The sequence below is a fragment of the Raphanus sativus genome, chromosome 3 (genome assembly GCF_000801105.2).
Source record: "Raphanus sativus cultivar WK10039 chromosome 3, ASM80110v3, whole genome shotgun sequence".
NCBI lineage: Eukaryota > Viridiplantae > Streptophyta > Magnoliopsida > Brassicales > Brassicaceae > Raphanus > Raphanus sativus.
In genome coordinates this window covers 23,332,959-23,399,295 of record NC_079513.1, presented here as the reverse complement: position 1 = coordinate 23,399,295, position 66,337 = coordinate 23,332,959, and the positions used below count along the sequence as shown (strand labels likewise).

The 66,337-nt window shown below is 35.1% G+C and overlaps 13 protein-coding genes, 4 long non-coding RNA genes, 1 other non-coding gene and 2 pseudogenes across 25 annotated transcripts in view; 4 read left to right on the top strand and 16 right to left on the bottom strand.

Annotated features, from left to right (window-relative positions):
* Positions 1–607: 607 nt before the first annotated feature.
* On the bottom strand, positions 608–1,475 carry LOC130510116 (uncharacterized; annotated as a pseudogene).
* Positions 1,476–1,727: 252 nt separating this feature from the next.
* On the top strand, positions 1,728–5,390 carry LOC108845539 (uncharacterized). The gene is made up of 3 exons (XM_057006460.1): positions 1,728–1,806; positions 1,868–1,947; positions 4,076–5,390. Exons 1-3 carry the CDS (start codon positions 1,728–1,730, stop codon positions 5,291–5,293), a joined length of 1,377 nt encoding a protein of 458 aa, XP_056862440.1. The 3' UTR covers positions 5,294–5,390.
* A 9,365-nt stretch (positions 5,391–14,755) lies between these two features.
* LOC108844196 (uncharacterized protein C24B11.05) lies at positions 14,756–16,896 on the top strand. The gene is made up of 9 exons (XM_018617417.2): positions 14,756–14,894; positions 15,205–15,290; positions 15,421–15,486; positions 15,581–15,678; positions 15,748–15,785; positions 15,877–15,964; positions 16,043–16,324; positions 16,408–16,473; positions 16,549–16,896. The coding sequence occupies exons 2-9, from the start codon at positions 15,230–15,232 to the stop codon at positions 16,699–16,701; spliced, it is 852 nt and encodes a 283-aa protein (XP_018472919.2). The 5' UTR covers positions 14,756–14,894; positions 15,205–15,229; the 3' UTR covers positions 16,702–16,896.
* A 66-nt stretch (positions 16,897–16,962) lies between these two features.
* LOC130510114 (mannose-P-dolichol utilization defect 1 protein homolog 1-like) lies at positions 16,963–17,713 on the bottom strand (annotated as a pseudogene).
* Positions 17,667–19,147, top strand: LOC130509311 (uncharacterized). Its single transcript, XM_057005134.1, has 5 exons — positions 17,667–17,817; positions 18,027–18,121; positions 18,303–18,384; positions 18,481–18,569; positions 18,732–19,147. Exons 1-5 carry the CDS (start codon positions 17,776–17,778, stop codon positions 18,949–18,951), a joined length of 528 nt encoding a protein of 175 aa, XP_056861114.1. The 5' UTR covers positions 17,667–17,775; the 3' UTR covers positions 18,952–19,147.
* Positions 19,148–19,468: 321 nt separating this feature from the next.
* On the bottom strand, positions 19,469–23,037 carry LOC108848066 (probable LRR receptor-like serine/threonine-protein kinase At3g47570). Of its 3 annotated transcripts, none has more exons than XM_057005131.1 (3): positions 22,664–23,036; positions 20,261–22,336; positions 19,469–20,047 (listed from the first exon to the last, which is right to left on the bottom strand). In XM_057005131.1, exons 1-3 carry the CDS (start codon positions 22,920–22,922, stop codon positions 19,686–19,688), a joined length of 2,697 nt encoding a protein of 898 aa, XP_056861111.1. In that variant the 5' UTR covers positions 22,923–23,036; the 3' UTR covers positions 19,469–19,685. The 3 variants fall into 3 exon arrangements, with proteins under 3 accessions (XP_056861111.1, XP_056861112.1, XP_056861110.1); XM_057005132.1 differs by having other exon boundaries at positions 20,261–20,833; positions 22,664–23,027; XM_057005130.1 differs by having other exon boundaries at positions 20,261–23,037.
* A 413-nt stretch (positions 23,038–23,450) lies between these two features.
* On the bottom strand, positions 23,451–24,207 carry LOC130509312 (uncharacterized). Its single transcript, XR_008943406.1, has 3 exons — positions 23,954–24,207; positions 23,770–23,845; positions 23,451–23,652 (listed from the first exon to the last, which is right to left on the bottom strand). It is a non-coding gene; the product is annotated as an uncharacterized LOC130509312 (long non-coding RNA).
* Positions 24,208–24,602: 395 nt separating this feature from the next.
* On the bottom strand, positions 24,603–28,302 carry LOC130494712 (probable LRR receptor-like serine/threonine-protein kinase At3g47570). The gene is made up of 2 exons (XM_057005133.1): positions 25,650–28,302; positions 24,603–25,096 (listed from the first exon to the last, which is right to left on the bottom strand). Exons 1-2 carry the CDS (start codon positions 28,300–28,302, stop codon positions 24,735–24,737), a joined length of 3,015 nt encoding a protein of 1,004 aa, XP_056861113.1. The 3' UTR covers positions 24,603–24,734.
* Positions 28,303–34,007: 5,705 nt separating this feature from the next.
* Positions 34,008–37,373, bottom strand: LOC108848065 (probable LRR receptor-like serine/threonine-protein kinase At3g47570). Its single transcript, XM_018621473.2, has 2 exons — positions 34,628–37,373; positions 34,008–34,550 (listed from the first exon to the last, which is right to left on the bottom strand). Exons 1-2 carry the CDS (start codon positions 37,278–37,280, stop codon positions 34,189–34,191), a joined length of 3,015 nt encoding a protein of 1,004 aa, XP_018476975.2. The 5' UTR covers positions 37,281–37,373; the 3' UTR covers positions 34,008–34,188.
* A 267-nt stretch (positions 37,374–37,640) lies between these two features.
* LOC130509310 (uncharacterized) lies at positions 37,641–38,926 on the bottom strand. Its single transcript, XR_008943405.1, has 3 exons — positions 38,675–38,926; positions 38,530–38,567; positions 37,641–38,450 (listed from the first exon to the last, which is right to left on the bottom strand). It is a non-coding gene; the product is annotated as an uncharacterized LOC130509310 (long non-coding RNA).
* A 94-nt stretch (positions 38,927–39,020) lies between these two features.
* TRNAG-UCC (transfer RNA glycine (anticodon UCC)) lies at positions 39,021–39,092 on the bottom strand. The gene has a single exon. It is a non-coding gene; the product is annotated as a tRNA-Gly (tRNA).
* A 141-nt stretch (positions 39,093–39,233) lies between these two features.
* On the bottom strand, positions 39,234–40,325 carry LOC108848068 (methyl-CpG-binding domain-containing protein 6-like). Its single transcript, XM_018621476.2, has 3 exons — positions 40,086–40,325; positions 39,742–39,858; positions 39,234–39,643 (listed from the first exon to the last, which is right to left on the bottom strand). Exons 1-3 carry the CDS (start codon positions 40,233–40,235, stop codon positions 39,389–39,391), a joined length of 522 nt encoding a protein of 173 aa, XP_018476978.1. The 5' UTR covers positions 40,236–40,325; the 3' UTR covers positions 39,234–39,388.
* A 776-nt stretch (positions 40,326–41,101) lies between these two features.
* Positions 41,102–42,547, bottom strand: LOC130509309 (uncharacterized). The gene is made up of 4 exons (XR_008943404.1): positions 42,368–42,547; positions 42,171–42,231; positions 41,782–41,854; positions 41,102–41,511 (listed from the first exon to the last, which is right to left on the bottom strand). It is a non-coding gene; the product is annotated as an uncharacterized LOC130509309 (long non-coding RNA).
* Positions 42,548–43,286: 739 nt separating this feature from the next.
* On the bottom strand, positions 43,287–45,263 carry LOC108844759 (actin-12). Its single transcript, XM_057005129.1, has 4 exons — positions 45,117–45,263; positions 44,646–45,039; positions 43,632–44,245; positions 43,287–43,538 (listed from the first exon to the last, which is right to left on the bottom strand). Exons 1-4 carry the CDS (start codon positions 45,174–45,176, stop codon positions 43,473–43,475), a joined length of 1,134 nt encoding a protein of 377 aa, XP_056861109.1. The 5' UTR covers positions 45,177–45,263; the 3' UTR covers positions 43,287–43,472.
* Positions 45,264–46,143: 880 nt separating this feature from the next.
* LOC130510113 (uncharacterized) lies at positions 46,144–47,331 on the bottom strand. The gene has a single exon (XM_057006459.1). It carries the CDS (start codon positions 47,329–47,331, stop codon positions 46,144–46,146), a length of 1,188 nt encoding a protein of 395 aa, XP_056862439.1.
* Positions 47,332–49,614: 2,283 nt separating this feature from the next.
* Positions 49,615–50,895, bottom strand: LOC108844718 (uncharacterized). The gene has a single exon (XM_057005128.1). The coding sequence runs from the start codon at positions 50,605–50,607 to the stop codon at positions 49,774–49,776; it is 834 nt and encodes a 277-aa protein (XP_056861108.1). The 5' UTR covers positions 50,608–50,895; the 3' UTR covers positions 49,615–49,773.
* A 3,089-nt stretch (positions 50,896–53,984) lies between these two features.
* Positions 53,985–54,721, bottom strand: LOC108845975 (non-specific lipid-transfer protein 3). The gene is made up of 2 exons (XM_018619179.2): positions 54,300–54,721; positions 53,985–54,192 (listed from the first exon to the last, which is right to left on the bottom strand). The coding sequence occupies exons 1-2, from the start codon at positions 54,635–54,637 to the stop codon at positions 54,183–54,185; spliced, it is 348 nt and encodes a 115-aa protein (XP_018474681.1). The 5' UTR covers positions 54,638–54,721; the 3' UTR covers positions 53,985–54,182.
* A 1,028-nt stretch (positions 54,722–55,749) lies between these two features.
* On the bottom strand, positions 55,750–57,691 carry LOC108845988 (uncharacterized). 3 transcript variants are annotated; one of them, XR_001948585.2, is made up of 3 exons: positions 57,127–57,691; positions 56,291–56,648; positions 55,750–56,164 (listed from the first exon to the last, which is right to left on the bottom strand). XR_001948585.2 is itself a non-coding variant. In XM_057004632.1 (3 exons), exons 1-3 carry the CDS (start codon positions 57,199–57,201, stop codon positions 56,090–56,092), a joined length of 378 nt encoding a protein of 125 aa, XP_056860612.1. In that variant the 5' UTR covers positions 57,202–57,691; the 3' UTR covers positions 55,750–56,089. The 3 variants fall into 3 exon arrangements, 2 of the variants coding, with proteins under 2 accessions (XP_056860612.1, XP_018474694.1); XM_057004632.1 differs by having other exon boundaries at positions 56,421–56,648; XM_018619192.1 differs by having other exon boundaries at positions 56,421–56,648; positions 57,495–57,691.
* Positions 57,692–62,847: 5,156 nt separating this feature from the next.
* Positions 62,848–66,337, top strand: part of LOC108838025 (non-specific lipid-transfer protein 3) — a 3,957-nt gene continuing 467 nt past the window's right edge. Inside the window, exons 1-2 of one of the 2 annotated variants that reach the window (XM_057005126.1) lie at positions 62,848–63,293; positions 64,510–65,226. In XM_057005126.1, coding sequence (XP_056861106.1) covers positions 62,956–63,293; positions 64,510–64,597 — 426 coding nt within the window. In that variant the 5' untranslated portion in view covers positions 62,848–62,955 and the 3' untranslated portion in view covers positions 64,598–65,226. Of the gene's footprint in view, positions 63,294–64,509; positions 65,227–66,337 lie in introns of those variants that run through there. The other variant, XM_057005127.1, reaches the window with a different exon arrangement.
* LOC130509308 (uncharacterized) overlaps positions 64,531–66,337 on the bottom strand; it is a 1,823-nt gene continuing 16 nt past the window's right edge. Inside the window, exons 1-7 of one of the 3 annotated variants that reach the window (XR_008943403.1) lie at positions 66,240–66,337; positions 65,940–66,055; positions 65,519–65,640; positions 65,269–65,408; positions 64,995–65,063; positions 64,778–64,901; positions 64,531–64,689 (exon numbers count right to left, since the gene is read on the bottom strand). The exon at positions 66,240–66,337 is cut by the window's right edge and continues 16 nt beyond it. This is a non-coding gene — a long non-coding RNA (uncharacterized LOC130509308). Of the gene's footprint in view, positions 64,690–64,777; positions 64,902–64,994; positions 65,064–65,268; positions 65,409–65,518; positions 65,641–65,939; positions 66,056–66,176 lie in introns of all 3 variants that reach the window. The other 2 variants (XR_008943401.1, XR_008943402.1) reach the window with 2 other exon arrangements.

Below are 66,337 nucleotides of genomic sequence, written 5' to 3'. Positions count from 1 at the left end.
GTTGGTCAATGTAAAATCACTTGGAAAGGGACATAACTAGCCAGCAGGAGAAAACCTAGGAGATAATTGACTTTTGAACGGAGAGAGAGAGATCACGTCAATACAACATAAGCCCACTTCAGTGCACAAGTGTCAGCCTGTCAGGAATAGAGGCCAAAGCTAAAGAGTTTTTTCATGTGAAAATATCTGAAGAACTCGAGTGTTTTTTATACACAAACCTCAAAAACTTTTTTCTATAAAGTACTATGAATAAGTCATTAAAGAAACATTTCCAGGTGGATGGAGATGGTTAATGGGTTGCAAATGAAAAAGGGCCACTAATCAAAGTTTTATCAGGATGGAATAACTTTATTAAGCTAATAATCATGATTAATTGGTATGGAACAAGTGGGATTAGGAATATAATTAGATTTAACAATAGTCACTTTATCATACTAATCATGATTAAGAATGTTCCTTACGTGTAAAGGCGAAAACACTGAGAAAGCAAACAGCTTTAGGTTTTAACTGGATGTCTTGATATACTTTAAGCCATGGAATCAGTTAACTTCAGGAGATTTAGAAAAATTTAAGGGAGACACTAATAGCATAACCGCATATCCTTCTTCACAAGCCTAACATTTCCAATAAAAATGGAACAATACAACTCATCTTCATTCATACATCTTTGACTGATAATTAGACACAGCAACACATGTTCCTCGAAAGCACTAGTAAACAAAAGGAATGAACTTGTGCCTAACTTTATCAACATAATCCGTATAGCTTTGCCCGAAACTATCCACCGACAACTCTTCCTTCAGCTTTGTTTATTGTCTTCATAAACCAAACAAAAATTACAAGAAACAACAAGACTCAAAGGCGCACGCAGCGCGGTGCAGCATGTGGCGAAAAAGAAGCATCGTAGAAGCATATATCGGGATGCCTGATCCATCTATAAGGGACCAGACTGCACAACAGCCGTTGGAACAACCACCTTCTCAGAATATCTAGCAAGATACAGCGTGTGAAATCGCAATGCATAAACATTGTAACCACAATCAAACCGCCATTATCCCTCCTACACTAACCCAACCGCCTGGTAAACGGTGAAGCTCAGGCCTTTGGAAAGCCGCAAGCCAATGTCCACCAAACAACAACTTAGACTATAAAGAAGTGCTCACATCCCACAATTGGGATCATGCGTGCGAGTGTCAAAATCGATTGCAAAAGAGTAAAATTCACAGCAAGCAATCCAAGGGCTTAACTTTCAGCTGACCAAGTTTATCAACCAACCAAATTCTGTCTGAGAACGGAGCATATCTCAAGCTTGAAGGACCCCTGATAGCTTTAAGAGTAATGTAGTGTTTCTGGAATCGGTAGGAAGCGAATTGCACTTAAAGGTGTTCGTTCAAATGCCTGAACGAAAACTTTCGGTTCAATTTGAACGGAGTCGCCCGAGGAACAACCTTGGAGCATAAAAGCACAGCTTCCATGGTAAATACAATAAAAAAAACACCGATATGAAGACAAGATTCAGAAAACGACTTCCAGCTTCATATTTGCAAGTCGAAAGCGGGAAAAGCAGATAAACATCGTACAGACAGAAGTGAGTTTCTTTCTACGTCTGTGCTCGGTAATTAAGAATGGGCCTACGGAATTTGAGAACATAGTCTATTGGGCTACTATGTTATATAGTCTAAAGCCTTTTAAGAAAATAATAATAATGGGCTCCGACAAGTCATGTGATGTGTGGGCAACATTTTGAGGAAGGCTCTATTGTTGACTTAACGCCGGCTGGGTCTGTGCCGTGGAAATCGCCGATGTGTAGTTACTGACGCGTAGACTTTATGAGATGCCTATTATTCACTTTGTCTTAATGAATTAGTTTTGAATCGCGCATCAACGGGAATCACTATAACACCTTTTACAGTCATAACAATTGCTACTAGAGCTGGACACAAGCCGGTACTTACTATTATATATGCATTTGATACTTGATTTGTGGCATTCTGATATGTCTTCACTTATACGAATAATCTATACTAAGTTAAGAGTAAGTGACATCAAGAAAAAAGTTAAAAGTAAGTCATTGAAAAGTGTTCATACAGGATATAAAACTACCACTTATATTATAAAAATCAGCATTTTAATTTATTAATTTTAAAATGTCAGTATTTTCAAAAAATTGTTCACTTAAAAAAAATAGGAATAGATGTCATATAATATTTATAACAATTTTAGAAATTTAACATAAAATAATTAACAAAAATAATAATTAATTCTAAAAATGCAAGACTTTATAACAATATAAATTTAACACATGATTTTTTCAAAATTTAAGCTATATGTTATTGAAAATATTCATAAATAACATAAACAGATATATTATATAGGCTGATCATTTATACTCTCTCCGTTTCATTTTATTTGTCGTTCTAGAGTTATGCACATAGATTAAGAAAACATATGATTTTATATATTTCCAAGATAAAAATACAATTACCTATAAATCTAACCATATTTCGACCAATAGAAAAATAAAATGGAGAATCTTTTTAATAAATTTTGCATTGAAATTCTAAAACGACACTTATTTTGAAACGAAATTTTTTCTCTACAACAACAATTAAATCGAAACATAGGGAGTACTATATAAAAGTTAAAGGTACAACCATTGAAAATGTCCACATAAAATTTAAAGCCATTAATCATATTATGAAAATTATAATTATAATTTTACTGTTTATTAAAATGTCAATAGTTCCAAAAATCGTTTCATCTCAGATAAAATAAAAATAAATATCAAATAACTTGAACAAATATTTTTTTTTAAAGAAAATTATAAACAACTAGTCAATTGGTCGGTTGTTGTGTTCTCTACCCTAGAAACATATGAAAACTTGAAAGCATTTTCTTAATCTTTTTGATTTTTTTAGCTTCATTGAAAATTGTGTTAGAGTAAAGGTTAGCCTACCATTGTGATCATTTATTGATTATCCATTTTATATTCATATATTATTAAATGCTAAAACATTTATGACATTTTTATAATAAGTATTTTAAATTCTTAAAAAATAAATATCTAATATTATTTTTATATTTAATATAAATACAAAATAATATAATTATTTTATTTTTAAAATATACTAATATAAAATGTTAAAATATTTGAAACGCAGATCAGAACTTAATATTTTATTATAATCAATGTGGTGCCCCTCTGTCATTACCTACAAAGTTTAACAAATTTGAAAATACGAAACAATTTTTACGTCGTGTCCATGAGATCACACTAGGAACCATTTTATAATTGTGATAAGCTTTGTGTTAATTAATTATGTACTGCAGAGACAAAAATAACAAATCAATAAACAAAGGCTAGCAGATCAAACATTTAACGACTATTATGTAACAAATAATATAGATTTACTAAGAACATCAACAATGCGGAACCCGACTTGGGGTTTCTTATTTTTTATTTTTTTTGTTCGATTTAAAAAAAAATTAAAAACAAATTAATTACGGACCATTGGAACCCGCGAACAGATCAAAAATATTCTTCTATTTGGAGACTTATTTCCTTGGTTCTAGTGAAATTGTGGTATCCCCTCTAACCAATCCTTAACAAAAACTACATTTTGTTATGTGGTTAAATATTTTAAAAATATATTTATTGTACTTAGATAGAAAACTAACTTATCTTACTTACAACATTTGAATAATTTTTTTTCTTAATGAATAGTTATTTTATATAAAATAATTTTGAAATTAAAGTTTATTTTGGTAATATCAGATTTTATTTCAAAATCATATTTATAAATTTATATCTATAATTATTTTAAATATATCATATATTTGTAAGCGTTTATTTTAAAATATTTCATAAGATGTAAATATCAAATGAAATATTTTAATTAGTTCTCTTAGTATATCCTTTAATTTTTTGGCCAAAAAAAATTGAACTCAGGAAGGTATTCATTGCTGTGAGCCATATATTAGGCCAAGACCACTCAGTTGATTTATATATATATATAATACTTCCTTTCCCTCTCTTTCTCTCCAACTTTATTCAAGATTTCCTAGTATCCACCAGGATTGCTTCTTTTGTGAAACCCAAATACATAGTGAAAGGGCTTACTTTTGTCCTACCTATATAGTACATATTCATGTGGTTTGTGCGTTGAAACCAATACCCATTATTATAGACCACTTTAAAAGGCATTCCCACCCACTCACCTTTTTCCCCAAACAAGCTTCTTTAGCCTGCAATATTTGTGGTGTGATAAAAAAAAGTATTCCCACTTATATCATCGCTCGATGTGTTTTCGTTGTCCATCAAGACTGTATTTATTTTCCCTATGTCATAAGAATATGTCGTCACCACCACCGTATCTCTTTCACCTATTCTCCTCTTCCATCCAGAAACTTATCTTGCGGAGTCTGTCGTCATAAGGTTGACAACTGTTGTGGTGCCTGTTCCTGCAACAAGTGTGATGAAGGTTATTTTGTTCATTCAAGATGCGCTTTGCGGAAAGATCTGTGGGATGGGGAAGAACTCGAAGGAAAACCCGAAGAAATTGAGATAGTTCATGATCCATTCGAGACGATAGCCGACGGAATAATACTTCACTTTTCTCATAGACATCACCTAAAACTCGAGATAAGCAGAGTTTATGATGAAGACAAGTATTGTCAAGGGTGCGTTCTTCCTATTTTCGAAGGTAATTACTATTCATGTGTGGATGATCACTGTGACTTTATCCTACATGAAAGATGTGTCAATGCACCCCGCAAGATACGTCATCCTTTGCATGCTCGCCCACTTACGCTTAAGGTTGTCACTAATGAATTTTATGACAACCGAGGTTTCTTCTATTGTAGTGCTTGTCAACGTGTTAGTAATGGATTCATATACGAGGACTCCAGTGAAGAAAAATTTTTCTGGCTAGACTTACAGTGTGCCTTGATTTCTGAACCGTTTGAATATGAAGGCCATGATCATCCTTTATTCCTAGCTCTAACCCCAGACGAAGAAAGGGGGGCAACACGTCAAATCTGCCATGATTACAGTTGTGGAAAAAGTCGAAAGCTAAACTGCATCGAATGTGATTTTATTATATGCTTTGAGTGTGCTACTTTACCCTACAAGGCAAAGTATAAGCATGACAACCATTCCCATCAGCCAGATTGGTGTGAAGCTTGCGAAAAAAAAATAGTACATCCAAAAGAAGGTGGGTTATATGCATGCGATGAATACTGCTGCACTACTCCGGTGCCGGTCCATATTTGTTTGTCGCCTAAAGCGCACTAATAATGTTCTTAGTTACAATTTTTTTTTTTGTATTTTGATGATTATGTAAATAAAACAATGTGATATATTTGTTTTAATAAAAAAAAAAATTTCTTTACTGATAAACTTCCAATAACCAAAATTTTCAAGCTAGTTCAGTTCAAATAGCATTGATGGTCCATTTTGTTGATTACTAATCTTATATTTTTGGTGGCATTTTCTATTAATAAAAATAAATGTATGATATGGAAATACATGTGATAAAACTATGTTAAGATTTCAACAGAAACAAATATTTTAACATCAACATCAAGTTCTCTTTGTGAAATGTTCACAACTTAATTTATGATAATTTGTTTGTTCATATTTCATAAATTTTTAAAAGTAAAAAAATAATTTACAGAAGAAAATTGAATAAAAAGGAAAAAAGAAAACATGAGATACTAAGAGTCACATTAATTTAGGTGAAGACTGAATAAAAATGAAATGTAGAATATGAGCAATAGATAATTTAAGTCCATTGTTGTGGTATCTTTTGTTTACACATATATTTAATAAATAAATTGAAAACAGAAAAAAATGACAAGAAGAACGTACCTAATGTTTTGCTTAATTAAAAAGTTTATTTTGCATATTATTTAGTATAACATTTATGATAAAAAGACCAAATCGGTTAGAAAATGTATGTAACTCGTTTAAATTTTTAAATGAAGGAAAACTTTAAATTGCTATTTTATCTACAATAAAAAAACAAAAAGAAAAAGAAACGAGGAAGAAACAAACTCCTAAACGTTAAATTAAAGGACAAATATATAAAACACTGAGCTAAAGTTAATTATATAGTCTTTGTTTGGCGTCTCAAAATTATATTTCAATTCTAACGCCTAAAACCTTTGCTTTACGGGCTTTAGCCCAGAGCCGGAACTGACTACTCTCATCTTGATTGTTTGCTTAGAAAAGACCCGTATATGAAACATGGTCAAATCATATCATGTGATTCTCCAGTTCATAATCGTCACAACATCCTAGCACGTGTGAGTAAGTGTCATATTCTTCGCAACAATACCATGACTGGCCATTTTGCTATAACCATGTTACCGCTGTCGTTTTATTTTTGAAAACAACCGTTACCGCTGTCAAGAACGATGCCGACACAAAGTATATTTCCAACTAGAAGACTTGACATTTTGTTCTTACCAGTGTTTTAATCCGTCAGACGGCTAATAGCTTTGCCATCTTGGTTCGTCACCACCTTTGTTTCAACATGTGTGTTTGGTTGTCTACGTTTTTGTAATGTTTTTTTTTTCTTTAAATTTTTTGTTTGAAAACGCATTGTAATTTCATGTAGTACTTTTTGTTTCTTATCTTCTTCAAGATCTGTATAATATATTTGTTCCATTATTTTAAGACCAAAGAAAGGTCCTATATGTATATGTAATTACAACTCATTCTACATCTTTCCACGATCAAAAGCTATGATATCAGTCCGAAACGAAGATGTGCTAGCTTGATCCTTCTAGCTGATGGTACTGCGCCTATGGAAGCTTTGGGCGAGCTTCTGGCGACAGCAACTGGGGGGTAATGGTTCAATCCAAAGAAGCTCTGGGGGTGGGGTGGGGGGGACGGGCTTTTGGGATCGGGTCTATGGACGTCATCACCTTCAGTGGTGGCAAAGATCACGTTCAGGTGGTCGTCGACGTGATGAATGAAGCTATAGCTTCTGGACTAGGTGAAACTGCAGCACCGTTGGCTTGAATTCTCTGGCTCTGGCAGAGATAGGTCATCGCTGGTTCTACTTTTACACTTAATAACATATCTTGCTTCTGTGTGTGTTACTTTAATGAATCAAAAGCAGCTTTAGTTGCGTCTGCGTCGTTGAATTTCGTAATAATCCTTTAGTTTTATAATGTTATGGAAAAGTTGGTCCAAAAAAGTTGGTCTTTACCTAAATGAATGATGTTGTGCCAATCTCCGTATATCTAAAACGAATAAGGTAAAGCGAGGTGATGATCTGAACATAACGTATGAACTATCCAGAATATGAATATTACAAGCCATTTCTGCTTTAATTATTTGTATGATGAGTTTTCAGTGTTTCTTGTAGAAGTTAGAAACTATGTAACTTTTCGGTTTGCTTGAACCAATTTTATTTTATTTTATTTTTTTAAATTGCAGGGGGTTGAGATTAAAATCAAGCAACAAACATTAAAAAAGAAGGGAGCAAAACACCATGCACCTAGTTGAATCTATTTTCCTATATCGTATGCGGGTTGTGTCTTGCTTGGAGGATCCATGAGGATGAGCTAAATGTAAGAACCTTATTTCACTACAATAGGGACAACTGATATTTATAAAAATAATAAGAACAAAAATCAAAAATACAATACCGAAACAAACGAATGAAGAAAACATTGCAGAGTCGAGATGGTTAATCTCTTTCCTTAAATCTTTAAACGCCCCGTAGTGTGACGGTTGCATAGCGCTCAGATTCCCAGGATACAACTGCAGCATTGTTTCTGTTTACCATCACCGAAAAACAGAATCTATCGACCCTAGTTTTGTGTTGCACTCTCAGACTCAAGAAATAAAAATACTAACATGACTATTCAATATAGGAGAATGTGGTTTTTCTTTTGGTGTTGGATATCTCTTTTTCTACATTGCCATGAGGCTTTATATAGAAAACAATGAGAAGCACAAGTTTCATTTTTTAACATAAAATGAAACCTCCCATGGTGCACTAATGGAGTCTTTATTTCTTGTCATTATTATGTGAATTCATTTCACATTTTGACCAAGAAATTAAAGAGTATAATTATTACTATTTGACTCATTCAAACAAAATAATATACTTTAAATGAATTTCTTTTTTATATTTTATCAATATAAAAGATCACATATATTTGGTTTATAAGATTAAGTTAATGAACATGAAGTCCAACTAACAAATCAAAACCCCAATCCAAATATCTAATGTGTATATTTGTAACTTTATACAAGTTTCTCAAATCACACACATTAGACCTCCATTTCTCATTCACACTAACTCTATTTTTAGCATATGAATACATTGCTAAAAAAATAGTTCCAACAATCCCCCACATGAATAGAAATGCTTCTAGACACTAGATGACTCGACAGACTTGACTTCCTAGACAAGACTCGACAAGACTCACCTAAAGACTTTTGAGAGTACAAGCGAGAAATTCACTGCATGATGAGTTGGTAGCAATTTTTCAGCCTTGAACCAGTCATTGTTAATAGCTATCGGATTTACTCGGCCAGGAGGTGGCCATGATGTCTTGAACCTCCCGGGCTTTGGTGTAAACCTAGACAATAGCCAAAACACAGCTTCATTCTCTCACAGAACTAGGTTCTCTATTGTGTTCATTGTGGCCGTGAACAGTCCTGGTTATCATGAGTGAACTTGGAGAATATAGCCTTTTTATTCTCCTAGAAACGGCCCCATTTCACACTCACAAGGTGATTTGCCATTAGTTTTGTTTAGAGGAATATCATGTACTACTCCATTCATATCTCAAAACAATTGGCACAAATCATTAAAAGCAAATGCTTATCCTTTATTCCTTACATGTAGCACTGTTTAATCATCCTAGGAACTGGGTATAGACCGAAGTCTTACAGTGCTTTGGGCAGATTTAGTTTGACTTAGTTGTCTCCTTGAACCTATTTCTTGGGATCTCCAATCTGATAAGTAGAGTTACCGCCAAACTTCATCTTAGTTCATAGGCTAAACCCATTCCTCTTGATGATATTACAATTTGATCTCATGACACACCTTTAATAACAGGATCCTAGGTTGTCATCACATTGAACATAATCAATTGAGATTAGTCGAGATCAATTGTCTAATGATTTTTGTCATCTTTTTTTTTCCTCAAGATACAATTAACCATTATACACAAAACTCAGTGTATGACACTAGTTTTTTTTTTTTAAACCATAGTTTGATAACTATCACTAAGTTCATTTGGCCTCTTGCCAATGACTTTATTTGGTAAGCAAAGCTTCCCCCACATTTCTTGAGATAGCTCAAAAAATGCATATTTACATTTAACATCTCTTAAGAGTTTAGAAATTTAATCTACTACTCCTTTAGATTTAAATGAATAATAAAAACAATTTCGAAAATTATTACAATTTTCTTTAAAATGTATTTCATTCTCAGGAGATCACATTTTAGATAAAACTATTTTCATAGTTCTCTCAAGTTGATTTATAAATCTAACTTGTATATATTTTGAATTAATTTTCCAAAACATATTTTTGCTTTTAGCAATTATACATATCATTATATGATATTGTTTGTACCATCAAAACCACCATTTTTTATGGTTATTCTCAAACATATTGTCTTTAGAAACTACAATACACATGTAAGTTTCAGTCATATTGGTCTAAAAATTCTCACTGGTTTTGTATGGTCAACCTTTTTAAGAGGTGCATTTAAGCATTGACGAAATACAAATGTTTTGATTAATATCAACAAACATTTTATTTCTTATGGCAAATGATTTATATGTGGCAGACCTCTCCCAAATTTAATTTGGGGCGTCGACTCACAAAATTCATTTCCATCCATACAACTAGATCTCAAAAGATCAAAAATGTTGTTTATAAATATGTTTTCATCATATTTTTTAAACTCAGACTCCTTTTTGTTTTCTCATGGTCATCCATTCATGTGCTTAATAATTAAATTAAGTTGTTCCAGAAAAAAAAATCTGAAACTAGAAAACAAAACGTTAGACATTCTCCTTCAAATAAATTGTCTTTAACCAAATCAAATCAGTAACACACTTTGAACAAAATAAATTATTTGATCATCTTAACGCATGTGTTTGACCACACTTAAGAAATGCTTTCATGACCAAAATCAATGCCAAAAAATAGTTTCACTTTACACAAAAGTGAGACTCAAACCGGTAAACAAGGTCAAAGCCTTAGAGACTAATAACAAATTCTTTTGATATTTACCTTTATGAGATAGTAAATAATCAAAAAACCAATCGTTAGAAGCCTAATAAATAAAGTTCAGAGATGAAACCAATAAAATATTCAGAACTAACTTCCCTTTTCCGGTTCAAGTAGAGATTATAACAAATGTTGATTGTTAAAACTCACGATCAGCACATAATCATTCAACCATCGCCATGAGTTCTTTGTTTCCTGTGCTCACAACAAAACACTTTAAAAAAAAATCAGTTTTTGTTAGTAAAATAATACAAACTTTACACAATAGCAGAATTGGTTGGAGAAAGCACAGCTCCAGATTTTGTTTCGAGACTGTTGATTAGCCTGTTCTTAAAAACCAGAACTTTTAACAAATATCAGTATTGTTAGTGCAAAGCATAAACAATATTTAAAGATTTAAGAGTGTAAGAACCTTATTTCACTACGATAGGGACAACTGATATTTATAAAAATAATAAGAACAAAAATCAAAAATACAATACCGAAACAAACGAATGAAGAAAACATTGCAGAGTCGAGATGGTTAATCTCTTTCCTTAAATCTTTAAACGCCCCGTAGTGTGACGGTTGCATAGCGCTCAGATTCCCAGGATACAACTGCAGCATTGTTTCTGTTTACCATCACCGAAAAACAGAATCTATCGACCCTAGTTTTGTGTTGCACTCTCAGACTCAAGAAATAAAAATACTAACATGACTATTCAATATAGGAGAATGTGGTTTTTCTTTTGGTGTTGGATATCTCTTTTTCTACATTGCCATGAGGCTTTATATAGAAAACAATGAGAAGCACAAGTTTCATTTTTTAACATAAAATGAAACCTCCCATGGTGCACTAATGGAGTCTTTATTTCTTGTCATTATTATGTGAATTCATTTCACATTTTGACCAAGAAATTAAAGAGTATAATTATTACTATTTGACTCATTCAAACAAAATAATATACTTTAAATGAATTTCTTTTTTATATTTTATCAATATAAAAGATCACATATATTTGGTTTATAAGATTAAGTTAATGAACATGAAGTCCAACTAACAAATCAAAACCCCAATCCAAATATCTAATGTGTATATTTGTAACTTTATACAAGTTTCTCAAATCACACACATTAGACCTCCATTTCTCATTCACACTAACTCTATTTTTAGCATATGAATACATTGCTAAAAAAATAGTTCCAACACTAAACTGGGTACGTAGCTGCACGAACTTCCGGCTGTGTCTGCATAAACTCTTTGGAACTCCTTGTCCCTGACTCTGTAAATGCTAACAGATCTAGGACCCTCGCCAAACACAGATATGACGAGTGTCTCGTCGTTTCTATCGACAAAATAACTTATAGAAAAGCGACTACGATACAACCAGGCACGTGTCTTTACTAGTGGAGGAGGAGGTTGATGTAACATAGGAAAATGTGGTATAGTCACGACCATTAGTATGGTCCAAGGTGTTATCAAATGTCTCACCCATATGGATATCTTCCTTGTTAGATGGCATTGCTCTAACAGAGAAAGCTTGTTTCCCCGAAAGGTCTCCAGTGCTATAGGATTATGCTCATTATACCCAAAAGGAAGCTGTTGATCCAAGGGTTGAAATCTTTCGTTGGAGAAATCGAAGCTTTGTATGAAAGCTTCATCTTGTCGAAGACCAATCCAGTATGGATTTCCCCCTAGAGACACATTCGACAATGGTAGTTTAAGATGTCAATCAAAAGTAATATCATCAACTATAACCTTCCAACTATTAGAACTGAATTCGTAGACTTCAACCCTTGGAGGTCGATCTCTATCGTTACGAGCACATCGAAACCTAACGATTTTGTAGCTGCGATGGGTTGGTGGTGATTGGCGGATGAATCCAAGACCGTAGGCATCATCAAAACAATGGAAGTCACTGCCGCATTTGACCCATCATGTCTCTTTCAACATCGGGTTCCATACCAAAAGCTGGTTGTCCATGACACACAATAATAGACCGGTGCAGTGAACAATCTTGTACACTTTGATCCTCTTGCGCATCTCGTGAGTATATTTTCTGTTTATGAGGCTTATGTCGTTAATGATTGCTGAAGACGGATCAACCATGCCCAAGGAAGATAACCTACTACGAGCATTGTTTATTATAATCCGATGTTGATCACCATTATCATCATAGTTGTAGTCCATACGAGACGAGTGCTGCTCGAGGAAGGTCTCGTCTACAAGCTGCGTGTTCCACTGCTTGCATACAGATCTGAATCTTGCAAGTGATTTTTTTCTGGAACTCTTGAGAGGATTTCATCTTCCAATTCGCGTGGAATATCAACCCCCATCGTGTGATCTGATTGTCAACAAAAAAAATGATCGTGGTTATTCATAATTGAATATTTTTGTAAGGAATTGCGACTGTATTCAAAATACATACGTAAACGCATAATAAGCAGCTAACACGTAAACAAACCAGTTACAAATCGTTAAAATTTCAAAAACCAACCTTCTCGAAATCAGATCATCAGATGGGGAAATCGTCTCCTTACTATCGAGTTTTAGTTTAGTTTTCCAGAAATTGGCTCCTTAGAGATTCATTAAAATAATAAATGTTGGGATATCTTCATTGGAGAGGTTCAGATTTGGTATCTTAACAAAAATCTAAATACAAAATATTAGTTTGATATTACTATATATCTCAAAACATAATTTGATTTAGATTCTTTTATGTGCTGAGACATCGAACAATATTTGTTAAGAATATATACGGTAACATTTCAATGTTCGTTATATATTACTAGTATAGGGAGGAAATATTAACAGAATTAATTTAGCTATGTATGTCAGTGCATTTATATATTTTTTTTGTCACATATCAAGAAAAAACTCTAAAACTAAATTTGAACGAAACAGAAACTTAAGATCCCCTATCCCCTATATATTAATCCTGGAACATTACAACATGTTTTGTAGCCACGTGTCATCACTAGGATGATTCTCAGAAATCCTTAGAAAAATATGTTGGTCCATATAAATATATATTATACTTTTTATTAAACTAATTATCATATTAATCAATAGTCTTAAATTCTTTCCTTAAATAAAAACTACGTAAGTTTATTTCCTTAAATAAAAACTACGAAATTACCTAATACGATTAACGTATATATGATAATTAATGATTACAAATCAAAAATATTTGATAAAAAAATTTGTATCCTCTACATTTTATTTTAATTAATATTATAAAAAAAAATCACTTAAACATATCTTAAAAAATAGTTTTTTTCATATATGTTATATTTTGAATTTCTTAAAACGTCTATAAATTACCAAAAATTTTAAGATGTTATTAAGATAATACTTTTTAGAACAGAACATGATCCGAAATGAAATATTTCAGATATCGAATATATCGAAACCAGATTTATATACTTAAATATATTAATTTTTTTAGAATTTAATATCTAAAAGAATATTAAAAATATATAAAATGTTAAGTTGTCCAAAATACTTGAAAATATTTACAAATAGTTAAAAAATACATGATTAAAATAGTTAAATGATATTCAAAATACCAATACTTCAAATATCTATTGATTTCTTATCCGAATATTGAAGCTAACCAAATTTTATGTTAAGTTTAAGTATTTTACCTTGCATTATACACATTTATATATTATAAATAATTTTTTTATTTTTATATTTTGAGAAATTTAAAGTATATACGAATTTTTTTTTTTTTTTAAATAAAATGAGTTATCTGAGTCCAAATCTAAACCGAACCCGCAGATCTGAACCGGATCGAACTCACAAAAAATCGAAATATAACTGAACCGAACCAAACTAAACTGAACCAAATGGTATCAATGTCCACCCCAAATCAAATGTAAAAAAATTCTCGATAACAAGATGCATTCTAATTGTAATATTTCAATACAACATATTTTAAAAACTCACTCCGCGCATGGCGCGGGTTATCATCTAGTAAGATATTAAAAGGTAACTTTTTTTTTTTTTGGTAAAATGAAGGTAACTTTTGTTAGCATGCAGATGAAACAACCAGGGATAATTCTGAAGTTAATATTTTCGAGTTTTCATAAATTGAATGCAAGCAACATCGACAAATCAAGAGAAGTCCGTCTACGAACCAAGAGAGCGGGCATAAAGAGTCATGGGCAATGGCAGTCAGAGCAAGCATTTGCTCATGTTTGGCGAGTGCTGATAATAGTATCCGGTCCATATAGACCGGAATGGTACATCAATGTAAACCGGAACCGAGTTTTAAGGAGGGATCAAATTAAGGCGCACGTCATACTTTGAAAAAGCGTTGGAGGTCGGCTCTTAAAAGTTAAAACCTACGCGTGCCGTCCAATTACTCGCTCGATAAGGAAACGAAAATAAAAAGGCGAAATAACACGTGGAGAAATCTGGGATGTGGACGTGAGTGAAAGAAAAAGCTTTGGTCTCTCCCAGATTGAACGACGACCAATGGATGTGTAATGAGAACCCCACACACCCATCGAAACGCTTGGCTCTCAAAACATTTCGACTTCTATTTATTATTTAAAGATATTTCTTCCCTTCATTGCTTCTCCATCTTTTTTCTTTCTTCTCTCTCGAAGTTTCTTTGGATCAGAAAAAAAAAAAAGAAAGGTAAAGAAAAAACCACTTCTTCATTGGTTAGGTTTCAGTTTCCTTTCCAATATCTTTTCTGTTTCAATTTGGATGGTTACATTGTTAGCATTTTCAGCTTTTTTTTTCTCCCTTAATGATTTCTATTTATCGATTCGTTAAGTGTTTTTTTTTTTAAATTGTTATTTCGAGTTATGGTTTGGAGTTTATCTATAGAGATGTGTATGTTGTCGATGAAAGACTTATAATGGTAGTAAAACTAGAAGTGTTTTGTTTGGATCTCTTGTCATTGGAGGGATTGAGATTAAGTTTGTTAATTTATTTGATTCAGGTGTCTATCAACTTGGTAATTAAAAATGGCGTACGAGGAGAACTTTCAGAAAACTTCCGGACCCAAGTATGATTGTCTTTTATTCGGTAAGAAGATAAAAATATGATTACTTTTATTTTCAATGTTAAAACATTTGATTTGTTATTGAGAAACTATGGTTTTAAAGTTTCAACCTTTTTAACTGATTATAATATTTGTATGACTTTGATGAAACAGATATAGATGATACTCTTTACCCTTTCAGTTCTGGTCTCGCTACGCTTGTTAAAAACAACATTCAAGGTTAACTCATTTCTTTCTTCTTCTTCTTATCTTGAAAATTGGTTTGTTCATGTTATAGCTGAACATGTGTTTGTTCTTGTTGCTGCCATGGTAGAGTATATGACTCAGAAACTTGGTATTGAAGAAGATAAAGTCCAAGAACTCTGCCTTTCTCTTTACAAAATCTATGGAACTACTATGGCCGGTCTCAAGGTATCTTCCTGTTACAATAACCTACTACTTGTGTATCTACCAATCAGTTCTGATGTTGATTCTTTTCAGGCTGTGGGTTATGACTTTGACTATGACGATTTCCATCGGTACTCAACTTTACCTCCCCATTTTTTATATTTGCTTATCATTCTTTTAGAGGTGTTTTGGTACTTAAAGACTCCTTCTTTTGTTACACAGTTTTGTTCATGGGAGATTGCCATACGCAACACTCAAGCCTGACCCTGTTCTGAGGAATATCATTCTCAGCTTGCCTATTCGCAAAGTTGTATGTATTTTTCTTTTACTAACCTCTTACGTTTTGCTTCCATTTACCTATATATTCTCTCATCTCTTCTGCCTACAGGTTTTCACGAACGCAGACAAGGCTCATGCAGCCAAGATCATTGCTAGGCTAGGCCTAGAGGACTGCTTTGAAAGAATCATATCTTTCGAGACTCTCAACCCCATCACCAAAACCGAATCTCCTGTTGCTGCTACTGAAGCCAGAGAGATCTTCGACATAAGCAGTTACATCGCAAATCCTGACCCAAGCGTTGAACTCCCAAAGACTCCGGTTATTTGCAAACCATCTGAAGGAGCATTCGAACAGGTTTTCAAGATGACCAACATCAATCCTCACAAGACAGTAAGAACACAATCAAAATCTCTACCTCTCTTTCGTTTTTATATTATCACTAAACCTCAAAAACTACTTGGTGGTTTTTGCAGTTGTTCTTTGATGACAGCATCCGTAACATTCAAACCGGGAAACGTGTGGGTCTCCACACTGTATGGGTAAGTAAAAGAAGCAGAGACTTGTAACAGAACTTATCAATCTCAACGCTGACTTCTTGTTACTGTATTATTTAGGTTGGGACCTCACACAAAGCGGAAGGGGTAGATATTGCACTGGAGCATATTCACAACATACGTGAAGCTTTTCCTGAACTGTGGGATGCTGCTGACGACAAAGCCGAGGAGATTAGAGCCAGGCAGAAGGTTGCCATTGAAACCATAGCTTAAAACAAACATTTCATCTCAGCTGCTGATAGTTACACATTTCTTATCATCACTATACTCACTCTTTGAGGAGAAAAAAAATAATAAGTGTAATCTAAAGCAAGCCTTTTATTGAGAGAAACATGGAATGTAATGAAACAAGTTGAGTTTTATTTTAATTTGATAATATAAAAAAAATGAATGCAAACATCTTTTTAATCTCCTTTACAATGGATAAGTGCAATGATTCTAATGACATCTTTTTTTTTTTTAATCATTCACTTGCTTTTATTCTTCCTCTCCTTTTGACATATACAAAAGAATCTGAATCATGATGATTCCATGCAAGGAGACAGACACCATACTAAACGGAGCATTCTCCTGAACGCTGGTGAAAACTCTCGCCATGGCTCCACCCAAGTTAATCAAACAAGTCAAGAAACTAAGCTGTGCCCAGTGCTCTTGTTTCTGAAATTCTTCCAAATCTGAGCAACTTTCGAAGACAGCAGTATCAAATACTTCGAACCATAACCAAAAGGATCAATCCGACAAGTGAACAGAGTTGGTGCTAAAGCAAAGAACAGAACTGCTCTGACCCAAGTTGAAACAGAGAGAGGTGGTCGAGTGAAATAGTAACCACAAGCCACACCAAGATCAAAGCTTGGATCAAAAGAAACACAAGTTCACCAAAAGCTGAGAAGGAAGCTTCTTGTCAAGACAATACACGCGAGTGAGATTGTGTAACCAACCAATTCTAGCTCAAATGCAGCAACACTCAAGGCCTCTCACACTCTTTGGACCGAAAGGACTTGTTTTCGCAGATTAGAATCCGGTTCAGTTTCAAATACCCAAAAACTAAACCAATTCAATTTCGGTTTGGTATTTAATTTTAAATTTTCAAATTGGTACGGTTTGAATCGGTTAGCTTTTACCAGTTAATTTAAACCTAAACTGTAGCCAATTGTTGGACAGAGCTTCTTCTTGTCGGAAACTGAACCTAATATAATAACGATAACACTCGATTCGATTTGTTCATCCTCTCCTCTCCGGAACCGGAAATCTCGTGTTGGTATCTGTATCGGAGAAGAAGCTACTACAATGGCGAAGAGGGAGATTAGTAGTACTTTGAGGAATCTAAAGGTTTGTGTTTTATCTTTACATGTAGCTTTATCCATCGATATGCACACATGCTTATCACAAGTTATAGAGTTGATTTGGTACCAAAGTTGCAAACTTTCAGTAACGAAACTGCGTTATCAGTCGTGTAGCTTTTACAGTTTGTGAGTCTAGTATGAGAATCAAGTTGGTTTGATGAACTTTATATACTGGTTGGTGCTGTTTGTTTCTAGTTTATGCAAAGATCTGCTGCGAAAGAGGAGAAGAAGATTGATAAAGAGCCAAATGGGAGTTTTTCTTCTCTCGGAAGTGTCGTTGCAAAGAAGTGGTTTGTTTTTTTGTTTTTGTTAATGTTTTGTTTGCTGTAGTTGTGTGTGTATGTGTTGTTTTACCCTTTGTTCATGAATCATGACATTAACTTTTATTGTTCGTTTTTTTTGTTGTCAGTATCAGATATCATGTGTTTGGTTTTATTTTGTAACACGTGATTTGATGATTGATTGATGCAGTGTGGTTATAACAGACTGGGATCCTCAGCCTGGAGCCTTGTTAGGACGCATGTCGTTTCAGTCTTTCAACCCCTCCATCGAGGTTTGTTTCTGTGGACGCTAAGGCCTGAGATAGTTTACGCTTGATGTTCTTCTCCTTTTGAGCTCTCTGTAAAAATTAGACTCTTTCTTTCTTTAGAAACTGAATGAAGAAGCCACAAGCGGTCCAGAAACAGATGCTTCTGTTCCCACAAGCTCTAGCAGTAATGGAGGAAGAATGTCTTTTAGGTCTGTACCACCCTTCGATTTTATATTCCGTTTGCTTCTCAACAAATGAAGTCATTATTGATAGCAGTGCATTCTGTCACCTATTATCTGTTTCGTTTCTGTTTTTCTTTTTTTACTGTCTCTCTATAACTTGTAAAAAACTCAAAATGCATACTCTTTCAGTGAACCGAAGGTTGAGCCAAGCCGGGAAATAAACGGTGACTTGAAAAGGAAACAGTCTGAGGAACAAAACCATCCTAGCAAGTCCCCTAAGAGCAGTGACAAACCATCACCGAGCAACAAGAAAGGCGGCGATGGTTTCAAGAAACCCAAGGGCAGGAACGCAGCCTGGAACGTTTTGAAGCAACTAAAACAACCTCAAACCAAAAAGGGTTTAAATTAGCTGCCTGCAGCAACCTATTTGCAGTTAGTAGTTCACATCGATTCATATGTGGTTGTAGATTACTCCTTCCGCTTTCTGTTAGCTCCAGCCATATATACGAAGGAAACAACTTTGTCTTTCCATCAAGGTTTTGAATCCATGATTACTATATGTACTTGCAGGAGAGAATAAGATTCATTCAATTCTTGCGATCAAACAGTTTTGACAATACCATTGGCAAACAAAAATAATGAAGCAATAGAGAAGTAGTAACAATTTGCAAATGATTATATAATTGTCTGTTAACTATTCTGAAGTTTTCCAGCAAGAGAAAATATAGACGGCTGTCTTTTCATCCCTGAAATATCCAGAGGTTATAGCTACCGCTCAAAACGTCTTTATGGTAACGTTTCCTCACGATGTCATTAGCACTCCATCATACATTTGCTATATACATCGTTATATTTTTTTTTTCGTGAATCAATGTTGGGACATGCATCTAACTGCGACTTGTTAGAGATAAGCGGATGCTAGAAACTAGTAAACATATATTACATATCAAACTGCAAAAACAATACTGTTTTCCGATAAAAATTCCAAATTACAAATACCAAATTGCTTACACAACATTCATCTTTTGTCTGCTAGTAACATAGCATTATGTTTCACAACATTCAAAGCATATTATTATGAAGAAATATGATACATCAACAAGTCTTTCAAGTTTGTAGAGGAGCAAGCATACAAGACACACTTTAACTTCTAGCTCCTCTTCTGGTTTTGAAGAACCTCTCCTTGATTGAGATTAATTCTTTTACAACCTCACTCATTCCCAAGCGGTTTGCTGGAGACTCTTCAGAACACCCAAGTCCCACTTCTAAAACCTTTGTCAAGCACTCAGCAGCAGGGAAGCCAATTCTAAGGCCGTTGTGAAGAACCAATTCGTCTGCCACATCCAAAACTTGATCTGGTATTGCAGACCTGATGCAGCTACGGAGCGTTAAGTCTCCTCCGAACATCTCATCGGTTGGTCGTTTTCCACTGAACATTTCGAAAATGAGAATCCCAAAGCTATACGCATCACCATGCACTGATATTTCTCCTCCCATTGCATATTCTGCACCATAAGTGAATAAACAAAAGATTGTAGCAGGAAATATACTCTCTCCCTTCCCAAAAAAAAAAGATATCTAGAGTATTTATGCATATTAAGAATATAAATAATATTTATAATCAAAATTTCTATTTACTTTTACTATACACTTTACTTTTGGGAACAAAGAGAATATTAATTTTCTTCGTTCAGACATTATATGTGTGATAGGTTTACCTGGTGCTGCATAGCCGATGCTTCCTCTGATTCCAGCCGAGCTAAGTTGGTTAATGAAGGTTTCCTGGTCAAATTTGAGGAGGATCCGAGCAAGACCAAAGTCGCTAACATGGGCGGTTAGATCATCGTCTAGAAGAACGTTGCTTGGTTTAAGATCGCAATGAGAAATCGCTTCGTGGCAATTAAGATGAAGATACTCCAGAACAGAAGCCACATCTATCACTATGTTAAGCCTCTCCAAAAGTGTCAACGTTCTTGAGGGTCTAGAAATATCTTCTATTTCCTTTGGGTGCAGCCACATATCCAAGCTTCCATTTGGCATGTACTCATAGATTAAAGCTCTGAAATCATTTCCTTGGAAATCAATGCTCGAACAAGCTGTCACCAGCTTTACAAGATTACGATGTCTAATGTCTTTCAGAGATTCACATTCTGCCATAAAGCTCCTCATTGCTCCACGTCTCTGCATGTTTAAAACTTTCACTGCAACAACCTTATTCTCAGCAGGGAGAAAAGCTTTAAACACGGTACCAAAGCTGCCTGACCCGATCAGATTACTCGAAGAGAAGCCATCTGTCACATTTCGAAGATCTACATAACTTATCATTTCATGAAAAACCCTCAAGGTGGAAGGAGCTGCTTCATTAGTATTTTTCTTCGTTCTGCTTTTTAACCAACAAAGAGAAACTGAAGCTATGAACAAAAGCAAAAGCAAAAGCAAAGATATGCCTATGCTTATCCGAATCACAAGTTTCTTTTTTGAATTTCTAGGTGGTTGCGTAAAACATGGTTTTAGTCGCAGTTCCAATACGCCTCCACATAGATTTTTGTTTCCAGATACTGAAACAATATTGACATTTTTGAACTTTCCTTCTTTTGGCACATTTCCCTCGAAGTTGTTAAAAGATAGATTGAGATATTCCAACAACCTAAAGTTTGCAAGATATTCAGGGATTCTTCCGGAGAGATTGTTGCTGGAGAAATCAGCCTCTTTAATATCCACTAACCCACTTATTTCTGGAATGATTCCATCAAAAGAATTTCCTTGCAGATCAAGTTGTTCCAGTGAGAGACACTTTCCCAGAGTCGCTGGGAGTTTCCCTGATAGCTTATTATGAGCAACAAATAAATTAACAAGTTTTCCAAGTCGTCCAATATCTTCTGGAAGAGAGCCCGTCAATAAATTATTTGACAAACTTAGAGAAACAAGGGTTGAAATTTGTATAATCTCATGAGGTATAATACCATTCAACTTATTATTATGGAAATGTAAATGTAGCAAATAGCTACACTTACCAAGACTTGGAGGAATGATTCCTTCAAAACTATTGTTGGACAAATAAAGTTTTTCTAACCGAGTGATGTTGCCTAAAGAATATGGTATCTCTCCTGACATTCTATTTGCATGGACACTTAATCCCATCATTCCTGAAAGTTTCCCAAAAGAGACTGGGATTGGTCCTTCTAATAGATTTCCGGACAACACTAATGCTTGTAGGCCTATGAGATTCCCAATGTCATGAGGAATGCTTCCAGATATGAAATTATTTTGAAGAAGTAACTGATTGAGGTTCATTGACAGATTGGCAATGGAGGCAGGCAAGTCACCCCCAAGCCTATTGGATGCCACATGTAAGGATTGCAATGTTGTACAGTTAGTCAAAGCAACGAGAAATTCAAGATCTCCAGCTGAAAAACTTCCCAGAGAATTGTCACTAAGGGATAGTGTTTGAAAATATCGTAGTTTTCCAAAGTTCAGAGGAATACTTCCTGTCAGACTGTTATACTCCATGGCCAAAAAGCGAAGAGCTGAAATATTTGCAAGTGTTGATGGAATGGCTCCTGTGAGAGAATTATTTCCCATAAACAATTTTTGGAGGTTTGGTAGCAAATTACCAAAATCAGGCCTCAGGTTTCCAGAGAAACCATTACCATACATGCTTAAATGCTTAAGTGAGGACAAATTGTAAATTGCAGAAGGAAAAACGCCAGAGAAATTGTTCATGTGTAACGCAAATTCCACCATTTGAGTCAATCTAGCTATAGCATCTGGAATTTCTCCTTCTAGATTGTTTACTGCAAAGGAAAGGTGTCTGAGGGATGTTAGGTTTCCTAGAGATAGAGGGAGTTTTCCTTTCAAATTGGTTTTACCAAGATCTAAAATAACAAGCTTATTCAATGATCCTAGTTCTGAAGGAAGAAGACCTTGTCCAAGATTATTTGAATATAAATCAAAGACCAATAATCTAGAACAGTTGAACAGACTGGCTGGAATCCCTCCATTGAGGAAATTAAATGCCATAAACAAATGTTGAAGTCGAAATAAGTTTCCCAGCTCTTGAGGGATGGTTCCACCAAAAGAATTTTCAGTGAGATTAAGTGATATGAGAAACGAAAGATTACCAATAAATGGCGATATCACTCCACCCAGTTGGAATCCTCCGAGGTCCAAACGAGTAACTCTCTTGTGTTTTCGGCCACATGTAACCCCATTCCATCTGCAGAGAGGGGATGAGTTGTTCCATGAAGACAGCAAAACCTTTTTCTCCTCAGAAACTTGAGACTTGAACTTGAGTAATGCTTGCTTATCAGTTTCATGGGTATTCCCGAATGCTTCAAGTGACATGAGAGCACTGAAAGAAAGGAAAAGAAAGAGTTTCATGCTTCTTCTTTATAACCGTACAAACTGATGAGCAAAATGTATGATGGATATCTTCCAATTGTTTATTGAGTTATTTCACTCTCGCTTTAAAGCTGCTCATGTTACTCTGTCTCCTCTTTTAATTTCACATTGACCCGTTCAAATGCAGAAGACTTTTCCAAATCAGATAAGGTCAAGACTAAAGAGACAAGTGGTGAGCACCGAAAGAAAGGAAAAGAAAGAGTTTCATGTTTCTTGTTTTTTTGCAGTAAATGAGTAGAAAGAGATAAGAGATATCTTCCAAAACGTTTAATCGGGCTATAATTAACCTTTCACTCTCGCGTTTAAAGCTGCTCATGAAATATCTTCCAAAACGTTTAATCGGGCTATAGTTAACCTTACATTTGTCTCCCCTCTTAAATTTCACACTGGTCCATTCAAATACAAAAGACTTTTCAAGAATCTAGTAAGGTCAAGACTAAATTGACAAGCGACTCTGAAAAGTCTTTTTGGATTAATACCCAAGAAATGTAGTGAGTAGTCGTTAGAGGAAAAGTCTCTTTGAATTTATTTCGCTTGATTTTGGTAATCACGGTTTGCAAAAAAACATATAATGAAAAAAATTTAAATTTATAAATAGAAGTCCATGTTGATGAAGACTGATGGAGGCCGTAATTGTAAATGAGTTTTGTCAACTCTTGTAGGCTCCTACCCACCTTCCTAATCTCTATGACTGATTCTCAAAGATAATCTGGTTTTTGTCCAATAATTACAATGAAGAGGATTCAACTCAATATCAACCCTTGACAAAGCAGTGATCATCATAATACTATTCTAGGACAAAATTAAAAACATGACCAAAGAGTACCTCTGCATCAGCATAAGTTGATTGTCGCAAGAGACTGCACTGAGGGTACTTGATAACCATACCACCGAAGCTTTAGCTGCAACAGTAACAATAATTTAACTACAGTAACATCTGTCAAACATGTCATCAACTATCAAAGGCTTGCCATCGTAATAAGAATCCATGGCCTAATAAATCAATTCACCATTAGAGACGAATTTCAAGAACACGAGAAAACAGAGTTGGAGCTAGGCGTACTTGGCGAGGAAGAGCTTCGAGAGTTTCTTTTCTTGCCTCTATTGGGTTCTGGGTCTTCTGGTAGAGATCCGAACCGAAAAAGAAGCTCCGGCTCGGTTGACTACACGACACGATTCGGCACGTGCACTCGACATGCGTTTTATTTATATATATATGCATTGTTCCTCTTTTGAGCTTCTCCTCCATCAATAACTTGCAAAACGTTTGTAACTTGTGGGTCAAGCAAGTGAAAACAATTAGAAAACTGAAAAAGCAAAGAAGAAGATAAGAACCGTTTTGTTCATAAAAAAAAAAAAAAAAGATAAGAACCGTTAAAAAAAGAGAGTAGCTTAGCGCACTGAGTTGATTTCCCGCTGCGATCAAGTCTTTTAATGTACCTCTCTTGGCTTCGCACTTCTTCCGGAATAAGGTTCGAGTCTCCGTAATCCGAAGTGATGAACGCTTGAGTGCGCTTGGGTGGCGATAGTAAAAAGATCGTGGTGGCATTGTTAAAGCTCTGAAACTTGTAGAAACTATTAAACATGAATATTTAGATATCAAATTGCTAAAGCAATGTTTTACCAATAGAAATTCCAAATTCCAAATATCGAAATTGCTAACACAACATTCATCTTTTGTCTGCTAATAACGTAGCATTATGTTCACAACATTCAAAGCATATTATGAAGAAATATTATACATCAACAAGCCTTCAAGTTTGTAGAGGAGCAAGCATACAAGACGACACTTCAACGTCTAGCTCCTCTTCTTGTTTTGAAGAACCTCTCCTTGATTGAGATTAATTTTCTTACAACCTCACTCATTCCCAAGCGGTTTGCTGGAGACTCTTCAGAACACCCAAGTCCCACTTCTAAAACCTGTGTCAAGCACTCAGCAAGGGGGAAGCCAATTCTAAGGCCGTTATGAAGAACCAATTCGTCTGCCACATCCAAAACTTGCTCTGGCAATGCAGACCTTATACAGCTACGGAGGGTTACGTCTCCTCCGAACATCTCATCAGTTGGTCGTTTTCCACTGAACATTTCAAGCATGAGAATCCCAAAACTATATGCATCACCATGTATTGATATTTCTCCTCCCATTGCATATTCTGCACCATAAGTCATATCAAACAAATTTGGAGCAAGAAATATACTCTCTCTGTTCCGAAAAGAAAGATTTTCTAGAGTATTTACTTTTGTTATACAGCTTCCAATAACTATCAATCAATGATATAAAATCAATTCAAATATTCTCAATTAATGATTTTAAAAGTATACTCCCTCTATTTTTCAATAAGTGTCACTTTAACATTTTTTCTTATTACACAAAAATGTCATTATACAATTTCAATGCAATTTAGACTACTTTTTAGCTTAATATTAATTGTCAAATACATTGATATTATAAATAAATCTATTTGTTTAAAATACTTTAAAATTATTAAATTAATAAAATCATAAATGCATTTCAATCATTTTCTTAATATGTGTGAAAATTATTTAAGTGATTCTCTTTATGAAACATAGGAAGTACAAAATACCTTAATGATATAGATATTTTTTTCTCTATGGAACAAGGAAAAAATATAAAAAATCTTACTTTCGGGAATGAAAGAAATATTAGATTTCTTCATTCAAACATTAAATGTGTGATATGTTTACCTGGTGCCGCATAGCCGATGCTTCCTCTGACTCCAGCCGAGCTAAGTTGGTTAATGAAGGTTTCCTGGTCGAATTTGAGAAGGATCCTAGCAAGACCAAAGTCACTAACATGGGCTGTTAGATCATTGTCTAGAAGAACGTTGCTTGGTTTAAGATCGCAATGAGCAATAGCTTCATGGCAACTAAGATGAAGATATTCCAAAACAGAAGCCACGTCTATCGCTATGTTAAGCCTTTCTAAAAGTGTCAATGTTTTTGAAGGCCTAGAAATCTCTTCAAATTCCTTTGGATGCAGCCACATATCCAAACTTCCATTTGGCATATACTCATACATTAGTGCTCTGAATTCATTTCCTTGGAAATCGATACTCGAACAGGCTGTCAACAATTTCACAAGTTTACGATGTCTAATGTCTTTCAGGGATTCACATTCTGCCATGAAGCTCCTCATTGCTCCACGTCTCTGCATATCTAGAACTTTCACTGCAACAACCCTGTTCTCAGAAGGCAGAAAAGCTTTAAACACACTACCAAAGTTGCCTGACCCGATCAAGTTACTTGAAGAGAAGCCATCTGTCGCATTTCGAAGATCTCCATAACTTATCATTTCATGAAAAAACCCCAAGGTGGAAGGAGTTGCTTCATTGATAATTTTCTTCTTTCTGATTTTTAGGCAACAAATAGAAACTGAAGAAATGAACAAAAGCAAAAGCAAAGATATGCCTATGCTTACCCTAATAACAAGTTTCTTTCTTGAATTTCTTGGTGGTTTCGTAAAACATGGCTTTAGTCGCAGTTCCAAGACGCCTCCACAAAGATTTATGTTTCCAGATACAGAGACAATATTGGCATTTTGGAATTTTCCTTCTGTTGGCAGATTACCCTCGAAGTTGTTGAAAGATAGATTGAGATACTCCAACGAGCTAAAGTTTGCGAAATATTCAGGGATTCTTCCAGAGAGATTGTTTCTTGAGAAATCAGCCTCCTTAATACCCACCAACCCACTTATATCTGGAATGATTCCATCAAAAGAATTTCCTTGCAGACAAAGTTTTTCCAGTGAAAGACATTTTCCCAAAGTCGCTGGGAGTTTCCCTGATAGCTTATTATGCGCAACATATAACCTACCAAGATTTCCAAGTCGTCCAACATCTTCTGGTAGAGAACCAGTCAATGAATTATTTGACATGCGTAGGGAAACAAGGGACGGAATTTGCATAATCTCCTGAGGTATAATACCATTCAACTTATTATTATCAACGTCTAAATATAGCAAATATCTACATTTACCAAGACTTGGAGGAATGATTCCTTCAAAACTATTGTTGTATAAATAGAGTGTTTCTAACCGAGTGATGTTGCCTAAAGAATATGGTATCTCTCCTGACATCCTATTTGCATTGACAAGTAATTCCACCAATCCTAGAAGTTCCCCAAAAGAGGCTGGCATTGGTCCTTTCAATAGATTTTTTGACAACCAAAATGTTTGTAGGCCTATGAGATTCCCAATGTCATGAGGAATGCTTCCAGAAATGAAATTATTTTCAATGTCTAACTTGTTGAGGTTCATTGAAAAATTGGCTATGGAGGCAGGCAAGTCACCCCCAAGCCTATTGAATGACACATCTAAGTCTTGCAGTAGGGTACAGTTGGTCAAAGAACTAAGAAATTCAAGATCTCCAGCTGAAAAACTTCCCAAAGAATTATCACTAAGGGATAGCATATACAAATATCGTAGTTTTGAAAAGCTCGGAGGAATACTTCCTGTCAGACTGTTAAACTCCATGCCCAAACGTTGAAGAGTTGAAATATTTGCAAGTGTTGAAGGAATGGCTCCTGTGAGAAAATTATCTCCAATAGTAAAATATCGAAGGTTTGGTAGCAAATTACCAAAATCAGGCCTAATGTTCCCCGAGAAATCATTACCAAACATGGTCAAATACTGAAGTGAGGACAAATTGTAAATTGCAGGAGGAAAAACACCAGAAAAATGGTTTATTGGTAACGATAAAAACACCAGTTGAGTCAATCTAGCTATACAATCAGGAATTTCTCCTTCCAGATTGTTTTGGCCAAAGGAAATTTCTCGGAGGGATGTCAAGTTTCCTAAAGATACAGGGATTTTTCCTCTCAGGTTGTTTTTACCAAGGTCTAAATAAACAAGCTTAATCAAGGATCCTAGTTCTGAAGGAAAACCTTGTCCAAGATGATTTGAATATAAAACAAGGTCCAACAATCTAGAGCAGTTGAACATTCTGGCTGGAATCCCTCCGTTGAGGAAATTATATGACATATCCAAGTGCTGAAGTCTAAACAAGTTTCCCAGCTCTTGAGGAATGGTTCCACCGAAAGAGTTATCAGTTAAATTAAGTGATATGAGAAATGAAAGATTACCAATAAATGGCGATATCACTCCACCCAATTGGAATCCTCGGAGGTCCAAACCAGTAACTCTCTTGTGTTTTCGGCCACATGTAACCCCCGTCCATCTGCAGAGAGGGGACGAGTTGTTCCATGAAGACAACAAAACTGTTTTGTCCTCAGAAACTTGAGACTTGAACTTGAGTAATGCTTGTTTATCAGTTTCATGGGTATTTCCGAATGTTTCAAGTAATATGAGAGCACTGAAAGAAAGGAAAAGAAAGAGTTTCATTTTCTCGTATTTTGCAGGAAATGAGCACAAAGAGAGCTTTTCAAAAATCAAATACTTATACAGAAAACTTTTCAAAATCTGAATAAGGCCATGACTAAAAGGACAACCGATTCTGAAATATCTAAAGTAGGCCCGGGCGTTCGGCCTTTGAATCAGGTTCGGGCTGGTTCTTTCGAGTTTGGATCTTTCGGGTCCTAAACATTTAGACCCAATATATACTTCTAAATTTTTGGTTTGGGTTCTGGTCAATTCTTTTCGGGTCCGGATCGGTTCGAATCTATAATTAAAATACTTGTAAAATATTTATTACTTTCCCGGTCCGGATTGGATTCGGGTATTTAGGATCTAAAAAGACATGAAATACGAAAATTACATCAAATTTTAATCAAAATTTGTAATGTATATCTAAAATTTTACAAAATAACTTAAAATAAACTAATAAAAATTAAAATAAAACATTTTTAAATTCTAAATTTTTACATTTAAAACTTCATATTACTTGAAAATGTTACAAAATAATAACAAAAATTGTTAACAAAAAAAATATTTCAACTAAATCATAAAATAAGATATATAAAATAGAACACAATAAAACATAGTTATTGGATATTCGTATTTTTTAGTTGGGTATGAATCTGTTCATATCGGATCAGATCTATTCGGGTCGATTTTTTTCGGGTTCAGGTCTATTCGGTTCTGTTTTTTCGGATATAAAATTTTAGACACAATAGATACTTATAAATTTCCGAGTCGGTTCCGATTCGGATATTTTCGGATCGATTCCGGTTTAGATTTTCGGGTCCAGGTTAACCCATGCCTAATCGAAAGGTAAAAAGAGAAAATACGACCAAAAGAAGTAGTGAGTAGTCTCGTTAAAGGAAAAGTCTCTTTGAACTATTTAGCTTGATTTCGGTAATCACGGTTTGCAAAATAAAAAAAACTAGATATTGATCCGTGCGACCGCACGGGTATTTATTTTATGTTTTTAATTTTTTGTTTGTATTAAATGATATATTTGTAATAATTGATCATAAATTTAGATCGAAAACTTTTTTTTCAGTAATAACAAAAATTAAAATTAAAAATTTAATAAAATATTATTATATAAATTAAATTGTCATAATCACGGGTATTTATTTTCTGTTTTTAATTTTTTGTTTGTATTAAATGATATATTTGTAATAATTGATCATAAATTTAGATCGAAAACTATTTTTTTTGCAGTAATAACAAAAATTAAAATTAAAATTTTAATAAAATATTATTATATAAATTAAATTGTCATAATTAAAGTAGTATTGGTGTGGGTCATAATGCTTTCGAATTCCAAATATTTGGAATTTCTATTAATATAAATTTGTTAAAGAATAATCTCACTCGGTATTTAATTTTAAATTTTAATTTGTTTGTGTACTAAATATTATATTTGTAAATGTAATCATATTAAATTAAATAATTTTATATTTTTTGCTTTTAACATAAAATGTATCACCGACACTGGAGATTACCTAAACAAATCTAACATTTATATGATTAGATGTATGTGTAAATATATAGCACACAAAGTTTTTGAATGATAAATATAAAAATAGAAAATATGGTTAGTATGCTATTAAACATGATACATTAGTTATAAAATTTGTAAGAAAAAAAAATTTTAGACTTTTAACAAATTTGTGACATATAAAAACTAAGATTAAAATTTGTAAGAAAATGAAATGTAATATAATATATATTTGATCTAACTGTTAATTTCTTACGTGTCCAATAATTTTCAGATTGGATTTGACAATTAGTTTTCATAATTACTGTAGACTGACGAGAAAGTCAATGGAAAATAATTTTTCGAAAATAAATAAGGTGATTCAGTTTCTATATCTTGTAGTAGGGATGAATGTTCGGATATCCATTCGGGTTTGATTCAAGTCTCTTTGGATTTTAGGTTTTCGGGGTGAAAAGTTTTAGCCTCATTTAGGTATTTATAATTTCGATTCATGTTCTGGTTCGGATAACTCATTTAAATTGTTTAAAAAATTAAAATTCTTAAAATATAAAAGTAAAAATATATATATCAAATAAATTTGAATAATGTATGCCAAAAACTTAAACTTAACATAAAAATTGGTTTGGTTCGAATACTAAAAAATAGTGACGGCACAATAATTTTTCTACCATACCATATGTGATTTTATTATTATTAAATGTGGTAAATTTAGAATTAGGAAATGTATTTATTAAATTGAAAAGACAGCATTAATAAAACTATAAATAATTTTGAAATTGATTTAATAGAGAAGGAAAGTTAAATTTTATATTAGGAAAACACATTAACTCAACTAAAAAAACAAACATTAAAACAGGTAACTTAATTTATATTAGGACAATACATTAACTCTACTGAAAAAGACAAGCATTAAATTAGGTAGTTTAATTTAATTCTCAGTGGCATAGTAGTGTAAATAACTTTGAAAACTTAGGGGAAATTTATATGGGTACTTCTCTTTTAATAATATAGAATATAGATGAAAAAGGTATATTACAAGGGAAAATGGCATAAAAAATTATGAAATCTGTACACTTTAAGTTTTTTTTTTGACTTTGGGGCTGTTAGTGGGAGTTGGATTTTTAATGATGGGTAGAATTTTTAGAATCTACTATTATTGGTTTATAGATTTTTACTTTTTCATTAAAATATAATGTTATTGGTTTGATAATTTTATAATTCTATATAATTTTTTGTTATTCAAAAAGTTTAGATTTTAATGATTGTACAGATCTATCAAAGTAGTTGTTATTGAGAGTTGTATTCTTCATATTTTAACTCATAACACAAGATTATGAAAATACTACCTATATCCTTGAGATTCTTTGAATGTTACAAACACTTTCTAGTTACTAGTATCCTTCTTCACACAATTGAGAAGCGTCCCCAAAACTTATGTTCTTATATTTGGTCAGAACTATGTAAACTTGGAACGCCTATCTCTCCTTGACCGTGAAAATATATCCTGCCGTATACCCATTTTCTACCAAATGGTGACGCAGACTTCTGAAGCATTAAGACAAAACCAAAACAATAATTTGTTGTTAGAAAGCTACAGAGAGGGAGGGACTATCTAAGATAATGGGATATAGTTACTTTTAACTTCTACTTTAGTACGGAACTCCAAGGTGCATCCACAAACATGGCAGTCGGCTTTATGAGCGGATCGGTTTGATTGATCTGATCTCACAGAAACTCATCAAAATCCAAAACAGAGGATTTTGTAAGTTTGTGTTGGTGCAAAAGATATGTACCTCTTCACCAGAATTTGGACAGTCTCCTTTAAGAGCTGCCAAGTCCTTTCTCCATATATAACCCTTTAAGTACTCCAACTGGTAAACAACATTATTATTATCTCAGTAATATGTCCGTAAATGATATAGTTATTAGCAGACAAGAGTAGAAATTTCATACCTGTAGAGGATGCAATCGGATATCTAAAAGCAGGTCCTAGCAATATGAGAAGCTACCAGGATCAAAGCTTGGATCAAAAGAAACGCAAGTTCCCCAAACCACTTCTAGCTCAAATGCAGCATACACGTAACCCTCTTACTGTCCAAGATTTTCATCATCTAAAGAAAACACAGACGCTATAAGCATAATCAAGCTGAGGAAGGAAGCTTCTTGGTTGGTTGAATTTAAACCTGATGTAATGAACTTTTTGGCAGGTTTTTGGGGCGATATCCTCAGGTATAGTTTAACGTTACTACGCCATGATTCTCAAGGTTGATGAAGAAGATAACGGAGGACATGCAGCTTTACTCCAAGGAGGTCTCTTCGCATCACTTACTCTCTTCTTTGTAACTTTGATCTTTTTCTTTGCTTCAACAGTTGTAGTGAAGGTTTAACTGAAGCTATTTCGTGTGTTGTCTGTCTGCAGCTCGCATGGGATTCTTGTCTATATAGCATGGTACACTTCTGCAAAATCTGAGCAAACATTCTATTGATCAGACAGAACCTTCTCAGTGGAATCAAGATGAGAGCAGAGGAGACAAAGAGGCGTTGCTTGAGTACACTCTTTTAACTTTATCCAACACCACTTCTTGGTTTAGTTTATTTATAGATGAACCGTATGGAGTAACGTCTAAAAGGAGAACAAGAGTGTTCATCCATTCACCTTCCATGACGGATCACCTAAAGTTTGACAAAAGTCTGCAACTTTCCTCTGAAAGTCCACTCCCTCATATCTCTCATCTCTTGTGAATCCTCTCTCAGCAGCTCCTCCAGGTGAAATGTCAAGGTAAAGTACACAAGCCGGCAGCCCTGTTTCCGGCGCCTTGCACCAATAAATATAAGACCGGCACCTCACCAGAATATGAATAACGATAAGAGTCGTTCCTGTTTAAAGCTTCTCCTCCATCAATGACCTGCAAGAAAACAGTAACTTGGTGGTTACGCAAATGAAAACAATTAGAAAACTAAAAGATAAGAACCTCTTCTCCCAACGATTGGCTGGCGCTGAAGAGGAGATGAATGCTACGATCATCTAGAAATAGAGTAGCTTTTTGATAAGTTTAGAGTCACGAACTCTCCTTATCACTGAATCTCTCTCTCTTTGATTTATGAAATAGAAAGATCCAAACAACGATAACGTTTACAAACGAAAAGGATAATAGATGATGCTAATTTAGTTTCGATGTCTCAAAGTCACAATCCAGTTTTCACCATATTCAGGATAAACCTCAAATATAAACAATGATGATAGTATTTAAAGGAAGAGAGAAGCTTCAAGCCAAAGCCTCTGATCGAGACAGCGTCTCTGTTTCCCATGCCACGTCTGCCTTAGTCAACTAGTTGTGATCTTTCTCTTACCTCAACTCTGTCATTGTAATAAGCATCCCTCGCCTTATTCACTATTTCCAAATCACAAAAACGAATCAATTCACCATTTAGTGACGAACATCAAAAAAGAAAAATAAAACAGAGTTGGGGCTAGGCATACATGAAGAGCTTCAAGAGACCTTCCTGACGTGAGGAGGCTGGTGCAGTGAAACCACCTCCATGGACCTTCTGGTGGAGATCCGAACGGAGAAAGGAACTCCAGCTCGGTTGATCAACCTGGAAACTCAACGATCGACGAAGAGCTAATGGGGGTGCAAGTGCCCGCCATGAAAACAGAGTATCTAATCCTCTTCACTCGCCGTAGAAGAAGAAGAAGAAGAAGATGCGAGAAACGGTGACCACACGAAACTACTCGGGGCGTGCACACAACATGCGTTTGATTTATATATATATGCGTTGTTCCTGTTTCAGTGTTTTGAGCTACTCCTCCATCAATAACTTGCAAGACGTTTGTAACTTGTGGGTCAAGCAAGTGAAAACAATTAGAAAACTAAGAAAAGGAAGAAGAAGATAAGAACTCTCTTCTCCCAACGATAACTGTCGGGAAACCTTCAGAGCTCTGTTTGATGCCCTGAACCGTTAAAAGAAAAGAGAGTAGCTTTGCTCACTGAGTTGATTTCCCTCTGCGATCAAGTCTTTTAATGCACTTCTTGGCTTCGCACTTCTTCCGAAAGAAAAGCTTCGAATCTCCATGATCTGAAGTGATGAACGCTTGAGTGAGTGGAAGTGGAGATAGTTCAAGGATCGTGGGTCAATGCTAAAGCTCTGAAACTTGTAGACACTACTAAACATGTATAATTAGATATATCAAATTTCTAAAGCAATGTTTTACCGATTGAAATTCCAAAATTACAAAAACCAAACTGCTAAAACAATATTCATATTTTGTCTGCTAACAGCGTAGCATTATGCTCACAACATTCAAAGCATATTATTATGAAGAATATGATACATCAACAAGTCTTTCAAGTTTGTAGAGGAGCAAGCATACAAGACACACTTTAACTTCTAGCTCCTCTTCTGGTTTTGAAGAACCTCTCCTTGATTGAGATTAATTCTTTTACAACCTCACTCATTCCCAATCGGTTTGCTGGAGACTCTTCAGAACACCCAAGTCCCACTTCTAAAACATTTGTCAAGCACTCAGCAGCAGGGAAGCCAATTCTAAGGCCGTTGTGAAGAACCAATTCGTCTGCCACATCCAAAACTTGCTCTGGTAATGCAGACCTGATGCAGCTACGGAGCGTTAAGTCTCCTCCAAACATCTCATCGGTTGGTCGTTTTCCACTGAACATTTCGAAAATGAGAATCCCAAAACTATACACATCACCATGTACTGATATCTCTCCTCCCATCGCATATTCTGCACCATAAGTCATACAAACAAGATTGGAGCAAGAAATATATTAATTTTCCTTCATTCAAATATTATATGTTTACCTGGTGCTGCATATCCGATGCTTCCTCTGACTCCAGCCGAGCTAAGTTGGTTAAGGAAGGTTTCTTGGTCGAATTTGAGAAGGATCCGAGCAAGACCAAAGTCACTAACATGGGCGGTTAGATCATCGTCTAGAAGAACGTTGCTTGGTTTAAGATCGCAATGAGAAATCGCTTCATGGCAATTAAGATGAAGATACTCCAAAACAGAAGCCACATTTACCGCTATGTTAAGCCTTTCCAAAAGTGTCAACTTTCTTGAGGGCCTACAAATCTCTTCAAATTCTTTTGGGTGCAGCCACCTATCCAAGCTTCCATTTGGCATGTACTCATAAACTAGAGCTCTGAATTCATTTCCCTGGAAATCAATACTCGAACAAGCTGTCAACAGCTTCACAAGATTACGATGTCGAATGTCTTTCAAGGATTCACATTCTGCCATAAAACTCCTCATTGCTCCACGTCTCTGCATGTTTAGAACTTTCACTGCAGCAACCTTGTTCTCAGCAGAGAGAATGGCTTTGAACACGGTACCAAAGCTGCCTGACCCAATCAAATTACTCGAAGAGAAGCCATCTGTCGCATTTCGAAGATCTCCATAACTTATCATTTCATGAAAAGCCCCCAAGGTTGAAGTAGTTGCTTCATTGATACTTTTTTTCTTTCTTCTTTTTAACCAACAAAGAGAAACTGAAGATATAAACAAAACCAAAAGCAAAGATATGCATATGCTTACCCCAATCACAAGTTTCTTTCTTGAATTTCTTGGTGGTTGCGTAAAACATGGCTGTAGTCGCAGTACCAAGGCGCCTCCACAAAGATTTTTGTTTCCAGATACTGAGACAATAGTGCCATTTTTGAACTTTCCTTCTGTTGGTACATTTCCCTCAAAATTGTTGAATGATAGATTGAGATACTCCAACAAGCTAAAGTTTGCAAGATATTCAGGGATTCTTCCGGAAAGATTGTTGCTTGAGAAATCAACCTCCATAATACCCACCAATCCACTTATATCTGGAATGATTCCATGAAAATAATTTCCTTGCAAATCAAGTCTTTCCATTGAGAGACACTTTCCTAAAGTCTTTGGAAGTTTCCCTGACAGCTTATTATGAGCAACAGATAAATTACCAATATTTCCAAGTTGTCCAACATCTTCTGGTAGAGAGCCAGTCAATAAATTATTTGACATTTTTAGGGAAACAAGGGTTGAAATTTTCATAATCTCCTGAGGTATAATACCATTCAACTTATTATTCCCGATATCTAAATATAGCAAATAGCTACATTTACCAAGACTTGGAGGAATGATTCCTTCAAAACTATTGTTGGACAAAGATAGTCTTTCTAATCGTGTGATGTTGCCTAAAGAATATGGTATCTCTCCTGACATTCTATTTGTCGAGACACTTAATTCCAGCAATCTTGGAAGTTTCCCAAAAGAGGTTTGGATTGGTCCTTTCAATAGATTTTTGGGCAACCAAAATGATTGTAGGCTTTTGAGATTCCCAATGTCATGAGGAATGCTTCCAGATATGGAATTGCTTCCTAGAAATAACTCTCTGAGGTTTATTGACAGATTGGCAATGGAGGCAGGCAAGTCACCCCCAAGCCTATTGAATGACACATCTAAGCTTTGAAGTTTGGTGCAATTAGTCAAAGCAACAAGAAATTCAATATCTCCAGCTGAATAACTTCCCAAAGAATTTCCATTAAGGCCTAGTGTTTGCAAATATCGTAGTTTTGCAAAACTCAGAGGAATACTCCCTGTCAAGCTGTTAAGTTCCATGGCCAAATATTGAAGAGTTGAAATATTTGAAAGGGTTGATGGAATGGTTCCTGTGAGAGAATTATTTCCTATAAGCAATTCTCGAAGGTTTGGCAGCAAATTACCAAAATCAGACCTCAGGTTCCCAGAGAAATTGTTACCAAACATGTTCAAATACTGAAGTGAAGAAAAATGGTAAATTGCAGGAGGAAAAACACCAGAGAAATTGTTTAATGCTAACCCAAGTTCCACCATTTGATTCAATCTAGCTATACCATCTGGAATTTCTCCTTCCAGATAATTTTCTGAAAAGGAAAGTCCTTTGAGGGATGTCAAGTTTCCTAGAGACACAGGGAGTTTTCCTTTCAATTTGTTTTTACCAAGGTCTAAAGAAACAAGCTTCCTCAATGATCCTAGTTCTGAAGATAGACCTTGTCCAAGATGATTTGAAAATAAATCAAGTTCTAACAATCTAGAACAGTTGAACAGACTTGCTGGAATCCCTCCGTTGTGGAAATTAAATGCCATAACCAAATGCTGAAGTCTAAATAAGTTTCCCAGCTCTTGAGGGATGGTTTCACCAAATGAGTTATCAGTGAAATTAAGTGATATGAGAAACGAAAGATTACCAATATATGGCGATATCACTCCACCCAATTGGAATCCTCCGAGGTCTAAACCAGTAACTCTCTTGTGTTTGCGGCCACATGTAACTCCCGTCCATCTGCAGAGAGGGAACGAGTTGTTCCATGAGGACAGCAAAACTTTTTTCTCCTCAGAAACTTGAGACTTGAACATGAGTAATGCTTGCTTATCAGTTTCATGGCTATTCCCGAATGCTTCAAGTAACATGAGAGCACTGAAAGAAAGGAAAAGAAAGAGTTTCATTTTTCTCGTATTTTGGAGGAAATGAGTACAAAGAGATGAGCAAAATGTATGATGAATATCTTCCAAATGTTTATAGGGCTATTATCTTCCACATTGATCCATTCACATAAAGAAGACTTTTCGAAGATGAGATAGTCAAGAATAAAAAGACAAACAATTGTGAAATATCTGAAGGTAATAAGAGCAAGTAGTACCCAAGAGAAGTGGTGGTGAGTAGTCGTTGATTTACCCGCCCCACACGGCGGGACTATTTAATAAATTTTGTTTTTATTGAATTAGCATTAAGCTAAGAGGAATGTACTTATGAATAATCTGAAGAGAATCACTCTTGCATTGGACACGACAAGTGGTGGCCCTCATCCGTGGATTGTTATGAGGCTCTGTTCCACTTGTTGGAGGCTTTTGGCGATGTCCCTCAGGGATAGTATACGGTTACTACGCAGTGATTCTAAAAGTTGATGAAGAAGATATCGGAGGCCATGCAGCTTTACTCCACGAGGGTCTTTTCCCATCACTTGCTCTATTCTTGGTAACTTTGTTATTCTTTTCTTCAGTGGTATTAAACGTTTAACAGAATCTATTTCGAGTCTTGACTGCAGCTCGCATGGATTTTTTTCGATATAGCTTGGAGGGAACACATTCTTTTTTTTTTGCTCAGAAGCAAAATGTTAGCTCTCCGTTAATTCGTAACCCGGAATGAATCTCTGTTTTTCTGTGTGTTCTGTCTGAAGTAAATCAAGTAGTAGGTTACAAAGAGACAAAACGCTATGCTGCTACATTTTTTTAATGAATCTTTTGAATGTTACAAGCGCTTTCTAGTTGCTAGTATCTTTTCTTAACACAATTGAGAAGCGTCCACAAAACTTATGTTCTTATTTTATTCAGAGAACTATGTAAACTTGGAACTTTGATCTCTCCTTGGCCGTGAAACAAGGTATACATCCTGCCGTATACCCATTTTCTACCCATGGTAACGAAGATTTCTGAAGAATTAAGACAAAAACTAAACAATCATTTGTTGTTACAAAGCTACAGAGGGTGGATGAAGATAACGATATAGTTCATTTGTACTTCTACTTTGGTACGGAACTCCAAGATGCATTCACAGACATGACAGTCGGCTTTGTGAGCTGATCGGTTTGATTGATCAGATCTCACAAACGCAAAAGCCTACACAAAAAAAAAGAATACTCATCAAAACTCAAAACAGAGGATTTTTAGAAGCATGACTAGTTGTGATCTATCTTACCTCAACTATGTCAAAAATGTCATCAACACATCAAAAGCCTAATTCATTATTTCCATTTCACAAAAAAAAACGAATCAATTCACCAGTAGAGACGAACTTCAAGAACACAAAAAAACAGAGTTGGGGCTAGGTGCAGTGAAACAACCTCCATGGTCTCGGGTCTTGGACCTTCTGGTGGAGATCCTAACAGAGAAAGGAACTCCTGCTCAGTTGATCAACCTGGAAAGCTCAACCATCGAAGAAGAGCTAATGGAGGTGCAAGTGCCCGCCATGAAAACAGAGTATCTAATCATCTTCACTCGCAGGAGAAGAAGAAGGTGCGAGAAACGGTGACCACACGATACGATTCGGCGCGTGCAGGCAACGTAAGTTTGATTTATGATGATTGATGAAAATGGCATTACGTTAATACACATCTTAGTAAACACGAGACTGTTTATTTGATATACAAAGTTGTTACCGCTTGTTAAGAGAAAAGGTTTCCAAAAAAATGCGTCTGCCGGGAGTCGAACCCGGGTCTATTGCTTGGAAGGCAATTATCCTAACCGTTGGACTACAGACGCTTCGTGCTATATTTCCATGTTTTATTCTTTGTATACTAACATTATTGTGTTATCTATTGCTTGCCTTATCATTTGAGTTTTTGTGCATTGATGGCTAGACAACGAGTGTAGAGTAGAAGTAGAACCCTGAAGGTGGTAACATATCCTCCAAAAATGCTAAGAAAATTAGCGATACAATTAACTTAAATCATGTAAATACTAAGAAAGCATTGCTGCAGTTAACTAACTCTACCATCTCCGTTAAAGTTTTAATACATGCCACAGCCCAAAAAATCGCCACCGAGACATCATCGTCTCTACAGCGACAGTTTACTTGGGTTTTTGGTCGTGACAGCAGTAAAGGCAGCGCACCAATCTCTTCTCACTGAATCTTGAACCTTGTCGTCCCCAACAAAAGGCAACCAAGCTTCCTCTCCCGAGTTCGCCATAGACCAGCTTACCTTATCTGGTGCATTCTCAAAATCAAAGTTCAATGGCCGTGGCGGTGGCGGTGGTGGCGGCTGCTCTTTAGCTTTTCTGCTGGATTTACTCCTTCCTTGGCCTTCCAAATGCTGCAAATATACAAGATTCCATATTAATCACAAGTTTTTTTCAAAAAAAAAAAAGAAACGGCGGTGAAAGGTTCAAACTTTAAAGCATGTTAACTCACGTCTGGATTGAAATCTGCTTTCTTGCTTCCTTTCTTAGGGGTGGTTCCATGTTCCAAGTAGTACAGCACTTCGGTCCTGGACCGAAACCTACGCCCTGTGACTGGTTCGTAATAGTACTGCAAACACAAGATTAATCAAACTTAATGCTAATCACATTTAGCCCTATAAACACACGAATCCATTGTGTACTCTCTCTACTACAAGAACACACTTCACACTATGAAAGATGCAATTTTTTTTAAAAATCTAAAAACACTGTAGCAGCGACGAATCAGAGAATCTTCAATGTGAACAGTTTCGAGCTACGACGAAGGAGTAAAAGATTAAGAGATTTCATATATACCTTATCCACCGAACCAGCTGTAGCACCGGAGGTTCGAACCTTATCTTCAACTCTCCAACCATCAGGTAACCAACTGTCTAACGGCGCCGAACGCTTCCTCGACTTCGAGTGATCCGGCGGTGGATTCACCTGTTCTGTACCGTTCGACATTCCGCTTCCTCCTTGATTCGGTCGCCTACTTCGCACTGCTTACTTAGGGTTCCGTCACCGGCGCGAGGAGACTGCTTCAAAAAAGTTATTGTTTAATTTAATGTGTTTCTGGGTTTCCAATTCGGTTTAGGTAAACCGAAATCGAATATAAAACTAGGATTTATTAAACCAGTAAGGCTTAGTATCCGTATTACTACGCCATACTATACCCAACCGTACTCATTTCACATCAACGTTTACGTATCTCGGTTCTTACCACACAATGTGACAAACTAGATTCACCGTAATCCATCGGGATTATCCGTTAAATCTTAACTTCTTTTCTCATTTAATAACATCTAAATCGCACCCATTAAATCGAAAAACTGGATTAGCTGAGTTGAGACAATTAACGCATATTATGTCACATTTTCATTACGCCAACGTTATATATGGAACATGCTGTTTTGACATGCTAATTTGCTTTTTCGAATAATATGTATCACAATTGTATTACTACAGTAGCATCTCTTCGAGAAAACGTGACATATTCTGAATTCTCAATTGATTTGTAATTTTTCGGTATGCTAACGGATAAGATGAATCTTCTTTAATCTGTTTTCTTTACTACTTACGATATCATTTCTTTAATGAACACTTTAATGAGCATAAACAGCATTTCCAACATGTTTGGCAACAACAACGTTACGAGTGTCCAAACGGGCTATCCGGCCCGTTTATGTCCAACCCCAAATATGTCCAAGCCCGTTTAATAGATGTCCATTTAAAGCCCGTTTAAACTAAACCATTTAAAACCCATTTATATAAGTCCATTTAACACCAAACCCATTTAAAGCCCGTTAAAAACCCGTTTATTTAAAAAAAAATGAACATAACCTATCTGCTTCATAAAATAAATAAAACCTGAAATCTGTCATATAAAACATAATTGAAACATGAAACCTATCAAACTGATTTGTACCATGAGTATTACCACAAATTAATTTTGAATCACAGTGAATGCACCTAGCTCTTTCTTTTCCATCATCCTCTATCCCCACTGGTTCAAAATCTTTCCAAACAGCAGAGGTTTTTCGACGCTTACGTTGAGGTTTTGCTGCTTGTGTTGATGCAGTAGCTTGTGTTTCACACTGAACGTTTGCTTCTGCCAACTCCTCATCGACATCAAATTCAGCATCTTCATCTTCCTCAAATTCAGCATCTTCATCATTCATATCCATGTATTCACGTTGAGCTTCAAGAAGCGCCATAGTGTGCACAGATTCAGAATCCATCCCTGCAAAAAAAAATGAAACAAAATGAGTATTAATGCAACTTATATTCTTAAAATCATTCCATTAAAGAAACCTAAATAAACAAGTTTAAGAAATACAGATTACAGACTCATACACTTTAGTAGTGGAAGAATTGAAATAACAATATTATACAAAGCGTGAACTAATGTGCTAAGCAAATGCCAAGAATGAAAAAAAAATTACAGAACACAAATTAGTTTAAAAACCAGTACAGATCTCACACCACACACAAACAATAAAAGTGAAACTACCTTGAGATGATAGAAGCCACGATCCTCTTTCTTCCACTACAAACGAACGGCTACAAAACCATCATCCCCTCCCCTACACACGTTAACAAAAGAGAGAAGAGTGACTTTGATTAATAATATTTTTCCAACCAAATTAAAAGCAAATGTCATCATAATCTACATGATTAAACTAAAACCCTCCTCATGTACAATAATATACACGTGATGAAATCACAAGCTTAAGGACCCAGATCAAGCACAAGCAACAAGCTTTTGACAAATGAGAAACTTTTATACAAATAATCTAAACCCATAAACAAAGAACCCAGATCAAGCACAAGCAACAAGCTGTTGACAACTTAAAGACCCTATAATCAAAGCTAACAACGAAATCAGTTTGAAACACGAACCTTGACCGTAAATGGATGCGAGTAAGAGAGAGTGTCTTGCTTCCTCTACACTCGTTTCATACTGATTCACATGGAAAAAAAACTTTGTCAGTATGCTTAAACGAACTCAAAGTCGCTTGAAGGACCCATTTTTAAACAAACCCACAAATCAGTCTGAAACAGCAATTTCAGTAATAATTTTTCTTTTAAAAACGAACCTTGACTGTCTCTAAGATGCGAGGAAGAGAGAGTGAAGACGAAGAAGTAGAAGACACGAGATGAACAGACAAATCGAAACCCAAGAAGGCACTTTGATATTCGAAACCCTAGAAGGCACTTTGATATTTTAAAAAGGAGGCAAGAAGATGAAGACTGAAAACGACGACAAAGAGATTAGGTTAATGTTAACACCATAAAACGACATCGTTCAAAACAGAGAAAAAAAATAAATGGGCTTAACGGGCTGTCCAACTATTTTTATTGAAACCCGTTTATTAAACGGACATATGTGGACAAACCCGTCGAAACCCGTTTAATATAATTAAGTAAATGGGCTCTATATGGACACAAAAATTAAACGGGCTTGGACGTAAATGGGTAGAGAAGCCCGTTTTGACATCCCTAGTTACGACTATGGAAATGCATACCATACTCCACGATCGCTGTCAGATTTGTGGCACACAAGAACACTCGGCCAAGCATTGTTCTTAGCTTCATTATTTAGCATCAGTTATCCTCTTTTTGCCAATGCCATCACCGCCACGTGCAATTCTCACCAAAGTTTCCTCGAGCAGCTACATTAATCACCGGATTCTTGACACTGTTGCAACATCAGTTCCTAACAATCTTTCACTCCAACAACAATAGCATGGAAGACGAGAAGCTATGTCGACCAACCTAATGATTTGGCATATCAGTTATGGTTTTTTATCACTAATAAACTGAAAGATCTATTGTCTTTATTTTTGAAGAGTTGCTTGATAAATTCTCTAAATCTGCTAGCACAATGGGTGAGGCAAATTTTGAAAGTTGGGTTTGCATAGGAGAAAAATATCAATAGAAATTAAGTATCTACTTTGACAAATAGTGTACTCAAAATCAAAAAGAATATAAAAGAAATAAATTGGTGATGAATAATTTAATGAAGAAATTGAATTTTTTTTCTTTGAGTTCAGTTGCTTCAAATCAAAATTACAAAGAACAATTTGGGTGAAGAAATGTGAATAAAAAAAACCGGCAATTGGTAGTAGGCTGTAAAAAAGAAGCTCAAATGTGTTTTTATCTTTTACTCCAATCTTCCTTTGGTGCTTTTATGAAGTGTGATTAGAAGCACTTCCTATGCACAATTGATGGTCCTGATTCATCATATTCTGCCTTTGCAATCCACATCTGTAAACACAACAATGTTTATATCGGAAACAAAATACTATAACTGTTAATATTGAGATCGAATAGAAAATTTTAGCTAAGTTATAATTTCACCTGCTGGAAAGTACTAAGCGAAGCCAATATAGAACCACCTATCCAAACACTGTACTTCCTCTCAGGTGGAGCCACGACCTTAATCTTCATACTACTAGGAGCCAAAGCTGTAATCTCTTTACTCATTCTATCACCAATGCCACCAAACATTGTGGTTCCACCACTTAGCACAATGTTGCCATACAAATCTTTTCTAATATCCACATCACATTTCATGATAGAGTTATATGTGGTTTCATGGATTCCTGGATTTTCCATCCCGATCATTGACGGCTGAAACAGAACTTCTGGACACCTGAACCGCTCTGCACCAATGGTTATCACTTGTCCATCAGGAAGCTCGAAGCTTTTTTCTACGGAAGAACTTGTATTGGAAGTCTCTAGCTCTTGTTCGTAGTCTAGAGCAATGTAGGAAAGCTTCTCTTTCATATCCCTAACGATTTCACGTTCAGCAGTTGTGGTGAATGAGTAACCGCGCTCTGTTAGAATTTTCATGAGGTAGTCCGTGAGGTCACGCCCCGCTAGATCAAGACGTAGTATTGCGTGTGGGAGAGCATAACCCTCGTAGATCGGTACAGTGTGGCTCACACCATCTCCAGAGTCCAATACAATACCTAATAAAACATTTTGCAAAAGGACCATCAAAATTTTCAAATGGAAATGATACCAAATTTTCTTTAAATCTAGTAGTACATAACAATGTTTTAACCAAACCGAAACAGATGTACCAAATAAATAATTTATTTTTTATTTCGATGCTACTTTATATATCTAAAATTATTTGGAAGGTATATAAAATCAATATAATTAAAAAAAAAAACTAATTGTTTATAGTTTATCATCCAAAACAAATTTGGTTCAAGCTAAAGCAAGATTTTCATAAAACCTCAAAAACAAACTAAATCGAAAACCCGAATGCCTAGACTTAGTATCAATCAATATTAAATCAATTGAACGGAAAGCTAATAGATGAAGCATTGTAAATGTTCGAAAATAATGTAGTATGTGACTAACCAGTTGTACGGCCACTAGCATAGAGTGACAAAACAGCTTGAATGGCAACATACATAGCAGGAGTGTTGAATGTTTCAAACATGATCTGAGTCATCTTCTCACGGTTAGCCTTGGGATTAAGTGGAGCTTCGGTTAAGAGAACCGGATGTTCTTCAGGGGCAACACGAAGCTCGTTATAGAAAGTGTGATGCCAAATTTTCTCCATATCATCCCAATTGTTGACGATACCATGCTCAATAGGGTACTTGAGAGTCAAGATACCACGTTTTGACTGAGCCTCGTCTCCAACATAAGCATCTTTTTGTCCCATCCCAACCATAACACCCGTGTGACGAGGACGGCCAACAATGCTCGGGAAGACCGCTCTTGGTGCATCATCACCTGCAAATCCGGCCTAAACACATATCTTATTATTAGTACGTATTTTATAGTACATAGTCATGTAACACATGTCATCTAGAGAAACGTTACCTTAACCATTCCAGTTCCATTGTCACAAACAAGCGGTTGAATGTCTTCCCCGTCGGCCATTCTTCAATCACAAAAATGGATCCTGAAACGCCTCGTCCCTGAATGGGTTCAGAATTTCTGAATAGAACAAAGGAGCTTCTCGTTATATCGCTCCAATGCAAACAGTTCTTGGCCGTTAGTTTTTAGCTGGAACCTATATGTAAGAGTGTGACAACACGTGTTCGCCTATTTTGGGTAAGGGAATATTTTACAGCCTAACCTGAACGAGAATGGCCGTTTTAGTCCTGGTTCGCCGGAAGAATCGGGTTAGTGGATACTCGTTGTTGAATAGGGAAATATGGATCATTGAGCCGTGAGATTATTAAGATGATAACCGTGACGTAACAAATAACCACATTCATGTGTCATGGACATATACTTATTTTTCTTATGGTTCTTGAAATTGGCATCTTTGTATTCTGTTGTTGTTTGTCTGCATGTTTAATTATTAATTATGACAGAGCATTAGAAGATGTTATAAAACATCATTATTGCTTAGAACCTCTAATAATTTTTCAAACAAAAACTATATTAATATTTTAATATAATTTAGTTACATAAATAAATTTAAGTTATTTTAAAAGATTGAACTAGTATGTGTAAATACACATCTCTAGTGGCGGACGCAGGTGGGGAGGAACGGGGTCAAGTGCCTCCATCTATTTTTTTATTTTCCTTCGGTAATTATTATCAGTAAAATAAATGCTTCCTAATTCTATAACTTGATATAAAGAAATAAAATTTGTGCCCCCGTCTTTCTGCATCCGCCCCTGCACATCTCGTAGAATTTCTCCACAAAAAGAAAACTCATTTAAAAATCCTTCTTCACTTCGTCTCTTACTTTTTAATTAATTTCCTTTTTATGCTTGTATTATAATTCCAATAAAAATGCTAACTCACACACTACAGTCCCTTTTTTTTTTTTTTTTTTTTTTTTGTCACGAAATTACTTAAATAAAGCCCAAACGGCAATGTCGGCCCACATGGGTTAAATATTACAAAGAGAAAGCCCTAAGGCCTGTTTAGCAAGAGAGTCTGCCTCTCCATTGTTCTTACGAGAGATATGCGTGAAACTAATGAAATCGAAACCAGAGGAGATTTCTTGGATGTCTCTGACGATACCCACAATTTCCTTCATCTGGTACTTGTTGTTGATTGCTGCTATGAGCGTTGAGCTGTCGGAGCAAACTTTGAGCTTTGGGAGCTCCATCGTTGCCGCCATGCAAAGCCCTGATCGAATCGCAAGTGCTTCCGCGATCAAGGGGGAAGTGACGAAATCCTGTGTCGTCGATCCACTTCTCTGGAGAGTGTTTGGTAGGCCGTTGAAGACCCAAGCCAGACCTGCCCTCTTCTTTCCTTTATTCCAAGCCGCATCTGTTCGACATTCAATCAGATTCGTCGTCGGTTGTCTCTGTTGATTGTCCACTCGAGGTAAGTTTTTCTCCTTTTTCTCATTTGCTTGTTGTGCTTGGTTCCATTCTCTCGCTAGCCTGATCCCTCTTATTGCTATCTCCTCAGGTGTTGATCCTCGATTCTCAAAGAGGCGGGAGTTGCGGTCCTTCCAGATTGACCAGCAAATCCAAGGCATAATATCTGTCGAGACCCCTACTGGGGGGAGACATATAGCCTGGCGGAACCGGGTGATTGCAACTTTGAAAGAATCTCCTACAGCTATGTGAACTGTCTCCTTCAACGGGATGTTTGCCCAGACTTTACTCGCAAATTCACAGAGAAAGAAGGTATGTAATGGGGTTTCTGGTTCCTTGCAATGGGGGCACCAAACGTCTAACCCCATACCTCTCTTCTGCAGATTTTCTCCTAGTGGTATTGCTCCCTGGATGATGGACCACACAAAGACTTTCAGTTTTGGTGAGTACTCCTTGGCCCATAAGTCTTTAATCCAGTGAAAATCTTGCGAGTTGATGTTGCTGGTTTCATTTCTAGGCTGTGCTTCTCCGACAGCAGAGTTGTAGCCTGATCGTGTTGTGTACACTCCTGTTGCCAGCGGCTGCCAAATATAGGTGTCTTCCATCCCCTTCAAGCTCGGTTGTAGACCCTGAATCTTCTCAGCGTACAATGGTAAGAGTTCCTCTATTCTCTTTTTGTTCCACTGTAGATCGGATGTTAAGATGTCTGATACCCGTAGGTCCAGGTCGTCTTCCTTGATGGGTCCCATAGGTTTCGTTTGATCATTTAGGGAGATCCAAGCATCCTGCCATAGCTTTGTTGTTTGCCCATTTCCTATAGCCTTCCCCAAGTTAGCTTTAAGCAAATCCCTCCCAAAGAGGCAAATCACACACTACAGTCCCATTATCAAACAAAACACATATACTTTATTCAAGGATTACCAAACGAATCATAGTTAATTATGGTAAAGTTGGGCTCCAGTATCCAACGCGAATTTTGAAATTGTAACTAAGATGAGGCCAACGATGTTGACGTGTGTTCTCGGACCCCTTCGCTTTTCCTGTCTCTTTGAGTTTGGTTCTTCCTTCACGTGTCGCCATGTTTCCAGTTGTCATAGAATACGTTATACGTACATATATACGTATGACAGTATGTTTAATGTATTCTACTAATATACTAATTGACTAATTGTATATAGATACGTATGCTTGCATTTTTTCAAGCGCATAAATATGTATATGTATGTATATGTACTTTAGCATAATACATTTTGAGTTGCTCTTTATACATACATGGTTTATACATCCAGAAGAATTCATTTGTTTTTTTTTTTGAAAATAAGAAGAATTCATTTGTTGCGAGTTAAAAGATATTTCATTCTAAATACATGTAACGATAATTGTTTGTCTACATGTTCCATGCACTTAAAGTGCTTTACTCATCTGGGTAGTAGCTTTGAATTACTTGTCGTACAATATATTCAAGCATACGCATTTTAAAACCCGTTTTTGTATAGTGATTGAAATTGATAGATTTTCTGACGAGAAAAAACGTCGCTCACCAGTAATAAAGTATTTTGACAAGTAGTAATGTGGTCCAACAAGACCTTTTGGCATAAACGATACCTTTAACTTGAAAACTAGTCGAGGTTCAGATTATGATTACTAATGAAACAAACCTTTCGGCGATACATCGCGTGATGCCATGAATTTTTCTAGTTCAGACAACACAAAATGTATACAATTTTCCTCTTTTCTTACAAGCTTATATAATCCATTCAAGTAGTCTAAATATATACAGTTTCATGTTTTATTTGCATTTTTTATCAAGTAGAAAGCATCAAAATCCAATATATATATATTAAAAATAAACATTACAACTTTTGAACCATAGACACGTGTCATCACAAGAATTAGTTTTAAAATCCTTAGAAAAAATAAGTTAGTCCATCTAAAGTCTAAATATATAGTATATTTTTTATTAACCTAATCATATAATGAATTATTAAATTAAAAATATTCTTTACTATTTTCTTAAATAAAACATATAGAATTACCTAATCTGATCAAAATATATAAGATAATAAAGATTTAAAATAATAAATATTGATAATAATTTATATATCTTTTATCATTTTTTTTATATTAATATTACTAAAATAAATTAGACAATTGAATTAACCAAACAATAAAAATTTCAATTTTTCTATATATGTTATATTTGTATATTTTTTTAAAAAATATAAATTAATAAACTTTTTAAAAATCTCACTTTAAAAATTTGTGATGGATAGTTTAATTTTTATTTATAACAAGATACAAAAATATTCATAAAATTATAAGAGTAAGACGTCTTATTTAATAAATATTAGATTACATACATATATATATGTATATATATCATTTAAAATAAATTATATTTTATATTTTATTATTTAGATTATATTTATTATAAAATGATTGTAAATAACAATGATTATTTGATTTATATGTCCACACTAATTTAGTTATATATGTAATAATCTCTGACCTCTTACTAATTTAATATAAGTAAAAACGTAAATAAATCATATACATAAAATTTATGTATATACAACATTATCTGAATCTAGTTAAGTAGTAAATAGTAATCAGAAGTATTGTGCCATAATTTACGGGCTTAAAAGCATACAAAAAGAAATTGAATTATTAACACAAGTTTAAAATTTGAATTATTAACAACATTGCACTTCTTCTTTTTTTTACCAAAAAAAACATTGCACTCCTTTAATTTAAAAAAAAAAAGCCATTGGACTTTTTTATCGTTTACTTGAAATATTTTAATCGGACTGTTAGAGTAAAATAACTTAGATGTAACTGAAAATTTCAAATTTGTGGCGCCGTAAAGAATTGAATCATTAATACAAGTTTATCTAAGTTCTAAGAAGATTTTTAATTTATTTTCCAAAACACTATACAAATTACGAATTTTTCTGGTTAAGAGGAACAATACAAAATTTCATAGCCAATTTCTAGCTCAAATTTCTTTCTCGAGCCAAATTAAAAGACGCATCTGCAAACATTTTCAGATTGATATATACCGAAGAAATCGATCCCAAAAGAATCAGAATGAGAGAAAACAAAGATAATTCACACAATTAAAATTGAAATTCTTTTTACGAAATTTCAACCAAAAAAAAAAAATTATCGAGCAGAGCATGAGAGTTCCAACACTAAACAACCAGTGTGGATCTCTGGTCTAGCGTTATGAGTTTTGTCCCTGATGAAGAAGAAATAGAAAACGACACCGTCTCATCAGATTCTTGACTACTCTGTTTCTTCTCTCTATTCATCATCTCAGGTTTCAAGAACTTCATAAAAGAACCCTCTGCCTGCTCTCTCCTTTTAGCTTCTTCAGCCACTCTCCTCCTCAGCTTCTCTTCAGCATCCCTCATGAACTTAAACTTCGGAGGAGGCGAAGAAGAAGACGACCTGAAGAACTTGTTAAACTCAAGCTCTTCCTCTGTCTCGAACAGAGGATTGAATCCATGGTGTGAGTAAGACTCCAAAGGAGATGATGACTTCAGTGTACAGGGAGAAGCCAGAGGAGTGAAACCAGGGGTAGTACAGTCATTTACTCCAACCGGAACATCACTCAGTCTTCTTGATGTCTCATCATCAGATTCCAAATCTGCTTTTGTCTCTTCAATGATTGTGAAGAGAAACCTCTGGTTATGAAGCTTCATGAGCTCTGCTTCAAACCCTACTTCTCCTCCTGCACCACCCACGTGTTTCATCAACCCTAACTCTAAATCTTGAGTCCTCGAGATTTCCGCCTCTCTTCCGCCATGGTTGGCATGTAAAGATTGATGGTTTTTGAAGCAGAAGAGCTGGATGAGTTCCTTAGCGTACCCAGCTTGTTGTTCTTCTTCTTGGCTCTCTTGGCTTATGATGCGCTGCGTGTGCTTCTTCCATCTCAGAAGGTAATAGATTTCTGCAACAAGTGCTAAGAGAAGAAACACAAACACCAAACTCAGCCCTATCCCTAGCCCACTTATAGTCTTCATCTTTCTAACCCAAAATTCTCACATCACATGAAGACAATGAAACCAAAATGTGTTGAAAAGATTTTGGAAACAAGAGATATTTTTAGATGTAATTGATATTGTTAGAGGAGCGCAGAAGATGGAAACTTGCCTTGATGGTAAGCAGATTGAAAGAGAAAGATAGGTTTGTGTATGTGTGTGTGTGTGTGATATAGATAGATAACTTCTCTTTCAAAGCAATTTAGGTTCACAAGTTGGGTTCCTTGTAATACTTGGCACAAAAGGACCGGCTCTTGGTGCCTTTAACGCAAGATTTTGAAGAAAAAAAAAAAGAGAAATTAAGGTACACTTTTTAATGTTCTTTTTTGCCTTTTTCACATCTTGTACTTAAACAGTTATTCATTTGTTTAAAAGTTTATATATTGTAAGTTCAAAAATAAAGTTTATGTATTGTATTGTTATAGATTTTAAATTATTTAAAGCTTATATGTATTTGACTTGATATGATATACTATACTGTATTTGATTAGTAGATGATAACGAGAAGCTTAATGATAAAACGTTTTTTCTTGTAAACGATTTTTTTTTTACAATGATGATAAATTTTAGTAAAAGAAAATAGTTCAAATGACGCATGCCACTACTTTGGAAAAGAAAGTTTGAGAACTATTTTAAACGTTTTGCAGCTATATGAAATGATTTCGTTTTTTTTTTTGGTAATCATCTTAAGATGAAATGATTTCCTCTCAACAATTAGTGTTCTATAAAAACGGGTTAAATTGCAACAAAATATATATGGGTAACAATATCATGAATGGCTGGGGGAGGATTGGTAAAATCTTGTGTTGGTGGTAGAATAAACTGGCAAGAGGGAAAGAAATTATTCAGAGCAAATATAAAACAAATTTTTTAAAGTTAGGCTTTGTGAGGAATAATAATTGGAGGCGCCACGAGGGGAACACAGAACATATGACTGGATAAGATAATAAATAGACAGAGCCAATGGTTAGACAACCGTCGCCCACAAACTCATTTTAGCTGTTTAATTCCCCCTCTTGATTCGATTCTTTCGTGTCATCGGTGGTTTTTAAATTATTAGAACGACAAAAAGTGTTTTTATATAGTCTGGCTTCTTTTAAATCCCCCCCCCCACCCCCACCTATGGTATCTTGGCACAAGGTGGTGTGATTTGGTAAAAAGATTCCGAAACATTCTTTCATAGTCTGGCTGATAGAACCAAAATCGGGATCACTCTTTCGGTACGGATGATATGGACTCTGATCCGGAAGGATAGAGAACTGGTGGGATGAATGGTGACACAATGGGATGCGGAAAGGTCCAATGATACTACCAGACTTCGATCGTTGCCGGATGTGACGCACCGGTCCAACAAAAGAAGGATCGAGACTTGGAGATAACCTCACCAAGAAACTAAAAAATGTTCAACCAAGAACAAAGAGAGAAAATCTCAAAAGAAAGGAAAAATCAATGTGTTTTTTATTCATGGGATCCTCATATATTTATAAGGTTTGTGAGTCAAAGATACATAAAGAAATATGTGGGGAAAGACAACATTGAAAATAGAAATGATGAAAACAAGACATAGGAAATATAAAATTGACCAAGACTAGTCAAAGTTCGGAAATTGAGGGAGACTTGGCAAGATTCATTGACTGTCCAGGTTCATGGAGTGTCCAGGTTCATGCAGTGATGATCAGGTCGTGCACACCATGCTGGGAAGGATATGGACACACGCGGGACGATCCACACATGTCTAAATTCGCGAGAACTTAACATCACCTGATTTGTACATGGCATAACTCCCTCATCTGAACTCCGTTTGATCTGATTCTTCTTCGAGGAGTTCCATAATTGAGTTGAGCACATTCTCCAAGTGGTTTCACGCGAAGAAACATCATGGTTTAGAAGATATGCTTCGAACAATGAATGTATGTCTGTGTTGCTTCTCGGGTGGTTTGGTGGTCGAACCAGCTCGGAAGATCGAACCAACTTGCTCAGCTCGTCCGGGTGAGTGTTAGTCCAGCTCAGTTCGTCCGTTATAGTGTCACTCCAGCTCACTTGAGTATTCAGCTCATCCAAGATTGCATAGATGATAAGGGAATTGGCATAATCTGATGAGAAAACCTCGGCTATGTCTAGCTGGTCGACAAGGTCGCCACCTTGGGCCGTGTCCATGAACCAAATAGGTCGGTGCTCGATCCAGGGCGTATCACTGGCTTCTTTTAAAAGAAAGAACGATTACTCGGGACAGACTAAGATCTTGGGGTCTACTGGTTCCTGAAGAATGTCTCTTCAGTGGTCAAGAGACAGAGACGTCCCATCATTTGTTCTTTGACTGTGATTTCTCTAGCGCCGTGTGGAGAGTTCTGTTGTCAAAACTCAGACTCGCTTTCCCCACCGCTTTGGAAGAGATTGTACCTTGGCTCATCTCGACTACAATGGGTAAGAAGCTTAAAACCATTCTGAAGTTAGTATTCCAAGCAGCTGTTTATTTCACATGGAGAGAAAGAAACTCTCGTCTACATGCTGGAATAAATAAATCCCCGGAGCTGATTGTGCGGGAGGTGCAACTTCAAGTGAGGGCAAAACTTTTGGTCTTGACAGGGAAAAAAATCACAGCTATGCTTCAAATCATCGGCCTGAAGAGTCTTATTTGTCTATTTGGTTTGACAGATTTCAAGCTTGAGAGGGGTTCAGATTTCTGCTTCACAAGAGTTTCACATTATATTTAAAATTTCGATTCTGTTTTCTATGTAAGCTTCAATTATCTTTGTTGTAAACTCTAACCTCATGAGTTTTTATTTGGAAATGATATCCGGTATTGGGAAGAAAAAAAAAAGTGTTTTTATATATATGTATACAGAATACTTATAGAAGCACATAACGAGTTTTGGCCCATTGAAACCAATATTTCCAAATGGGCTATGGCAACACGTCGATAGAAGGGCTACATACACAGCTGGGGTCCTGGGGACGAACTTGCGCAACTTTTCTTAGGTCTCTCAAAATAGTGTATATGCACACAAGAACAGAGTATGGAACTGTGGATTCTAGTATAGATCGTTGTGGCTGTATAAACAAACCGAACAATCTTTATTTTGCCATTTGATATTTTCCGAAACCAATACAGTATGTTTTGTTGTTGATTCACTTGATTTATCTCTGTCACATGATCCCATGTGAGTATAATATACCTTGATGGTGAGTCATATACTTAATATATATACCAAATTCAGAAGAGTAGAGTTGTTAATTTTAATTGTATTCGTGATGGTTAGCCCAATGAATGTATCATTGTATTTTAATAACTAACAGTTTTCACGATTTCTTCTTGCCAATCTCAGTTAAACTCTATATATACAGTCCCCCGTCAGTACTGGATATAAGTTATGCTAATATATATTAGATTCATAGGATTACAATGATATCATCATATCTCAAACATATTAAGATACAACTTAGGAAAACCATAGGACAAAGGCGTAGTGTGATAGCAGCGTCCATAGACGTGTGTTTATTTTATTTATGCTAAACCATACTCTCCATACACATGCTGATATAATTAAACTTCCACTTCACTTGACGCTGCAACAACAAAAAAATCAATACAAGTTAGATCATCCAGAAGAATTAAATCACGGCCTCCATCTAGATCAAGTGTTTAAACGAGTAAGAAGGAAATAAAAATTTACGTGTCGCAGTTAGTGCTCATGGAGATGGGATAAGGAATGGTAACACCGCACTTTCCAGGAAGACCAGCGGCTAGACTTGGGTTAAGACCAGCAACGCTCTTTGCAGCGGACTGTAGGCATTTGCATGCTTGTTGACGGTCTGGTGTGGTTTGAGCCATGCCATTCAACTTAGTGACTCCAGCACAGCACGGAGGCGGAACCTCCCCACCGTTCGATAGATAGTTGGCACATGGAGCCAAGCTACTTGCCACTGTGCCACATGAGATTTCTGCATCTACTGATGCAACAATGCACACTGTCAGAACAATGCAAGTGAAGAACCTCAGAGCCAAAGCCATTTGTGTGTTTGCTTTTCTTTCTTTATTTTTGTGATAAAAATATGAATATTTGTCTCTACTTATGTTTTGTTGTTTGATATGAGAACTGAAGAGGCTGATGATGGGTTTAAATATGAAGTTAGATCACAAAAATAGTGACTAAGCAGGGTTTGTTGGCCGTTGGAATGCATTTACTTTCTTCTACTAGTTGCGAAAAGAATTTGTTCTTCCGTCATATGTAAACATTACTACCACATTGTTTAGTATGTAAATGTACTATAAACATCAATATATCTAGTTTTATTTTTATGTTGCATAATTTCTTAATTTAACATATCATGTTTTGAATTATTTAGACGATTTAAGTAGTAAGCTAAGCATGATCTTCAACACTATACATAACAATTAGAACTTCTCACTTATCAGCTATATGTGTGTACTATGCAAGTGATATTACAACACCGTTCATTTCGATCGATGCTATGTGTAAGGGACATAATCAATTTATCAGCTAAGTGTAATACAGAAATCGTTCTTTTTATCAGATATCTATTATACTACGCAACTTATTTTCGTCTATATGTAAATAGGTAGAAAAGGTAGGAGATGGTGGTGTTCTATTACTCGATCACTTGTCAACTATTAGCCGTATTGTGTTTAAGAATTTAATACCGTCCAATTAATGCAACTTTGTAACTGAGGGACACGTGTATCAAACATCAAACCGCACAACACTCTCAACTAGCAGGGACACACTCTCCGAATCCATTGGACCACGTTCATATTTCAATTAAAGATTTGTCTACGTTATGTAAATTACAAGTATTGGTTTTCTATTAAACAAAGATTTCATATAGTTCTATAATCATTTGTATTTTTATAATAAATTATTTTAATTATATAACAAAAAATTCAATACAATTTTTTTAATAGTTTTACATAATTATATGTTCATTATTTGTGTTGTCAATAAAATAGATACTTATTACAAAACATATTAATCTAGTGCATTTTCAAAAAAAAAAAGGATCAAAATCTAGTGTCACCATTAAAAATATAAATGGAAGTCAAAAGAAACATTTTTTTTTTACTTTTGAAAGTTCGGTTATATAAATTAAAATTAAAATTCAAAAGAAAACAAATTCTCTGATTTTCAATTTAAATATATGGTAGGCTTAAAACCAAAGAGTTTGAACTCCATCAGTGTTCCACAGGAGAAAACATTAGAGCAGACAAATTGCCAGTGATGTTTAGACACAGTAGCAGGCATCAAAATATCCATCAAGTGTGCAACGCTACGAGTTACTCTTCTCGCAGTGTACCTTCTCATAGTGTACCTTCTCCAAGTGGTACCACTACTCAAGGCTAAGGAAGCTTGAGAAGAAATGTTTTCAGCTAAGTCTCTTTGGCTCCTAGGTGTTCTTTTTATTAGAACTTAAGGCTGTGGCTTGAGCATTGGTTTCCTCCTCATGATCATTCACTGCTGTGGTAAGTGGTAACTCTACCCAAAGGCCATGACTTCCCACAACGAGAGCACACTCTATCATCCTGCAAAGTTTACGTGATCAGAAAGTTACATACTATTGATATCAAACTCAAATCCATTAGGGTTGAGGGAAAATCTAAAGAAGCTATTCGTGTGCCCTTTGAGATAACAAGTTTTTGAGGCAGTACTTGTTTGGACACAAATCCGCCTGGAAACAAGTGCTAGAATACAACGCATCAGATCGAAATCAGCACCTAACATATATGTGATTAAAAAAATTATGTGAATCCAATCAAATTTTCTTCAGAATGCAGAGACCTTTACTCCAGCTTCATTGCAAACCTCGCTTGAAGGAACTTCATAGTCCCTGAAACAACTGCGCAGGTCAAGAAGAGATTTTATAGTAAGTCCAGTGTTACAGTCTCTTGTGGGGCACAGCCAGTTGTCCTTCACAAGCTCATCAAGAGTTATGTCCTTTTGCGACATTGAAAAGTTCTTGAATGCAGGAGGGACTTGCTGTTGACTGCTGCTGGCTTCACTTGTTACCTGAGATATCAACACAAGATCAGCCAATCGTAACACAGAGACTAAAATTATGTAGTCCAGCAAAATGAATAGGGATAGATCCCCTAATTAGTTTTCTTTGCCAAACCAGACATAAGAGAAATGCTGAGAAATTTTAGATTCCATATTCATATAATCCAACAGTCCTAAACGGTGATGTAACACTTTATATCAAACAAAAAGAATATAACTCAAGAGTACATGAAAATATTTGATGAACAAGCCAACAAGCGAGAAAGTTGTTTATCTTTTCGGACTAAATCTCAAAGAGAAGAGATAACTTCTAATGACTCAGTAAGATAGTAGCCCTTGTAAAGTCACCATGATCAGATGATTAAGAAGTGGATATGGATTGTTCCCTTTGTCACCAATGTCTCATTGCATATATAGCAAGAAAAAGAGAAGACATGCAGGAAACTCGAATTTCTAATGTGATAAAAGTCGTGCAAATGCGACTTACAATGAATCTCTTTAAAGAAGGCAGTCTGAGGAACAGAATATTCAGTCCTGAGTTTGGATTGATCATCGGAGACATTGTTAACTACACCTTAAGAAACTTGGCCATTACCATCAGTAATTGAATCATTTCCTCAGATTCAATATCCCATCTCATTCAATATAATCCATTACCATCAATCAATATACATCAAACAATCAAGAAAACAACAAACTCTCACCTATCAGCATCATACAGAGAGAAAGTAAACAACAATGGCTGGTCAAATTGGGTAAAGTACAGATTTTTATTCAACGACTAACCAAACATGATAAAACCCACAAAAGTTACTTACAGATTCATCCGAAACGAATAACAGAGAGACCACAGACCTGGGTTTCTGCCGGTGAAGATTGAATGAAACTCTTTCCACGCGAGATCAAATCCTGAATTAGCATGTGGTACTACTTTTACAGCTTAGCGATACCATCCTCACAGACAAAGAAAACGAGCAATTTTCAGTCTAGGGTTTCTGTGAACTAGGGTTTCTGGGAGAAGAAGAAGACGGTGAAAGAGAGATAGATAGAGGTGGCGGGAAAGTGAATCGATATGACGTCGTTGTTCGACAGCTAATATTTCATATTTTAATTCAAATTTTTAGTTTTTTTTGGTTCCCGGAAACGTGAAAGCGTGCGCGTAAAATCTTTACCGCTAGTTTGTTACTTTGGTTAGGGGCAGTTGGGCCGCATGAAGAGAAAAAGTTTATAGTAATTTGACAAACAAAAACTTTATTCATTTTTAGTTTATATAAAAAAAAAGAAAATCATTTAAGAAAAAATTGAATAAAAAACCTGACTAATGCGAGAAAACGAGAGAAGAGAAGCGAGAGAAGAGAGAGATTTCCGCTGTGAGAATTTTTTTCGGTTGACGGAGTGGGCTCCTTTAGCCACCGTCGGTCGGGTTTCCCCATCGTATTAAGCTGTTTAGGTTTCTTTTCCTCTCCTTTCCGTCGTTGCCTCTCTCTTAGAGTGGACGGTTGGCCTTGGTTTGCCGTTGTGGCCCTTTCCGTCAAGGGGAGCAGTCGGCTCTAGCTTGTAGAAGTGGTGGAGGCTCGGTTATGCTCCACGGTGAGGTTGAAGTTGTGGTTGGTGAGGTTGTGGGAGGAGATCTCGGGGGAAGCTCGATGATGCTCTCTTGAAGTAAAGGTTTGTTAGCCGGTGAAGTCTTCCGGTGAGTGGACGATGGTTCTTGATTCACGCGTCTAGGGTTTGAAGCGATTCAAAGTCGGAGGAGATCTCGAGGTTCGATGAAAACTCCGGCGTGAAGAGATTGCGGTGGAGAACGGTGATGGGTTCATTAGGAGGCTTGATAGTTTATGAGCTCCGACGAACGAAGTGTTCTTTGGTGTGGCTCCGGCGGTGTAGCGTCGGAGGCGGACGAGTTGCAGCGGTGGCGAGCGGGTTGAAGCGGTGAAGACGCGTGTTGCGTGAACGGAGTAGATCCTTCCACGTGTCTGATCCTGCGCCTCGCCGTGATTTCCGCTAGAGCAGTTCCCAAAGTGTCGGTGGGACTCTGGTTGTTGGGCTGTGGCCCATTTGCTGTTTTTTGTTGTCATGGCCCGTTTGCTTTGTTGGGCTTTGTGTATTTTGTAAGGTTCTGGGCTTCTGCCTTGTTTCTTTTGGACTTCGGACTTTAAATAATATATTTTCAATTTGGGGAAAAAAAAACTTGACTAATGAGAATAGTAATAGTCGAGCTAACCATGTATTGTAAATATATAGCTATTTATAAATCAACCAGTTTTATAGAAACATAAACTACGATAATGTGTTTTATAATCATTTGTCTAGATAATAACATATTTTAAAATTTTAAAATTATGTTTTCAAATATATCATATTATAATGATCAATAATATATATCTGATATATAAACAATAAAAAACATCTTCAAATCTCTAGGTAAAGAATTGGTTTTTCACAAATTTTTAGGAAGTTTTCCATTGAATTCCATTCAGATAAAATTACCACACAATTCACCAAAAATTGAATAATAGAAACATTTAATGAAACTCGAAAATCGGTAAATCCAATAACACAAGAATTTCAAAGAATAAGTAAAAATCTTTGATTGAACAATAACTAGATTAGGACCCGCCCTAAAGGGCGGAAATTGATTTGTCAAATTTCAATTAATAATATATGGTATATATAATATGTGTATATAATATTATATATATTTTGTGTAACATATATATATAATATATACATATTAGACATATATAATATTTTATTAAATATATATAGAATTTAATAGTGTTATAATTTGTGTTGTACTTGTTATTAGTTTGTATTTAATCTTCTTTCATTTTTAGTATAATAATTTGCCTTGTCACACTTTTTACTTTTTAACTTATACACATAGTTATGCTCTTTTTCAAAAAAAAAACTTATACACATAGTCTCGTAAAATGTAATATATAAAAAAACATATTTAAAAAATCTACTGACCATATGACACCATTATTTGGTTGTTTGAACAAAAAAAAATCATGTTCTTGCATAACTGCGTATGTTGTGATATGATGTAGGTGAAAAGTAAATATATGGAAGTAAAGTTAGTGATACGAACATGAGCCTATGTTGGTCTATGCCACAATTATTTGGTTTTTGGAAGATCAATGAGCATAAGCATAGACGGTCTTTGTATGCTTACGTTGTAAATAAATCGGATATTTTTTCTCTTATGTTTGGAATGATATGGAACTCGTTATTTAAGAGTGGTTCAGTTTTATATGATCTAATTATATTAAGAGATTAACCAAAAATATTATAAAAGTGTTACTGGTTAGGTTTAACTAATCTATGTTGGTTAAGATTTGGTTTAATTTAAGTTTGTATGTTGCACTGTATAGGAGGCATGATATATTCTAGCACCAACTATGAAAGAGTCCAAAATTTAAATGAGAACTTCAAATAGTAGATAATCCCTAAATTAATAGATTAGATTTTTAGTATAATAATTTGCCTTGTCACACTTTTTACTTTTTAACTTATACACATAGTTATGCTCTTTTTCAAAAAAAAAACTTATACACATAGTCTCGTAAAATGTAATATATAAAAAAACATATTTAAAAAATCTACTGACCATATGACACCATTATTTGGTTGTTTGAACAAAAAAAAATCATGTTCTTGCATAACTGCGTATGTTGTGATATGATGTAGGTGAAAAGTAAATATATGGAAGTAAAGTTAGTGATACGAACATGAGCCTATGTTGGTCTATGCCACAATTATTTGGTTTTTGGAAGATCAATGAGCATAAGCATAGACGGTCTTTGTATGCTTACGTTGTAAATAAATCGGATATTTTTTCTCTTATGTTTGGAATGATATGGAACTCGTTATTTAAGAGTGGTTCAGTTTTATATGATCTAATTATATTAAGAGATTAACCAAAAATATTATAAAAGTGTTACTGGTTAGGTTTAACTAATCTATGTTGGTTAAGATTTGGTTTAATTTAAGTTTGTATGTTGCATTGTATAGGAGGCATGATATATTCTAGCACCAACTATGAAAGAGTCCAAAATTTAAATGAGAACTTCAAATAGTAGATAATCCCTAAATTAATAGATTAGATGGAAAGTCCAATTCCTTCAAATTCAATTTTTCAATTAAATATTCAGATATTTTTATAAAGTACACATGTATTTAAAACAATGATATATTTAATAAGCTTTTATTTATTGAATATTTATTATCAGTTATAGTTTGTTAATTTAAGTATTAATTTATCTAAATTATTTTTAAATGTATGTGTGTATATATATTAACTACTAAATTAATTATGAATTACTTGTAAAGTAATATAATTTTATAAGATATTCATGGTATATATTTGTTTTAATGGTGTAAATTAGGATTATTTTGTTACAAAAATATTATTTAATGTTGAATATTTTGACTAAAATTTGTTTTTACGTAAACTATACAAATTTTACACATACTTTTTCTTAATTGAATTATATTAGTATCATTTTATTATTGATGTAAAATGTGCATCATTTATTTAAATGATATAAGTTATATGTCATTTCTCTAAGTGATATTAACACATATTAATATATATATATATCAGTTATTTAAACAATATGAACTCATATTTTATATCATTTTCTCTTAAAATGATGCTAACAAACAGAAAGTTTGCACCAGTTTCTATGAAACAATGCTAAATAATTAATTAAAACATCAGTTACTATAACTGATATTGATATACACATTTTTGTATTACTTAATAATAAACAAATTAAATGAATATCATTTGCTTTTCTGATACCACTAATGTGATGCAATACGTACTTTTTGTAGTGGATGTTGACTTGTTTCTAACATACTTGGTTTCTCCTTGCAGATATGGGTTCTGCCCACTCAACTGACGATAGTGATGGTGAAATATGTTGGTTTGGTTGTGGAAGTATTGTCATTTTGATTTGTGGTTTGCTCGTTCTACTGGCTTCTGATAAAATGGATTACAACTGTATTTGAGGGAATATCCATTCTCACTCTAAATTTTGCTCTAAAATGGAGTGGAAAAATGAGTAATGAACAAAAAAAAAATTACTCTATTTATGCAGTAATGTTTTTTTTTTATTCATTATTCTGTTTCCCACACTGTTTTGGAGTAACATATGGAATGAGGATAGAAATACTCGGAGGTAGGTTTGACACTGTAGCACAGCGATTAATGCACAACCACCACTGAAGTCAATAAAACAAAATCGGTTAAGAGCATCTCCAATGTAAAACTCCATTTTTTCCTCCAAAATTGAGTAAAAGTGAATATGGAGTAAAAGTGCTACAACCCTACTCCATTTTTCACTCCATAATGGAGTCATGAACAAACAAAAAATAAATTACTCCATTTATGGAGTAAACTTCAAAATAGAGTGAGATATGGAGTTGAGTTGAAGCATTTGTTACTCTATATTCACTTTTACTCTATTTTGGAGTAAAAAATAGGGTTGGGTTGGAGATGTCCTAATAAATGATAATGAGAGAGTGGGGTGCAAAGCCACACCGATAGGTTGTTGGTTTGCTTCAAGAAGATAATGGAAAATTCAAGCTTTATGTAGTTTCAACTCTATTCAAACACTATAAAAAACTGTTATCGCTTAGCTTGTACAAAGTTTTTCTTTATTTTGAATTAATTTTACATTCTTGTACAAATTTTACATTATTTAAGTTAAAAAGGCCATAATTAGATCTTTCCTTTTATGGCAAGACCAAAAATGGTCCAATTGAATTAATGGAGAATATGACGGGGTTAGTTGGGAGAGTTCTGATGGTTGGTGTTCCTTTTAATTCGACGGTATCCAAATTTATGCGAACCTCTCTATACTAGCTGAATAATTATAGACTATTTGCCACTGCAGAATAAATGATTAATATACCTAATTTACAAAGTTATCATTACGGTTTAGAAGATTCCAAAATCTTTTTAATTCTCCCAAACATAATATCTCAGAGCATGTCTCAAAAGCACAGTATTTGGTATCTACGTTGTCTCTGACAGACTGACATATATGGACATGTTGAGTACTAATATTGTTGTTTTAAGAAACAAAATATTCCCATTAGTAGAAAAAATTAGAAGGAATGAATAATATAAATGAAAATCCAACTACTTCTAGTTTCCCATCTAAAATTCCTATATATAAACCCATCATCAGCTCACACTTTTCTCACATCCAACAGGAAAACACAAGCTTCTAAACACCAATTAAAAGCAACTAAGTTTTCATATTTTCTTATCACACAAAAAAAGAAGAAGAAGAGGGAAGCAATGGCTTCGGCTCTGAAACTCTTCACATGCCTTGTTTTGACGGTTTACATAGCTGCATCGGTAGATGCATCAATCTCATGTAACGCAGTGGCAAGTTGCATAGCTCCTTGTGTCCCCTACCTAAGACAAGGCGGGGTCGTGACGCCTGCATGTTGTGGAGGAATGAGAAATTTGAATGGTTTAGCTCAAACCACACTAGACCGTCAACAAGCATGCAAATGCGTACAGTCCATTATAAGTTCCATCCCTGGTCTCAACCCAAATCTAGCTGCTGGTCTTCCTGGACGGTGCGGTGTTAGCTTTCCCTATCCTATCTCCGCGAGCAATAACTGCGACAGGTAAGCAAGCCTTTTGTTCTCTTTTTGTTAAGTCCAAGTTCACATTAATTCTTTTTATTTTCTTTCTTACATGATTAACTAGGGTAAAACCCGCCCTACGGGCGGGTAAGCAAATGAAAAACTGATTAAAACATATTAATTGGTAAAATATAACTAAAACAAAATAACATTATTGTGAATATATTGTTAATAATTTTTTGTTTTATTATAAAATATTGTAATGCAAATGTCAATATCTTGTTGAAAATAATTTGTTTAGTAATATTATGATTCAAATGTCAAAAATGTTATATTTTTTTATCAATCCTTTGAATTTTATAGTTTATCTTATACTATTAATTTAGGTTCTTACAAATTTTTAGCCATTTATGAGACTGTAAATATTTATCACACTTATGCAATATATTTTATTGTGTCATACGATTTATGGGTTTTACCCAATATATTTTATTTTACGTTATAATCACTTGATAGTAAATTTTAATATACTTTATAATTTAATCTTCAGCTATTTGATATATATCTTGGTTGTTGATCATCATATTAAAAAAAAAAGATCATCATATTTGTCAAGATATGTCAACTACCGCTTGGTTGTATATATTTAGACGCCGTAGTCTGATTTGTCATCTTTTCATGTTTTTGGCTGTAAGCTTGTAAACATTAAATCATCAAATTGATGTACTGAAAGAGCTAACTCATTCATTGTACCTACTAAGAAACTCACTCATTCTTAACTTTTTTCACCCTATTTTGGGGTCTTTTGTGGACCTCTCAGGGTTCCTAACAACATACCATAGTGCTTTCACGAAGCGTATAATAGAGTTTATATAATCATAAATATGAAAAGCTGAAAATGCATAGATAGAAACAAAATTACTAATTTCTTCCCTTGTAAGTTTGTCATATCAAAAAAAAATAGTCCCTTTACATTTTTACCAAAAAAAGTTTGTCATATATCATATCATTAACCAAACCAATTGTTGGGTCTAGATTCACATTCACCTGCAAGTTTGGAAACAATTGGGCCTCGCTAATACAACCTGACTAATGCATAAAGCCCATAAATGTGAAAGATAACTACTTATTAAGCGAAGTTGACGTTTGTACACGAATAAAAAAGATCACGCCTTACAAAAATGATTATATTATCTCTCTGCTTTTGACCAAAGCGGACAAACCTTTGAGTTCTGGTTTCTCTCTCTCACTGATACAGCTATGGTTCTTCTTGCGAGAACGATTTTGCTTTTGTTCTTCTGTGTGAATCTCGGCCGCCCGTCGTTCATAAGCGCAGACGATTCTGACAATTGATTTAGACTGGAGATCTGGACTTCACTCTAAGGTCCAAAGTCTCTAAATCGTAAATTACTTGTTTTGGTTTCAGTACTCCTGCAAGCTATTGTTTTATGTCCAACAAACTATATAAGGCTCTCCTCACGGTTTGTCATACTGTAGATAGTGTTCAAAGGTTTGTTTATACTAACCTGCTTGTGTGTCGTTAATCTCTGGCTCTGTCTCCTCCACGACAATTCTGGATCTGGATCTCGGTCCTTCTTTAGCTGATCTCTCACCGTCACCACCTCCTGTGCACCTGCCGACGACTACTCTCTGACACATATGAACAAAACAAATAAAACTTCTTTAGCTAATATAAATAAATGAAAAAATGAAGAAGGCGGTGGAAGTTTAAGCAATCAATACCTGATAATCTGACTATGTTTTGTAAGTTCACTTGAAATAGGGATGGTGGTTGATGATCTTCAAGCTTCCCTGGTTAAACATAATAAGGAACTCCGTATACATGATATGAAACTTTAAAAGAAGAATTTGAAAATAATACTACCTCAAGTGTCGATATGAAAACTGTCTCATCAAACACTCTGAATATTTCTATTAGTTCATTTGTAATTTTATTATCCAAGTTGTTTCTTAATCTTCACTTTAACTAAAAGGTTTTAGTATATACATACTATACCTAAGAAGTGTTTTGAGACCTTATATAGATGCCTCCATTGCCATCAATGTCCACATCGATCAGCACCTCCCAAAACTCCACCTTTGGATTCTTCCCCGTTGATTTCATCATTTTCTTTAGCTTCTCCTTCGTGATGAACCCTGTTTCACACACACAACAAATATAAAATTCATCTTATCATCAGTTCGATGATCTGTTTGTATAAATAAAAGTTGTGTATTGAGTAAGACTAAAGTAAACAACGACATACCAACTGAGTCTTTGTTGATGAACAGAAGACTTCGTAAAACTCTTGGTCTGCTCATCGGTGAAATCAACCGCCATTGGTCTAAGCTTTTTGCAATGGGGCTCACATTATGTATCTGTTGAAACCTGATCAATGTGAATTTCAACGGATCATTAATATCGACTCTACCTAACAGGAAAATCAAAAACAATAATGAACAACAGGATCAAGATCACCGTGAAACACTACAAATGCTAATAAACACGATACAGTTCGCTGAGAACAATAAATCAGACCAAATAAGAGATTTTTTATTTAAAAAAAATAATCATGAAAAATAAAAAATTAAAAACAGAATAACACAATCAGAACTCATAAATACGATGACTGTAAATACGAACTTAGAACAATCGATATATAGATGAAAACGGTAATGAACACTCACATTATCATCCACCAGGAGCAAATCCACCCACATAAGCTCCGCACCAAGTTTCAACTTTCCCTAGCCTCCCAATAACGAAGCAGCCTCGCCTCGACAACCGATGAACACCGACCGGACTTCAAGTCAGAAAAACATCATTGTGTTAGCCACGAAGAGAGAATAGTAAGAGATGAGTATGAGAAAGATGAGTAGCAGATAGATTGTGGAGATCGCGAACCGCTCAAGAGAGATACTAACCTGTTTATACCGAAATTGCCGACGAAACAACGCAACTAAAGACGATTAAAGAGGTAAACTCACCGTTACGGATCTTAATCGTCTCCACCGCCGCACCATCGCTCAGAGGAATCGAAGATGAAGAGATGTGAAACGAAGTGAATGATTAGGGTTGGGGCATG

Excerpts from the sequence above, each read along its gene's own strand:
- LOC108845539 (XM_057006460.1), top strand. The coding sequence starts at position 1,728 with ATGTGTGGGCAACATTTTGAGGAAGGCTCTATTGTTGACTTAACGCCG. Across the intron at positions 1,807-1,867 it reads GCCGTGGAAATCGCCGATGT|TTTTGAATCGCGCATCAACG; the intron begins GTAGTTACTGAC and ends TTAATGAATTAG. Across the intron at positions 1,948-4,075 it reads CTAGAGCTGGACACAAGCCG|GATTGCTTCTTTTGTGAAAC; the intron begins GTACTTACTATT and ends AGTATCCACCAG.
- LOC108844196 (XM_018617417.2), top strand. The coding sequence starts at position 15,230 with ATGGCGTACGAGGAGAACTTTCAGAAAACTTCCGGACCCAAGTATGAT. Across the intron at positions 15,291-15,420 it reads GTATGATTGTCTTTTATTCG|ATATAGATGATACTCTTTAC; the intron begins GTAAGAAGATAA and ends TTGATGAAACAG. Across the intron at positions 15,487-15,580 it reads TGTTAAAAACAACATTCAAG|AGTATATGACTCAGAAACTT; the intron begins GTTAACTCATTT and ends CTGCCATGGTAG.
- LOC130509311 (XM_057005134.1), top strand. The coding sequence starts at position 17,776 with ATGGCGAAGAGGGAGATTAGTAGTACTTTGAGGAATCTAAAG. Across the intron at positions 18,122-18,302 it reads AGTGTCGTTGCAAAGAAGTG|TGTGGTTATAACAGACTGGG; the intron begins GTTTGTTTTTTT and ends TGATTGATGCAG. Across the intron at positions 18,385-18,480 it reads CTTTCAACCCCTCCATCGAG|AAACTGAATGAAGAAGCCAC; the intron begins GTTTGTTTCTGT and ends TTCTTTCTTTAG.
- LOC108848066 (XM_057005130.1), bottom strand. The coding sequence starts at position 22,922 with ATGAAACTCTTTCTTTTCCTTTCTTTCAGTGCTCTCATGTCACTTGAA. Across the intron at positions 20,048-20,260 it reads CATCGGCTATGCAGCACCAG|AATATGCAATGGGAGGAGAA; the intron begins GTAAACCTATCA and ends CTTATGGTGCAG.
- LOC130494712 (XM_057005133.1), bottom strand. The coding sequence starts at position 28,302 with ATGAAACTCTTTCTTTTCCTTTCTTTCAGTGCTCTCATATTACTTGAA. Across the intron at positions 25,097-25,649 it reads CATCGGCTATGCGGCACCAG|AATATGCAATGGGAGGAGAA; the intron begins GTAAACATATCA and ends CTTATGGTGCAG.
- LOC108848065 (XM_018621473.2), bottom strand. The coding sequence starts at position 37,280 with ATGAAACTCTTTCTTTTCCTTTCTTTCAGTGCTCTCATGTTACTTGAA. Across the intron at positions 34,551-34,627 it reads CATCGGATATGCAGCACCAG|AATATGCGATGGGAGGAGAG; the intron begins GTAAACATATAA and ends CTTATGGTGCAG.
- LOC108848068 (XM_018621476.2), bottom strand. The coding sequence starts at position 40,235 with ATGTCGAACGGTACAGAACAGGTGAATCCACCGCCGGATCACTCGAAG. Across the intron at positions 39,859-40,085 it reads CAGCTGGTTCGGTGGATAAG|TACTATTACGAACCAGTCAC; the intron begins GTATATATGAAA and ends TTGTGTTTGCAG. Across the intron at positions 39,644-39,741 it reads AAGCAGATTTCAATCCAGAC|CATTTGGAAGGCCAAGGAAG; the intron begins GTGAGTTAACAT and ends GTATATTTGCAG.
- LOC108844759 (XM_057005129.1), bottom strand. The coding sequence starts at position 45,176 with ATGGCCGACGGGGAAGACATTCAACCGCTTGTTTGTGACAATGGAACT. Across the intron at positions 45,040-45,116 it reads ATGGAACTGGAATGGTTAAG|GCCGGATTTGCAGGTGATGA; the intron begins GTAACGTTTCTC and ends ATATGTGTTTAG. Across the intron at positions 43,539-43,631 it reads CGCTTAGTACTTTCCAGCAG|ATGTGGATTGCAAAGGCAGA; the intron begins GTGAAATTATAA and ends TTGTGTTTACAG.
- LOC130510113 (XM_057006459.1), bottom strand. The coding sequence starts at position 47,331 with ATGGGACCCATCAAGGAAGACGACCTGGACCTACGGGTATCAGACATC.
- LOC108844718 (XM_057005128.1), bottom strand. The coding sequence starts at position 50,607 with ATGAAGACTATAAGTGGGCTAGGGATAGGGCTGAGTTTGGTGTTTGTG.
- LOC108845975 (XM_018619179.2), bottom strand. The coding sequence starts at position 54,637 with ATGGCTTTGGCTCTGAGGTTCTTCACTTGCATTGTTCTGACAGTGTGC.
- LOC108845988 (XM_057004632.1), bottom strand. The coding sequence starts at position 57,201 with ATGTCTCCGATGATCAATCCAAACTCAGGACTGAATATTCTGTTCCTC. Across the intron at positions 56,649-57,126 it reads CTTCTTTAAAGAGATTCATT|GTAACAAGTGAAGCCAGCAG; the intron begins GTAAGTCGCATT and ends TTGATATCTCAG. Across the intron at positions 56,165-56,420 it reads GCAATGAAGCTGGAGTAAAG|GATGATAGAGTGTGCTCTCG; the intron begins GTCTCTGCATTC and ends TAAACTTTGCAG.